General features: G+C 36.6%; 1 protein-coding gene across 1 annotated transcript; it reads right to left on the bottom strand.

Moving 5' to 3' along the window:
* Nucleotides 1–27,693: 27,693 nt before the first annotated feature.
* Nucleotides 27,694–68,376, bottom strand: LOC149253695 (benzyl alcohol O-benzoyltransferase-like). Its single transcript, XM_089454571.1, has 2 exons — nt 67,945–68,376; nt 27,694–28,203 (listed from the first exon to the last, which is right to left on the bottom strand). The coding sequence occupies exons 1-2, from the start codon at nt 68,374–68,376 to the stop codon at nt 27,694–27,696; spliced, it is 942 nt and encodes a 313-aa protein (XP_089310697.1).
* Nucleotides 68,377–72,089: the final 3,713 nt, after the last annotated feature.

Genomic DNA, 72,089 nt, shown 5'->3' with positions numbered 1-72,089 from the left:
ATGAGATTACAATCTTGAAGAAAGGAGTTGGACATGGACCAATTAGTGCGATTTCCCATATTAAAATCAAGTAACCCAATTCTTATGATGGGCATTGGGATGAGGAGCGCAAAGACACTTTGGAACTTTTTATGGGATATGGAGCAATACTGGGAATGCTTGGGGCTTCGTAATGAATAGGAAAAGGTGAAGGTGGTTTCTCAATTCCTTACAAAGGATGTCAATATGTGGTGGAGGAGGAGAGTGGATTGAATTGCTCATGGTGATGCTGAGGACATCTCTACTGGAAAGAAATGAAGGAAGCGCCACAAACTCACTTTAGCCCACAAGATGAGACTTGGGATGCAAGGATGATGATCAAGTACATTAAGAAAATAGAGAGTCTACAAACATATCAACGTGAATTTGAAAGTGTGATCTTGGAGCTACCTGACATGGTGGATAAATACAAGGTCTTCAAATTCATCATTAGGTTGAAACCTTGCGCACACAATGAGGTGAAGAGGAAAAAGATCAAAACACTTAAGGAGGAATTTGTTGCAATTGATATATTAATGGACCACAATGATGAAGGGAATGAATAGAAGAAAAACAAGTCTAACAAGCAGAAAGATAAGTCTTCAAAGGAGGATAATGTGAAAGTAGGTGGAAAATTGAAGGCAAAGAAACCATTGAAATGTTGGTTGTTCGGAAGGATCACATAGTGAAGAATTGTCCTACAAAACCAATAGTGGAAACTCTTGCACAAACTGAAGGAAAGAAGAAGGATGAACCGATATTTGTGATGATGTAGATATTGGGTGCTACAATAGCTATGAAGGTTGTCCTAAAGTACAATCCTGAGAGGAATAGATTGCAGTATCTAGACATGAAGATTAGGTAGGGAATGTTCCTCACCATGGTGGACAATAATGCATCCCATAAGTTCATTAAAGAAGACGCAACAAGGAAATTTGGTTTAAAATCTGTGCCAACTCAAGCTCATCTCAAGGCAGTGAATTCTCCACCAGACAAAGTTATTGGTGTTGTAGAGAATGTGGAGGTGTGCATTGGTGAGTGGCTTGGGAAATTCGACTCCATAGTTGTACGAATGGATGATTATGAAGCAGTTCTAGGGAGAGAATTTATGAAACAATATGAAGCTATGATGGCGTCACATTTGAATAAGTTCTATATTTTCGACGGACAAGAGGATCAACCATTGGGTATTCCTACCATGGCTGCTATGAAAGGTGGGTATAAGTTGAAAACAATGGATGTGGAATAAATTAAGTGAGATGAAGAAGTATATGAGAGGTTAAACATTGTGGAGTCAAAACTCATAGAGAATGCAAAGATTATGTGAGCATTCTCTGTCAGTGTCATGAACTTGACACTCAGACTAGAGGCAATGGAGGATAACAGGGATGTGAGATCAAAGACTCAAGAGGATAGTTGGAAAGCATACATGAAAATTTTGGAAGACGAGGATCTCGTACCATGGATTGAGATGTTGGAGAAGGAGAATGGAAGGCCTTTAACTTTTCCATCCCCTCCCTCTTTCTGGACTTAGCATAGGGATAGAGATCATTATCACCTGCCGTTGATAGTGAGACCCTTTGAGATGATGAGAAGACTTTGGAGACGAGATAAATGCGATTGGAAGCAGGATGTGATGATATTCATGATGACGTGAGATGCATGCATTCTTGTGGAGGAGATGCTACAGTTGGATTAGCTACCCAACTAGTCACTATCATAGGGGGATCTAGCACATGAGATTCTTGCACAATTACGATGGGATATAGACATGGAGCAAGTCATGGGAAACACTATTTGGGTGCCAATATATGGAGATGATTATCTTCGAAATGGATTTTGCTGAGATGGTGTTGTCGAGGGTGAGAACCTTTTTAAACTGGACAAGGATGGTAGGGCCTCAAGTTGGCGAGCGCCCGAGACAGTAAAAAAATTGAGAACATGGGTGTGGGCAGACCCATGATGTGTGACAAACATGCGAAAGAGCATTCAATTAAAGGCAACTTGGGTGGAGGTTTTCAGTTAAATATGACTTGGGCGAAAGTGTGTTTGTTAAATGTGACAGGCATGCGAACATTTCATTAAAAGCGTCCAATTAAGGGCATGTGTAGTTGGGAAGTTTGGTGAAAGGCATTAGGCATGTTGTAATGGGTGGTTGCCCACCTAACGTGATGGGAATATATACATTACACAAGTGCAACGATGATGGAGACACCAGATGACAAGTCAGATGAGTCAAGTAGTAGATGGACAAGTCGGCTGGGTGAGAGACATGGTGAACCGACGGGTCAGTTTTTGTGGAGAAATAACATACATGTGTGAACATGTGGAGTTTAGGTAGGCTGGGAATATATATGGGTGGCCCGACCCATGGATAGACCAAAGGATGGTTCTTGGAGAAATAAAAACAATGGTAAGAATATATATTAGAGTGTGGGCAAGTTGTTGGAAGGCAAGAACCAAGCCGAACTCATAATTTCAGAGCTAAACGAGGAGGGCGAGTGAACATATAATGGATACTAAGTGAAAGGAAACGAAGGCAGGTTGAGTGGGGCTCCATAGGCTGAGTGGCAAGGCTGTGACATATCGATGGCTCAGTTTGGGCTTCCCCACAGTCTAGGTCAGGTATACATGGCATGAAAAATTGTTGGGCGGCCTCAGTGTGGAAGATTAACCGTCGACAAAACATGAGATTGTAGGATGGTGCAGGAAGACCGCAATGCAGACAAGTCGCTATGGGAAGAATGACATGACGACAGGTTGAGTTCTATAGGCAGAGTTGGGTGTGGCACTACATGACCACAGTGTTGAGGTTGGGTCATAGGCCATTAGGTAGTGAATGAGATCGTGGATCGCTTTGAATTGAACGGTGGGTTGTGGGTAGTGTTAGAGTGAAAGTAGGCCATGGGTAGGGCTCTAAAAAGGAAACACTCAAGAAAAACGTGCAGGGGCTTCATAAGACTATAAAAGAATTTTAATTTTGTAAAATATAATGGCATATTTGATTTAAGAGTTGGGAAAACTTATCCGGTAGTTTCCCCTCCCATTTTATATGTGTGTACATTTTTTATTAATGATGTTTATTTCCTCTGCATAAGAAACTAAATGTTTAAATATAATTGAAGTAAATTTTGTAGCATAACACTTAGAATAAAATAGGTTAAGTGTGAAGGTTAGGCATAGTTTGAGAACCATAGTAGTAATAAAATCAAAAGTTTGGTCAGTGCAACACCCCGCCCACAAGTGGAAATTAAGTCACCACTAGAGCAGGGGTGTGACAAGGATGGTGTCATGTTATAGAGACGGGTCATGGCATGAGATATGTTGGTTTTTTGTTGTTGAGATAGAGCATTGTGTAGAGCCATTGGTAGCAATGCCTTTGAATTGTAAGAAGTTGAAATACAAGTTGGATTTCCCTTGTGAGAAAAGTTTTTTTCAAATTCCAATTTCAAGTAGTGTTACGTAATGACTCCCATACAATTCAATGTTCCTCACAAGACTACATGGAGGAACATGAAATATGTTTCATATATGAGAAACATCCTTATCATCACAATTGTCTTATGAATTCCAACAATGCCTTGTGAAGTTGAGGAGGAAACTAGAGGCAATGGAAACAAAGGTTTGGGTTGAAAACTTGAGATTATTGTAGAGGCCTAGGTATTGGTTCAAATAAATCAAATAGATAATTGTGTAGTCTCATCATTATAGGAGGATCAAATTAAAAATCAGCTATAAAAATAAAATTGATCAAATTTAAAGGTGTATGCTTAAATGTGTGAAATTTTGGCAATACTTTGGTTGTCTTAGGCCTAGGTGTTATTATTGATGCAATCTCTTACCAAAGAAAAATATTGTCTGATTTAATGAGAGGTCATCATGAGAGTAAAAGGCTTGAAAGAGTCATCATTTGATAAAATTCATGTAAAGTTAAAGGTGAGAGATGAAAGAAGTAAAGGTTAAGTCAAATGGGTGGTTTTCTTGCAAATTATAATTTAAAAAAAAACTAAGGAGTCTATGTAGTTAAATTGTGAATTTAAAATCCATGTCACATAAATTAAGGTCATCCAAAGTTATGAATTAAAGTTAGTCTTAAAAGTTTAGAGGATATTGAAGTTATAGTAAAATTAAAAGTTATAAAGAAGTTATTGATGTAAAAAAAAGGGTGCATATTCAGTATTACCCAAAAACCAAGGTCAAAAGGTTTGGAGTCAAGTAAAGTGAATATTAAGTCTTGCAAATCATGAAATTTGTGCATCAATTAAGTTTTCCAAAAGACGTGTCAACATATTCAATTGTAGTAGAATTTCATTACATTTAAATAATCAATATGGGTTGGCGAACTTGTAAAGTGTAATGCATAGTATATGCAAGGTTTGGTTTTTAAAATTTTCTATTAAACTCCAATATGAAAGAAAAATCTAATCTATCAAAAGTAAATACAATTTAACTAATTCAACACATTCATAGTCCTAAAACTATATAAAGCTTCATAACCATGTAAATATTTTTCTTAAACCAATTACAAAATTTAATATTTTTCAATCGAAGATGAACATATCTCTATTCAATTGCATGGTTCATATGAATAGACTACACCATGTTGACATTCAAACTATAAGTAAACCAAATTGTAAGCATTCAAACTATAAATAAACTAAATTGTAAAAAACTTGTGTGAAAACCAAACTGAGAGAAATCTATTATCAAAGAAAAGTATAAGAAAATTGAATAACTAGGCAACACGCTAAACTGTAAACAATTCCAACCAAAATTGAAAGCACTTAACTGTTCTTAAAGTGAAATTCTTTATAACTAAGTAAGATAAAAATAAAAAGACATTGTGCTCCTCTAACATGAGGGCCTTTCTCATTGGTTGCATGTGCGAAATAAAACTAGTAAACTTGAGCTACTATAGCCACAGGTTTGAAATCATTTACAATGTAATAAGGCACCACATAAAATGATAAACAATAAGCAAAATTTGTATTAATGTCAAAATGTTTCCATACAAGAATACTTAGCTACCTTGAAGGTTTTGACTACAACTAATTCTATTGTGAAAATAGATCACATAGATCCATTTTCTCACACATCTCAAAACTGGCTTTAGCTAAAATTTGAGAAAATATGGTTTAAAGAATTGAGAAAATCATATGCATGAAACCCTAATGGGCTCGTTAATGAAAAAAAAATCAGGTTTTAAGTTTTTGATATCCATCATTAGTTTTTTTAGAAATTCTGCTCCAAAATCACATTATAGAAACTAACAATAATATTTAGCTAAGAGCTTCATTAAGTGCTCAAGTTTCAAATGTGTGACGTTGTTTTGTTTTGATAAATATAAATCCATATTAGGGGACATAGAAACAAAACCCATGTGCTCGATTTTATTCTTGAATTGTATTGATATCTTGATCACAACTATGGCTACCCAAACTAACTTCAAGAAGAAAGGGTAAATTGTAGTTAGTAAAACAAATCATAATCATTCATAATTCATTAAAAATAAAATAAATAATTATGATAATATACATAAACATGTATGAGATAGTTTTGGTGTGTTTCTAGAGAAAAATGGTTAAATATAATGAGAGTGGGTGAGGATAATAAAATGAAAATGCATAGTTTAAGCAAAAAAGTATGGAACAAAGACAACCCAACATCTCCCCCAACTTGAGATTTTTCATTTCCTCGTGAATATAGAGTAAAAGGAAAGGGTTCCCATAGACTATTACATCCAAGTAGTTGTCATTGTTATCAAATCTTTTCCACATTCATACATTAAAATTTGGCCTCAACTGAGAATTGTGTCAGAATGGTTATGACAACCCTAACAAAGAACATCCTAAAATAATTTCCATCATATACTACACAATATGGATTGTTTCCCCTTCAAATGTATCATCCATTTACTTCGATAAACGGCCCATGCCTATGGAATTTCATTATCAATTTCGTTTTTACTTCATGACGAGGAAAAAGGTAACAATGAAGTCTTCAAATAGATGGCATTTGATCAAAAGTCTCTGAAGATGTACGAAATACATCTAAATTGAATAACCCATTTATGTGATTTGAAAAAATCCATTTGAAAGAGAAAATAGGCTCGAAAATCGATATGCAATATCTCCAATCATAAACAAACCTCCATAAGGAAAAATAGCCTTGGGATATCTATAAGGATGACTTGCAATATTTAATCCATGGGGGCTTCACTCAATGAACCTCTCACAATCACATGTGTTTGTGGCATATTAAACAATACCCTTAATTTTATTATGTATTGGAAAATATCTCTAAAAATCACATTATTAAATCCTCTACCAATACAAACCCAATACATTTCCTGAATTTAAAAAACCCATAATTTCACTAGATATTGTAGGTATCCATTTTTCCATTAACACTCTTATACCATTTTATATTTTTCGTTAACTTTAGGCTCCATTTTTTTATACTTGCCAATATAAAAACCCTTTATCCCCTATATATCCCTCGATATATTATGTCATTTTTTTCTTAATATAAATCCCCCAATATGAATGCACGTGGTATGGTATTACTTCCCTAGTGAAGGCCCCTTGATTTACTCATGTTTTCCATATACAACTTTTCTCCCTTCAAGATATTATTGTACTTCATATTAAAGTTGAAAGTGTCCATTAGCCCAATAATGTTCATTTTCATCAACCATACCATGCACATGAGAAATACTACCATTGATTTCTATAATCATGATACATAATAGAGTTGTATTCATCCAAAGATCTATTAATATTGTACCCTGTTAGTGTTAGTCTTGTTAGCCTATCACATGGATCAAAAATGCTTTTACTATGGTTTTCCAGGCTTTCAAAATCAAATTTTTCTGTTACTAGGTTTACAGAGCAAATTTGGTCATTGTATGGTCAGTCTAAAGATGAAGTCATTGTTTGGAAATTCACTCATGTTGGTCACCTATCACACTTTATGAAGGTGTCACAATGAAAATGGGTCATTCATCATCATCATTCCATTAATACTCAGGTCATCCATTAGGTCACTAGGGTTTCCAAGGTCCATCATTTCCATGAATAAAACCAACAGTGAGTAAAACATGACAAAGAAACTTTTGGAGAATTGATCTTGATTTTTCACACACTCCTCATACTCTCATGATATCAAAGGTTCTAGAAAAATAAGCTCCAACACTCAGGAAAGCAAAGGACATCTCAGGTTTGCAATGGTAAAGGTAAAATCTGTCTTCATAAAGTGAAAATCAGTTTCTAAAGGAGGGTGGGTCCCATTTCTTTTTGAAAAAGTGAGGAAATTTTCCCTATATAAACTCAAAAAGCCCCATAACTCCTTCATTCATATCCTATTCACTCCTCATCATCAAGCCCTCTTGCCCAAAAAGGCAAAAAACTTGTCTTCCTAGGAGAAATTAGCAAAAACTTAGAGGCATTGTGCGTAGAAGCACTGTGCTGCACTTAGGATATAGGCGTTGCACGTAGAAGCACTGCGTTGTGCTTAGGAGATAGGCGTTGCATGTAGAAGAACTGCGTTGCGCTTAGTAGACAGGCATTGCGCATAGAATAACTGCGCTGCGCTTTGGCACTGCGCGCAGGATAGAGTGCCCCGAAATTCATCAAAACTCTTCCAAACTTCATTCTTTCACTTGCAAGCTTAATTTCACTGACTTCTAATCTAAATAGCAAGTAATTACACCATCATCCTCCATATTTTTCTTTCCCAATTTCATTTCATGTCAATAATTCTTCAAGTTAGGGTTTGTAGCAAATTTTGCATGGGAAATGTTAGGGTAAAATGGCCATCATAATTTTTTATTTCCAAAACATGGAAAATGATACCCTACACCTACATGCATGTTCAATGAGCCATTTTTACCATTTTACCCACATCAAAACAATTTTTAAACACTCAAAAAGCAAAACCCTAGCTCATTCCTAGAGTTTTTTTTAGCAAATTTCATCATAAACCCTCTTGTTTCCACCTGCAAGCAAAGCATCTTTCCACTATTTCTCCACTCATTTTCATCAGCTCTCAAATTCATTTCACCTTTCCCAAGACCCCTTCCATCATTTTGTCAAAATCACCTACATATCACTTCATTTCCATTCACACCTCACATCTTATTTTCACTTCCTACTGCTAGGGCTTTGTGTCATCATGGAGGCAGAATATTCACCAAAAAGAAAGAGACAACATAAAGGAGGGAGGATCCTCAGATATGAACCATCAGACTGCAACACAATCAACTCCTATCCTTTCATCAAACAATTCTTTGAGGATGTCCACTGCTTGGAATTTTGCAAAAGGGTGAGCGAGGCAGGATTTCATGAGAAACTAATAGATTGGGTAGCAACACAACTGAAAGGAGAGACTACTATCATTGCTGGTATTGAGTTCAGTTTCTCAATGGCCTCCATCTCAATAGCAACTGGGTTACTGGACAATGGTGAGTATTGGCTCAAAGGAATGAACCTAGATCTTGAAAACTACAAGCCTTTCTAAAAAACACCATACAAAGATACACATACTAACCTCTTGTCTTTTAGATATTTATTGGATAAATATGAACGTTTAATGAAATTTGTCATGAGGTTCTTCACTTGTGAAGGTAGATTCTCCAGGTTGTACATCTATCATATTCGCCTCCTGATGCATTTCACATCTCAAAAGCCACTGAACATGTGTAATTATCTATTTAGGAGCATTTCCAAAATGTCTGAAAAGATACAATTAAAGTGTAAGGAACACTCTGCAAGCTTGTTCCATCACAGTCTCATCAAAACCATTATCCTTCACCAGCTGGTACAGAGAGCTATGGCTTGGGAAGCCTTTTTGGAAGCAGCCTTGAAATGGCATGAGGAAAATGCAGCATCTCAGTCTCCAAGTGCGCCAAAACAATAAATAGAGGTGGGGTCATCTAGAGAAACAATGGAGAAGACTCAACTATCCAAATTTGAGGTGACTAAAGTGTATAATAAAAGGCAAAGGCTTGGGTTTTCTTCTCACAAAAAGAAAGGGGCCAAGCCTTCTTCATCGACAAAGCAGGAATCGACAGCAAAGGATAAAGACACAGTAGAAGATGAATTTGAACTAATTGATCCAGAGACTGAAGATTAGACCACAAACATGAGACGAACTATCAGGGTTAAAGACTACCAGATCAAGGAGCTAGCAATAAATTTGGAAAGGGCAAAGTATGTCATACCATTCCTTGAACATGAAAACATTCAACTCAAAGCAAAGGAGTTGATACTAGAAAAGGAAAAAGCTAAGTTAATGCAGTAGGTTGGCAAAGATAAGGAGATCATAACATCAAGCGAGCCTGAAGCATCAAAGGTGAGAGGACAAAGGAAAATATCAATAACAAGAGGCCTCAAGAAAGCTTTGTGAGAGGAACAAGAATAAATACTACTTAATGAGGATCTTCACCTAGAAGATAGGATCGCCCTAAAACATGATCGCCAATGTCAAGGTAAAACAACTTGAAAACAAGCTCAAGGAGGCAAAAAAGGACCAAAAGGATGAGGGAAAATTGGAGATTCTTGTTGAAGAATCCATGAAGCTATAAAAAACCTATTTTTACACCTCCCCTCCAATTTTGAGCAAATTCTGAGCATTTTGAGTTTTTTGAGAATTTTTGTCTAAGTTCAGAAATTCAACTACTCCAGACGTGCAACACCTTGGTGTTGTGCTTTTTCCTCAGGCCTCCATTTGAGGAAAGTTATACATTTTTGGAAAGGTCTCGCCATACTATAAAACCCCATTTGCCCAGATTTTGCAGAGGTGTCTTAGTTTTGGAGAAAAATGCAAAAAAGTGGAAAAAAACTAGCATTCTGGACCATTTTTTGACACACGTTGTGCTTATGGAGTGTCCTTAGGAGAATGGATTTTTGAAGGTCTTCCCTTGCTCCAAATTCAGAAATTCAAATTGTTTTGGAAACTAGACTTGAAGGGCTAGTCGAAAATTCTCTCATATTTATATTTTGACCCCTGAAAGCCACCTGCAAATCAGCTCAAAGTCGGCACTGCGCTTTTGCACTTTCTGTGTTTTAATTTGGAAATTTCACTGTGTAAAATTTCTAGTTTCTATTCTCACTTGGTCAAAGTCAATATTCTCGATGTAATGGCACTAGTTACGAGGCTAGGTGATGTAGGCATGAATAAATGTACAACATAGGTTGTTTTTTAATGTTTATTAGGCCTCATAGAAGAAGCAAACTCCTAAACAAACTCTTCATGAAGTGTTTGAGTTTCACCTTCTCATTCTCACCTGTTGGTTGAGAGAACCTTGGAGTGAGTTCCTCCACCAAGGAACACGACTCCTGAAGGTGGACAAGTGATCTAGGAGAGTCTATATGTATCATTTCACTTCAGGAGAAGGGAATGAACTTTTTGTAAAGGAGGCTTGCATTGTAATCATCTTTCAGCTAATACAGATATAGGTTGCAGCTATTTTCAAGGAACTCTAGCCCAGTGAGTTCATGGTGCTTGTACTTCATTCTTTTTGTTTTCTCATGGTCTAAACATCTTTATCTACATTATATATCTTCTTTCTATGAATGCCTTGTGATAAAATACTCAAAATTCTTGTTTTTCAAGCTCTATTATCTGGTTTTCATAGTTATGTGTTTTGTCTTCCTAAGCTAATGAAATCATGTTTATTTATGCTCATTAGTTTCTTCCACACTATATCCTCTATACTACACTGAAAAATACTCAAATTACACCATGGCTTCTGATATCTAGCTCCTTCTTATGTTTGCTCTTGCATTCCCACAACCTAGACCTACTTGTGGCTCCAAACCCTATGTTTAGCAAATCCTTAAAAGCCAATTTTTCACAAACAAACACTCATATCTAGCGTAAAATTCATTTTCTTTAAATTTATATCACTAATAAGAGAATTAGAGAGATCCCTCTCATGGTCAGTAGCGCTAGCTACTAGGCTAAAGTGGTTTGAGGTTACCCTTGTCGATTTCCTTTTCAGCCTAGGAGATTGTAAGGACTAACATACCCAAAAATATGCCTTTCAATAATTGGTCTCTTGAGACTCTCTCTCATACTACCAGCTACTTCAAGTGTTGAACTTGACCTATATATGGATTTTAATATGTTGTTGAAAAACATTCGAAGAGTAGATCATGTAATAAGGACTTCACCTTTGATGTGTAACCAGTTGATCCAAAACCTAAAATTCAGGATAGATCTATAATTTTCAAATATACATTTCCAGTAATTATCAAATACAAGGATCACCCATTCTTTATTCAATCAACTCTTTAGTAATAAATAATGCCTACCCTCTATTTATTACATAACAGGGAATTATTAAAGTAAATGAAACCTAATTTTGAAATGAATATCTACCAATCAGAGCCATTACAATGGATGTTGTACTCCATATGGTTAATATTTTTGCTGGGTTCTTTTTGACACCTTCATGCTAAAATTTGCTAGTTTTTATCCCTATGAAACCACTAAACATAAGATCATCAATGAGTTTTCTAACGAAGAAAAATATATATATATACTCGTGAAAAACCCATCAAAACACAGGACCATAAGTAATTTAAAGAGCGTGGTTGGAAATGATCATAAGTTGCAACCCATGATATTTTTTTCTGTATCATTGATTCAAATGTAAAAATTGGATCGTAAATTTTGTAAAATATATTTATGCTATCTTCAAAGGAATTGGTCCACGAGTAATATATGCCAAGTACTAAGGATTCCTAGATGAAATTCTTTAAACAAGAGGCTAACCACTATTTTTCACATTGAAAACTTATTTCAATAGTTTTTTCAACCTCTTCAAGAAATCTACAAATGATTATTGATATTCATGTGCAATATGTTGCCCAACTAATGAAATCAATATTCCCACTGTGAAATTTGTTCTTAGGCAATTTAAAAATTAAGGAAAGGTGGAGAAATAGAGGAAGTGACAAGGGAGAGATGGAGAGAGAGTCAGGGAAGAGAGTGAGTTGGAGAAAGGGAAGGACAGGGAGAGGAAGAGGGAGGGAGAAAAAGATAAATAGATATGGAGGGAGAGTGTGTATGTTTTGGTGCTGATATATAGAGACAAAGAAGGAGAGACAAAGGGAAATAGAGATATATATGGGGAGGGGAGATTCAAGGGAGGAATAGAGAAACAAAGAGAGGGAGGAATGGAGAGAAAGATATGGGGAGAAAGAGTAGTTAGTTTGGGGTGGTGAGATATACAAACAAAGAAGGAGAGATAGATGGAGATAGATATATAGTTGGCAAGGGGAGAGTGAGGAAACAAGAGGGAGGTAGAGGGGGAGAGAGATAGGGGAGAGAAGGGAGGAGAGTGAGATGGGGGAGAGAGGGAGGGCAAGAGAGAGAAGGGGAGAGAGAGGGAGATGACATAGAGATGGAGGGGAGAAAGAAATGGAAGAGGAAAGAGATACATAGAGATAAATATAGATATTATATAATATTGAACATTATTAACTATAGAGGAAAAAGAATTAAAGATGTTACAAAAATAAAAAGAAGTTTGATTTAGAAATCCATGAACATTTTGGTTTTTCACTAAAATAGATGCATTAATTTCGACGTAGATATTGATTCCTAATCCTATTTGATTACTTTCATTAGATTCATTGATTTCATTGTAGATGTTGATTTCTAATCCTATTTGATTTCTTACACCAGATGTATTGATTACAAAGTAGATGTTGATTTGTAATCTTATTTGATTACTTGCACTGAATGCATTGATTTCAATGTAGACATTGATTTACGATTTGATGTAACTAGATATATGATATACAATAATTTCAAAGTAACTAGATTAATAATTTTCATTGATTTCAGTCTACCCACAAAAAAATTGTTGATGACATACATTTATTCTGTGTTATAGTAATTCAACCATAAATAAAATACTTGAATTTTCATCTTAAATAAAATGTTCACTTACCTAAAATGTTTTCTTCTTGAAACCGTAAAATATTTGTAGTTGACTACTTTTTATTACTCCCATTTTTTAGCATTCAACATTATTAGTCACTTTGCATTCAAATGAGGTAATAGAAAAAAAATACCACTGAATCTTGGGGTTTATAACATCATAAGTTAGAATGATTGAATTTATAAAAAACTACTATTATATTGGAGAGCAAGAGAGACAAGGTATGAAATTTACTATAGTATATCAAGTTAAAGATTTGAATGGTCTATGATTTCATCTACCCTTTTCATATTATCGATACCAAAATATGACAAGACTAACAGGTGCGACAATAAGAATAGTAGAAGAAAATAGTTTGAGATTAATCCCAATGAACACTATTTCTAATTGACTAAATTCTTATTATTCACATTTTCTATCATTCAACACTCTTACAATGTCACTTGCATTCAAAAAAAAAATTATCATTTTTCATCGTTCAAGTTATTAAGGGTCTCTATCATTTCAACAAACTAAGGTAATTGAGTAAATTTATAATTAAAATGATGAGATTGATATTATACACATTTAGCATATTTAAAATGATAATAATAGTTAGATGTTCAACAAATTTTCTGTGACCATGCACAACTCAAACCAACCTAGATCCCTATTAACCCTAGATCTATCAAGCATCAAGAGTGATCAAATCTGTCGAGGTGCAAACAGTTTCTCAAGTTTTGTACTCAAAGAAGCAGTTTAGACCTTGAGATATTTATTCTTGCTCGACACTTAATAGATCCAAAATTAAAATAAATCTAGACTCATAGATACAAGAAAAAATAACATATACATAATTAAATCATAATTCATATAGATATATATATATATATAGTAATAGAATCTTGGTAATTAATGATTAGCTTTAAATGCAATATTTCAAAAAAATATAATAAATGAAATAGATTGAATATAATTATAAATAAATATATATAATATTCATTCAATTTTAATAATAAAAAAATTATTTCATAAACTATGAGTATATATTTTATATACAAAATACATAAGTTTTAATTTAATATCATTTTTAATTAATTATTTAATTAAGCATATATACAAATATTGATTAATCGTTATTAATATTAAATGTTATTATAATTTATATTATTAAATACAATTATATTTATATTTCATAATATTTATCGTATTTTTAAATATTATTACAATTATAAATTTTAAAATAATAATTACATTCATATTTTATTGTATAAGAATTATTAATAACGTGTTATAAATTACTAAGTGTTACACACATTATAAAAATAATTTCATAACGAGGTCATTGCGAATTGGGTTTCATTATATCTTTATAATTATAATTTTATATGAAAATATAATAGTATTGTATTTATTAAAATTTCAACACAGTATTCAAAAATATTTCTATTTGAAGGTAGATACGTGTTTCAATGTTGATTTTTAATTTGGTTTTATATTTTTATAAAGATTAAATGGAAATACTCTAGTATTTATTAGAACTTCAATATATTGTTTTAAAAATGTGTATTTAAAATTAGATAAGTTTTTTAAATGTTTATTTTTATGTATAACAAAATATTATTTTTTAATTATTATAAGAAATTAAAAAGGAATTGTCTTTAATGTAAAATTTTTGGATTTTTTGGTGTTAAATTTTCGTGGAAAAATTTAAGTTGAAATCTTGATTTGTGTTATTTAAACTAGTTTTTTTACTGTATATATAGATTCAACACCCTGAAAAACTCCTAGGCCACTTCTATTGTGCAGGGGTTACCCTTCAGCCTATGATTTCAATAAATTCTTGGCAGATTTTAGAGAAATCAGACCGTAAAAACCCACCGGAAAAACTTCCAAAAAGTCTCACTAAAGACAACTCAAATAAAAAATATAAATAAATAAAATAGATTTTTAATAGCTAATATTATTAGTATATTATTATTTTAATGATTCATATAAATGTTGATCATTTTATTGTACTTCATATTAAAAATAATAAAAGTTTACACTCATTATATATAATAATTTATTAAGTCGGATGAGTTTTTTTAGGGTTGTACTATGTATCATGTTTGAAAAAGTAGAATCTTTTGAGTGGACACTCCACCTATACTCATGGAACATTTTGAAACTATGACCTTAAACTTTTGGCATCAAAAAACAAAAGGTTGATATCAATTTATCAATGATACCCACTTAATTATGCCTCAAGTACATTCCTTTCTCATATCATTCTCAAATCAATTCAAAAGCCTCTCCTCTCATATTAAATTTACAATGGAATTGAAAAATGATTTACCGCTTACGTTTCTTGATGTTCTTATCTCTTTTTTTCTCAAAAGATTCCTTACCCACCAATTGTACAAGGAAAAGACCTACATTGAATAGTGCATCCATGCTTGTTCACATTATCATATACCACAAAAAAAATTGGTCTCACCAACTATACAAGAAAAACACCTACATCGATTAGTACATCCATGCTTGTTCCCATTATCATATACCACAAAGAAAACCGGTCCTTCAAACTCTCTTCACTATAGCCATTTAAATATATGATCCTCAATTCCTATCAAAATAAAAAAAACTCATTTAACAAGGGGCTCCAAAAAATAATGATTACTCCATTTAATTAATCAATAAAATGTTGAGTACATTGCACTTAGGAGTTCATGAAGGTATCATTAGGATTTCATTTGGGAAATTATTTGAGTCTCTCGCATACATAATCAGGGGAACATATGACCAAATTTCATTCACTATTATATTGTCCCTACCATTTGAGACAATAACCTATTTTTGACATTTGTGGTTTTTAGTAAGTGTAATTTTAACAAGGGTTGACACCTACCATGCCATGTGGTAGTGATCAGGAACTAATTAGGATATGACATGACAAATTTCACTCCATTATTTCACATTGCCTTATCTCTAAAGTCTAATACAATTTTTCTCTCATATTTCTCGAGATAATTGTAACCAATTGATCCACTCTTTTACCTAACTTAGTTTTGGAGTTTGCATGGATAATTGTTTCATGTAACGGTTATTACATGGGTTCTAATTTAATTTATACTCAAGTTACTTTTCTTCAACCCTATCATTAGAATTTTCTTAATTCATGGCAATCCATTCCATTTTTTACTTGCTAGCTATTTTAGGAATGTTGACTAGTCAACTAAGTGCATGCAAGAGGGAAGCACAACATACTTCAATTTTTTTATTTTTTTGGAGAGGTTATTTATTGCATTTGTGTTTAGGAAAGATATCCCACCAAAATTTCATGAGTTTTTCAAATTCTCCTTTCCTACCTAGTCAAATTTTCAATAATTTTATTGTCTCTTCTATTCTTTTGCAATATGTAGTTTTGTACCTTTTCACACTTAAATCTTGTGCTTGTGCTTAAAATATAACAAAAATTTTCTAGTTGATCTTGCCATCCAAATTCTACATGTAATTTGTCCTTCCAACCTCAAGCTCTCATTTTTCTACCACATATTGAAGGTACCAACAATCATATCTCAAAAAAAGCGGCCAAAAATAATATTGAAACCCCATTTAAACCTTTTAGAACTTTGAAACAATTATTTAAAACTACTAAGCATAAGTTTAATTTAATGTTTCACTTAAGATTTTAAATTCCTTACTTATGTGGAAAACAATATGTAGACGAAATATAACCCACAACCACGTGTCTAAATCAAAGATCATAGTACTCCTTCACATCCAAGCATATAATTCTCTCTAACGAAATAAAGTTTCTTCCTTAATTCCATTCTACACATCTCGCATCATGAAAGAAACCCTTGAAATTGAAAAACATTCCAATAATTCTAAAAAGGAAGATGGCTTTAAACTCAACTAGTCTTAAAAGCTCCTTAATCAAGGCTTAAATCATTAGGTTTGAATCATTAGATCTCCTCCTTAATTTTTTTCCAATTCTTGCATCATCTAAGAATCCCACAAAATTGAAAACATCCCAATAATTCTGAAAGGGAAGATGGTTATAAGTTCAGTGAGTCCTAAAAACCCCTTATTCTTGCCTAAAACATTAAGTTTGAATCATTACATCTCTTCCTTGACTTATTTTCAACTATCTTACCACCCCTATTTATTTGGGCTTTCATCTCCTTTCCTATTCCTCCTACCCTATCTATATATCTCTATTGCAAATTCATAATTTTTCTTTTACTCTTTCCTCACATGAGCCTGGGTATCCAATCCTTTTCTTTCTTTATAACCTTTCATTAATTAATAATAAATATTTCATATCTTTTTCATGATTTAGCTTCCTCTCTTACTTAGTATTAATTAATAACAATTAATATTTTCTATATTTCATTAGTTTTATTTACTTTTTTCCTTTCAAACAATACTCTACAAAATAATCCTCACTCACCTATATTTTCACTTTTCAAACATTAAGTCTTTTTTAGATATTATGCTTCACTCTTCACACTTTTCAAACATTAAGTCCTTTTTAGACATTATGCTTCAATATTCTATAATAATAATCCTCACTCACCTATATTTTCACTTTTCAATCATGAAGTCTTTTTTGTCTTTTTGGATATTATGCTTCACTTTTCACACCTTTCAAACATTAAGTCTTTTTTAGACATTATGCTTCAATATTCTATAATAATAATAATTGGAATGGCAACATAAATATTTATAATTATAAAAAAATAAAAAAAAATCCATAAATTATAAATATACTATTTAAATATTATTATTTTTAAAATAGAAAATAAATTACTAAAGTACGAATATGCCACTTAATTAACACAAGGTAGTATGAAGAGTACTCAATATAATAAATTTATACAAACCATTCAAGCCAAACCTAACCTGCCCAAGCTTGTAACAATTTGGCATCAAATCATTCAAACGACACTTAATAAACCATTCCAATGACACTTAACACGATAAAACCTAGAACAGCTCAAACCTTACACAAACAACGCAATGTAAGCGAATAGCTTGTAAGATTTTTGAGATACACAGATCTAGATCTGCAAAACAATAAACAAGCTTGCAAGAGAAGGAAGGAAGCGAGCAAGAATTGAGAAAAGAATGAAAATTGATTCTACAATATTAGTTTTAGAATAAATACATAAAAGCAACTAAGTTAAGCTTAGTTGTACATGCAATAACTAAAGCTAACTAAAGCTAAGTGTGCTTTATCTTATGTTAATGTGTACATGTGCCCCATGCAAGCAATAAGTTAACTGGAGCTAATCTAGGTGCATGTACACCAACACAGCTATTCTAAGTGCATGTACACCAACACCCCCCCCTTAAGCATAACTTAGGTGAGTGTGATGCAAAATGAATGAGTCCCGGCAACATGGCCATTTTAGGTACCCATATACAATGCATAAAAAGGAGGAAAGAGGGAAAACCCAGTGGGAAGAAAACCCCCCCTCAAAATATAATGCAAAAGTAGAGAAAAGACAACTGCTAGGCAGTCGTGTCCTTCACCCCGAGACGATCTCGTAGGAATCGAAACTTCTGCTCAGTGAAAGTCTTGGTGAAGATGTCAGCAATCTGCTCGGAACTAGGACAGTACTGAAGATCGATGATCCCATCATGAATGAGTTCTCTAATGAAGTGCATGTGGATCTCGATGTGTTTGGTACGCTGCCGCTGCACTGCATCTCTGCAAAACTTTAGCGTACTTTGATTATCGCACCAGATGACAGTTGGATGATGGACACTAATCCCAAGCTCAAATAGGAAATGTTGTAGCCAAATTGCCTGAATAGTGGCATTGACTGCTCCTCTATACTCGACCTCTGTTGATGATAAAGCAATGGCAGCCTGCTTCTTACTTGACCAACAAATTGGGCCGGATCCCAAACTAAGTACATAACTGGAAGTAGACTTGTGATCAATGGTGTCGCCAGCCCAGTCTGAATCTGTGAACCCGATGAGATTCAAAGAACAATTGGCTGCATAATTGTTGGAAATAATACTGAGAGGGGGGTGTGAATCAGTATTATCACATTAATAAAACTTTTTCATTTCCAAACTCTGATTCATATATTCTACTTCCACAACTTCTTATGATTAAGTTAATTGATCTTCAATGAGTGCATTAGAACATTATCAACCATATTATCAGTTAACAGATGCAGTAACATAGAATAGATCATCACACATAAGGCACACACATGAACATCATGATATAAGGTGGAAACCCAATGCGGGAGAAAACCACCTGCTGCAAGTCATCTCAATCTTCTTCTTAATAAGAAAATCCTTTTACAATATTTTGTACTGGTGCAGTCTTATACCAGTACGGGAGCTACAACCCCCTTTTCTCTTGTACTAGCCGATCCATTTACTAGTACGCAGGCTGCTACCTGCTACAATGCTCCAAAGATTTCCTTTAGCTCTTGTACTAGCTTAGATACTAGTACGTAGGTGCTGGCCTACAATCTTCTCTCCTCCAGGTACCACGTTTCATCAATTTTCATACTGGATACACTGAAGCACAACACATAATCTGAAAGGCCACATTTCATCCAATTTTCATACTGGACCCAACAACAACATTGAAGCTCAACAACCTTCTGAATCACCCAATCACCAGATCAATACATATACAATGAGAGTTATCAACCAGATCTAGTCCACTAGATCATATAAGGATAAGTCATTATGAACCTGATCCATTCATCTATCAATACTGAAGCTAATCATAATCATTCAATCAATCACTGTTGTTATCAGAACATAATACCAGAAACCAGACATCACTTCAAAACCCAGAACACAACAATAATAAACAGGGGCAGCTAAATAGATTTCATGAAAAGTCCGCAGCTTCACCCATAGATCACCTGCGTACATACGCACTGTTTCCAACTGCTTTCCTGTGTACCCACGCACTGTGCCTCACAGACTTCCTGCGTACCTGCGCTCTGTGTCTAATGGAATGCCTGCGCCCCTCCGCATCTTCTGCAATTTTGGGACTGCGAACCTCCGCACCTACAGTGCTTCTGGGCCTGCGTACCTACGCACTTTTCCTTCACTATACTTGCGGTCCTGCGGGTATAGATAATTTCAATACTTCAAGAATAACCCAGACTGTCAGATCTACAGATCTGAACATGCGCCGAGGAGATATCAACCCATTAGTAGATCCGACTTGTAATTCTCATGTTTCTCCTTGATATTGATTCAACTCTCTCTCACAAACCGATTACAAGAATTTCAGATTTAGCTTCTCTTAAGATCTTCTAATTTCACAAGTGTCTAGCCAAATGATCTCATTTGCTTTATATAGGCAAGCTCTTCCTAAAATCATGAATCAATACCATAGATAACCAAAACAAGAGGCCCAAAAACATGGGGCTCAATAGTAATAATAATAATATAAAACAATACCACTGACCAAACCATAGGATCAAATACGTCGGGCTAAATACTATGGTCCACCATTGGATTCCCACGTGAGAATACTTTTTCACTGCATGAAAGTGCGTGAACTAGGGTTCGCACCTTTTACATGGTGTACCTGCGGGTATGTACGCACTTTATCTATGATATTCCTGCGGGTCCGCAGCTTTTGTACGGTGTACCTGCGTACCTCTTATTTTCTTCATTATTTGTGAGCTAATCATCAATCTCTGCTACTGACCTGTTGTACTGTGATCCATGAGTTGCCATCAAGGACAACACTTTAGCCATAATGCCAACAATCTCCCCGTTTGGACTTGATGGCAAAGCTTACTTGTGAACTGTCATCTGATCCCTTTGAACTGTCCTACATCCATGTATTCTGTCATATCTGATATCTCTTCTGTGGATTCATCTGAATGTATACAAGTGATATGATCTTCTCTGAGAGGGTTGCCATCAAGTACAACACATGCATCATAATGCCAACAATCTCCCCCTTTGGACTTGATGGCAACAACACCAAATCACTCTCCCCCTTTGACATCAAGGGCAAAGGGTTTTGCTCCCCCTAAGAACATGCTCCTCTTGACTATAAACTAGATCTGTTGAAGTCTCTGAATGAGCTCCCCCTTTGTATATGCCATGGTGCACCAATCTGATCATGTTCTTTCTGAGAACAAGCTGAAATGTCTGTTCTGCTATATAGTGCTGTTCATGCTCAAGCTCCCCCTGACTGTAAGCAAGGTCTCCAAAAAGATGTTCTACAAGAAGAACATGACTCTATATATCATAAAAGACCTTCCTATCACCAAAGACTCATACATACATCTATCTCCCATCACAATGGTGATATACCAAAAGTTTACATATGATAACATAAAAGGATACCAACATAGGCCGTTACATGACCTGAAGAGATCTCATCAAATGACTACAATGATATACTTGACATCTATAACAGAGACCGAAGATCAAGACAAACATCAGTAACAACACTGTATGATCTGCTGCATAGTATCAATAGTAACTAGACCAGCAACTTGCATTGGTGCATGAATCATCAAGGTATGTCTGCATCAACTCATTCAGAATTATCATTTTATCATGAGTGAGAAACATCATAGCCATTATGAACCAAGTATGCATCAATCATCCTATCATCATCAAGTCTCCATCAATGCAACTTTGAATAGTCGACCATGAATCCAGCCAACAATCCTCATCCATATATGTGCCAAGAACAATAAAGACTCCATGCAAGCACCATTAGAGAATCAATCACAAATCTGATCCAAGAGCCATGTGAACAACTCATAACTATAGCAAGATGAATCATAAGCATCGTCACCAAGGACTATTAACCATAATGCCAACAATGCATTAAAAACATATGCTCCCCCTAAACTGGTGCCATCTGTCAGATCTTATCAACAATAAAAGACAGATCCGCAGTTTCTCATTATATGGCCTGCGTGGCTCCGCACTTCACCTTCCGCTCCTCTGCGTATCCCCGCACTTGACTTTCTGTGTTTCTGCGTATTCCCGCAGAGAGCCTTCTACTACAGTGCGTACCCACGCACCTGTGCCTTCAATTGAGCCGCGTAGCTACACACTGCGGCTTCTTTCGTACCGCGTAATTTTACTGTGCTTCCGCACCTGAACCTCTATCACGCCGCGTACCTCCACACTGGGACTTTTGCTTCGCTGCGTACGCCCGCACTTTCACAGTGAATGATCTGCATACCTCTGATTAGAACCCAATTAACAGTCCTCCTCTGTGCCACTGACAGTCAGATTCCCAGATCCGATCTTGTGCTCGAGAGATCATACTTCATAGATTCACTTCCTACTGCCTTTCTTCAAACAATCATATACGTGATTGTGCAGTATCCAACTCGCGTATATACGCGACTTCCCTTTATGGAGTTTGCATATGAGATTCAGGACACTGAAGTTTTGTACTTTCAGCTCCCTCTAATTCTGGTATGTCTGTACGTTGTGCTGTGCTGCCTTTTTCTGACTGTACTTCCTTTTTCCTCCATATCTTCAAGCGTGATGATGACATTTTCTCCTTTTGATATGGATTCAACTCTCTCTCACAAACCGATTACAAGAATTTCAGATTTAACTTCTCTTAAGATCTTCTAATTTCACAAGTGTCTAGCCAAATGATCTCCTTTGCTTTATATAGGCAAGCTCTTCCTAAAATCATGGATCAATACCATAGATAACCAAAACAAGAGGCCCAAAAACATGGGGCTCAATAGTAATAATAATAATATAAAACAATACCACTGACCAAACCATAGGATCAAATACGTCGGGCTAAATACTATGGTCCACCATTGGATTCCCACGTGAGAATACTTTTTCACTGCAAGAAAGTGCGTGAACTAAGGTCCGCACCTTTTACATGGTGTACCTGCGGGTATGTACGCACTTTATCTATGATATTCCTGTGGGACCGCAGCTTTTATACGGTGTACCTGCGTACCTCTTATTTTCTTCATTATTTGTGAGCTAATCATCAATCTCTGCTACTGACCTGTTGTACTGTGATCCATGAGTTGCCATCAAGGACAACACTTTAGCCATAATGCCAACAATCTCCCCCTTTGGACTTGATGGCAAAGCTTACTTGTGAACTATCATCTGATCCCTTTGAACTATCCTACATCCATGTATTTTGTCATATCTGATATCTCTTCTATGGATTCATCTGAATGTATACAAGTGAGATGATCTTCTATGAGAGGGTTGCCATCAAGTACAACACATGCATCATAATGCCAACAATAATGAATCCCATAGGTGATTGTCCCCTGGACATATCGAAGGATGTGCTTTGCAGCATTCCAGTGTAACTCATGTGGCTCCTGCATGTATCTAGAAACTGCTCCGACAGCATAGGAGAGATCAGGTCGGGAGTGAGTGAGATAAAGAAGACTTCCCACAAGCTGGCGATACAATGTGCAATCAACCAATGGTGTGTCTTTGCCATTCTCAAGATTTATCCTTGATAAGAAAGTTGTGGCTGCTGGCTTGCAGTCACTCATGTGAAATCATGCCAAAAGATCTCTGGCATATTTTGGTTGAGAAATGGTAATGCCAGAATCACGCTGATGGATCTCTAGTCCAAGGAAGAAATTTAGCAAGCCCATGTCTGTCATAGAAAACCGCTTATGCAATGCAGTTTTGATGTTAGTAATGACAGAAGCTGAACTACCCGTTATCAAAAGATCATCTACGTAGAGTACTATGATCAACAAGGAGTCAATTTTCTTCAGAAAATAAACATTGGAATCAGATTTGCAACGTACAAAATTTTGAGATAGCAAATAAGAATCCATCTTTGCATACCATGCTCTAGGTGCCTGCTTGAGGCCATAGAGAGACTTCTTTAGTTTGCATACCAGAGATGAATTCTGCATGTATCCCGGTGGCTACTCCATGTAGATTTCCTCCTCGAGATCACCATGAAGAAAGGCATTCTTCACATCCATATGATGCACCTCCCATCCTCTTGCTGCTGCAATGGAGAGAGCTAGCCGAATGGAATCCATTTTTGCCACTGGAGCAAAAGTCTCATCATAGTCAACACCATGTACTTGCTGAAAACCTTTTGCTACCAATCGCGCCTTATATCGACTAACTTGGCCATTTGATGCTTTCTTGGTCCGGTAAACCCACTTGCATCTCACAAGTTTGCGATTTGAAGGTAGCGGAACCAAATCCCAAGTCTGGTTCTCAATGAGAGAGTTATATTCCTCATCCATGGCGGCTTCCCATTCAGGATGCCCATTTGCTTCTGCATAAGTTTGTGGATCAGATCCATGCATCATATAAGCATGCATGGGCATGGATGGCTCCATAGCTAAGAGTGCTTGCAGATCTTCCTCAAACAGAGGGATAGAGGCAGGATCATCAAGGATATCACTCATGCTGCGCCATTTTTGTGTTGAAGGTGGTCGAGAATCTTCCGAACTACATGCAGAAGTATGATCTCGATGTTCAATAACTGGTGGTCTAACACGGGTCATAGGAAAAGACTCATCTTCATCAGAATGTTGGTCTGAAGTTTCATCTGCATACTCATCAATGAGTGGTGATGAAAATTTGGTAACAAGTTCATCTACTGGTGCATGCGAAATATCTTCGTCAAACTTTACACTCCTTTCAATAAAGAGCTCTTCAGTGTGGATATCAAGTAATCTGTACCCTTTGAATTCATCAGAATATCCAACAAACATGCATGCTTTGCTTTGAGGCTCCAAAGCCTTTCTCTTCTCTGGAGGAATGCGGGCCCATGCTCGAGATCCAAAAATGCGGAAATGACTAACTTCAGGTTGCATGCCAGTCCAAGCCTCAAAAGGTGTTTTTCTAGTAACAGATTTATGAGGAGATCTGTTCTGGATGTATGAGGCACAATTAATAGCTTCGGCCCACAATTTCGACGGAAGAGATCTTGCATGCAACATGCAATTGGCCATCTCTTTCAAAGATCGATTTTTCCTTTCAGCCACGCCATTTTGCTGTGGAGTGTAAGGAACTGTATGCCTGCTTCATCACAAAGATTCTTGATATCTTTGTTGACATATTCTGTCCCATTATCTGTGCGGAGTATTTTGATGCATTTTCCAGACTGATTTTCCGCATGCGCTTTGAAAATCTTTAGATGTTGAAAAACGTCAGACTTGAGTTTCAAGAACTAAACCCAAGTGAATCTCGTGTAATCATCTATAAATGACAACACATATCTTGCTTTGCTCATTGAAAGCACCGGAAATGGACCCATGAGATCACTGTGTACAAGTTCCAAAGGTGAAGAGGCTCTCCATGCATGCCCCTTCTCGAATTTTTCTTGTGGATGCTTTCCAAGAGCACTTCCATTACAAACACCATCTGAAAATTCAATGGTTGGCAATCCTTTGACCATCCCTTGCTTACTAAGTTCTGGCATATATCTGAAATTCAAGTGCCCAAATCTCTCGTGCCAAATCCTACTTTCTTCATTTGCATGCGTAAGTAGTAAAATAGAATCTGATTGAGGAACAAAATCAGAAAATGTATACAGACGAGATTGATCATTTACCTTGCCAGATGCAATCTTCAAATTGGTTTGCATGTCATAAATGCTCACGGAATCTGGGGTAAATTCCACTTTCCTTCCGCTGCCTGTGTGTGTCATCTGATACACTAAGAGAAGATTCACAGAAAGCCTTGGAATATGCAAGACATTTTCAAAACTTCCATCTTTGAATTGCACTCTTCCTTGTCCAGTTGCTGCAACTGCAGAATTATCCCCCATGAGAATGGGAGGACCTGAGTATGCATGTAGAGAAGAAAAGGATTCCTTTGAAGAAGCCATATGATGTGAAGCTCCTGAATCAATGATCCATTCTTGTGGTGCAGAATGAAGAGCAATCAAAGCATGCCCATTACCTTTTGGATCTGGTGCTTTTTCTCTAGACTTCTTCTTAGCATTCTCAGGAATGTGGTCTCCAAGATTGTGTTGCTGGAGTGTCTGCGCCATAAGATCTATAGTATTCTTCATGCATGCAGATTCAGGATGAAAACCACGGTGGCAATAATTGCACATTGATTGCCCTTTCGTTCCTTTCCTTTCCTTTGATCCAGATGATCCATCAGGGGGTTTGGGATGTCCTCCCTTTCTTGGATCAGGATCCTTCTTCCCTTTTCCTTTCTGATGGTATTTGGAATTTGCCTTTCCTTTTGCATGCACAGTAAGTGCATGCGCTTTGGAATTTCTAAGTGTGCCCATTTTGATGAGCTTATCTTGCTCATGCATCAAAGACTGAATAAAAGAATCCAGTGAGGGCATCTTCCAAGCTGCACCAGTTGCAGATCTGACTATGTGGAATGTAGAGACGAATACTGCATACTCTGGACCAAGTTTTGATAAAATGGAAAGAATCAACTGATTTTCTTGCTTGGATTTGTCGATCCCGCATCCTTTCAGCTGAACCAACAAGGCTTTATACCTTGTGAAAAAATCTTGAATGTTCTCAAAGTTTCTCGGATCTAATGAGTTTAACTCATTTTCGAGAATGTGACCTTGCATTTCATCCTGTTTTCCAAACCATCCTTCCAAAATTTTCCATACTTCATTTGGAGTTGAACATGATTCAACATGAAATAGCAGTTCCAGAGAAATAGATAAACATAGGATGCCGAAGGCCTCGTCCATGCGATTGAAATATCTTGTTTTCTCCATTGTCGATGTTGGTTCAACTTCCGTTTCCATGGTTATTCGAAATAAGCCTCTACTTCTGAGATGAAGTTGAATCTTTGGCTTCCATTCGAAATAATTATATGGAGTGAGAATTGCCGATTGTGGAAACTCCAATTTAGACTCCATTCTTTGTTGTTGCTTCAATCTTCTGAACCTGCAAATAAAATTTCTTGTGCACTGATTACAAATCCCTGTGCTTTGATACCATGTAAGATTTTTGAGATACACAGATCTAGATCTGCAAAACAATAAACAAGCTTGCAAGAGAAGGAAGGAAGCGAGCAAGAATTGAGAAAAGAATGAAAATTGATTCTACAATATTAGTTTTAGAATAAATACATAAAAGCAACTAAGTTAAGCTTAGTTGTACATGCAATAACTAAAGCTAGCTAAAGCTAAGTGTGCTTTATCTTATGTTAATGTGTACATGTGCCCCATGCAAGCAATAAGTTAACTGGAGCTAATCTAGGTGCATGTACACCAACACAGCTAGTCTAAGTGCATGTACACCAACACAGCTAGTCTAAGTGCATGTACACCAACATAGCTACAACATTACCCAACATATCCAACCCAACTTGGTAATGGAAATATTGAATTGTGACACAACTGACCTAGAAATCTTATCTGCAAAACACATATTTTAGAGATGGGAACGTGGAAAAGGGGGAGTGTGCTCCATCGCATCACCGATTCCTGCTTCAAATCGTCGCATGGCAGCAGAGGTCAAGCAAATGGGAAACAATACTCCCTCCACACCGCTTGTATTATGAACAGCGATAAATAAGCTGATGATGCCTGGCACTACACCCACTCCCCTTATTGCAAGTCCTCCATAGGCTGCCTTCCCCCAACCGAAATCCACATCTTTGAAGCCCATGTTGGTAACGTCAGAAACGAAGAAGGAGCCCACCACTGTAAAGTGAGGTCGCCCTCTCAATTCCATCAGATCTATCGCCGATCGCACGTAGTCGTCGTTCACAACCATTTTTTCCTCGTTTATTAGTCTGACAATGAAAGACAGCGGTTTGGTTAATAGCTCTCACGCGGTCGTCTTCGCGCATGCAAGGCTTATCCCATTCCCGTAGAACCCTTCAGGAAGTGGCGGGTCGGTTTTCATCCGGGCATTCACGGGGAATATGAACCGAACTTCCTGCTCCGCGGGCATTCGGACAACCTTCGTTCTCAGGCGCCACAAAAATGCCGATAGAGCTTCAAAGCTTGAGCACTTGCCTTGCCCTACGGCTTGTCTCTTCAGCGACTCGATTTGCTCGTGTCCGAAGAAGAATGAATTGTGGATCAGCTCGTTAGCGGGCACCATCTGTCCATATTTGTCTTCTATTTGATCGTATTCGTAGAGCGGGAACTTAACAGTGGGATCTGTCCGCGGGCGGAGCCTTTCTCTTCCCCAGACCGGAAGAACAGAAGGCCTTGTCGCGCCCTTCGCCATTTCGGCAAGAGCGGTCATGAACTGAACGAAGCCAAATGCGTCAGTAACGGTATGATTCACAGCCATGGTGAGTATGAACCCTCCGCATCTCAGGCGCGTTACCTGAAACATTATGATAAGCAGTACGGTCAGAAAACACAATTTCAGCTGCAAGAAATAGCAGTCAATGCCACCATGCAAGATAACTAATGCAAGGTTATACAAACTGACACTACTACACCAAGCGCACTTTTATAACTAATGCAAGCTTATACGAACTGACACTACTACACCAAGGGAACTTTTATAACTAATGTAAGCTTATACGAACTGACACTACTACACCAAGTTTTTGAGACATTTTTTTGAGACTTTTGTCTCAAAAAAAGTCTTTTGTCTCAAAAACTCAGTTTTTATTTTACATTAAAAATTAATATTAATTGATTTGTCTCAAATATAAGGTTTAAGATAAAAATAGGTTGAGACAAAAATATTTTAAGACAAAAACGTTATGTTTAAGACAAAAATAGTTTAAGACAAAAATATTTTAAGACAAAAGTAGTTTGAGACAAAAATATTTTAAGACAAAACTTTATATTTAAGACAAAAATAGTTTAAGACGAAAATATTTTGAGACAAAACTTTATATTTAAGACAAAAGTAGTTTGAGACAAAAATTTAAAGAAAAAAATAGTTTAAGACAAAATTATTTTAAGACAAAAACAATTTAAGACAAAATTATTTTAAGACAAAAACAATTTAAGACAAAATTAGTTTAAGACAAAACTTTGTATTTAAGACAAAAGCATTTTGAGACAAAAATATTTTAAGACAAAACTTTATATTTAATACAATGATCACTTTAGATCAAACCCATGTTTATGCTTTTATCTTTACATAGAATGTGTCATCTTTGGGCATGGAGGTAATCAGTCTGTGCCCAATAGTACGCCATATGCAACCAATGGAAATACATTCAAGTGAGATTTCATAGGCATGCCACTAGGCTCAAATACACACGACCTTACCTAATGACAAATTTTCCTTTTTGTTCTAGTTACTAACTGAACCAACCATGGATCTTCATTCAATTCCCTAAGTAGATTTCATATACCAACAATATTTAGGTTGACATAACTATAACTAGAACCTAGATCAACTAAAATAGAAATAACTTGGTCATGCAACTTACCTTCCCTCTTAATAATGGATGTCTACTGGTCTTCTTGGTAGTTGTCCACTACTACATAAACTCTCGGCATGTTCTGAGCTATATCACCTATTGTCCAAGCTTCTTGAGCACTATAGATCTTTGGGCCAACGTTTTGCTGATGTGGATAATCCCTTCTTCTATGATGTTCACCAGAAATCCAACATTTTAGTGGCTCTCATCCCTCAAACTTGGTCTACTCTAGTGCTAGTTTTTGCACATTTTCCTTAAGAACAACGTTATATTTTTTGTTGAAATTGGTTTACAGGGGTTGGTTGCTTACCTTCCCTACCTTTTGAGTTTTTCTTGGGCTAATTTCTCTTATTTCTGGCATTGTCCTTTTCCTACCATTTTCCCTCGATCTCTGGCCTACGTTTTTCTTGCTCATAATAGTGCTTCAGCGTTTTTATGGCATCCTTCAAATTTAGTGGTTCCAGAAACTTAATTTTATCTTTGAATGCCACATGAAAGCCACTAATGAACCTTTGAATCTTTTCTTTCTCATGATTGAGATATGGTACATACCTCAATAGCCATAGGAACTTCGTGATGTATTCCTCATCTAATAATGGCCCCATCTTGAGTTCATAGAACTCCTTAATTTTCATTTCCATCATAATAGTGTTCAGAAAGATATTGCTTTGTGAATAACTTTTCAAATTTTGTCCAAGTCAACTCCCTCTCAACAATCACTCTAACATTCTTCAGATCTTCCCACCAGATATTTGTTTTTCCATTCAAGTTGTAGGTGGCAACTCTAGCTTTCATATTTTTAGAATAGTTATGTATTCTAAAAAACTTCTTCATGCCCAACAACCAAGATTTTTCATCCTCTACCTTCGTCATATCCCCATCAAATGTGAGTGGCTTGGCTTTCTTAAACTCCTTAGGTGTGTAATCATTTTCCTTTCTTCCTGGATGATGATGATGATGGTGATGATTAGAACAATGATAGTTCCTCCTAGTAGTAGAACTAGATGGTTTTTTAGCATGATGCACATCAATGTTGGCTCCTCCTCTTGGGGTGCTCATTGGTGCATCTCTCTTCAAGGTGTCCTAGCTTTCAGGCTTAATCCTCTTCCTAGAACTTCCACCATCTGCCTCATTGGTAGACTCCTCTCATCTCTGAGGGCTCCTTCTATCTCTATAACTGACCCTCATCTTGGATTGCCTCTACCTCTACAAATCTAAAAGACTTTTCATAATGATTGCATTTATCTTAGCTTACTTCTCTTCAGCTCTCACTAGCCTCTTATTATCTTCCTTGAGGCTTCTAACTTTAGCCCTTAGGCTTCTTAGGGTATCCATCCAATCTAAAGAGTGAATCCCTACCCCTTGGTTAACTGATATTTCCTCTTCATTGACCCTTACCTCTTCACTTCCATAATGAGACTACTAAGAACTATACTGGACCATTCCAGTCCTCATTTCTACTTTGGCTTTGTCTTATGCTACTTATGATGTGTTTTCAATCACACACGCTATTAGACAATGAAAATAGATAAATAAATACATAGTTATGGCCATGAATTTGATGCTCATGGAGTTGCCATGGTAATCCCTGCTGTAACAAGGAAACCAAATTAACATACTCATGATGTTCAATATCTCACATGCATCAATTACAATTCAAGTAATTTAAGTTGTTATTGCATAATCATTAAAATAAATAACCAATTATATATAGGTTCCTACCCTTATAGAGTTGCCATAACAATATACCTACAACAAAATAACCATATTAGCACATAACTATACCAATTTACCATCTAAAGTTTGCAGGCCAGCCAAATTCATAATTTATTACAACTAGAAATATGTTTAGTCATGTTGATTGCTAAACTTTTTGTTGTTCCAACATGTCACATAGTGAATAATTCCCATTTAGGTATGTTATTAATTTATTTAGACTATCTTTTAACACCTAACATCTCGCTTAGGTAATTTCTAAAAATCATCACTTGCTCATAATGATCCAGTCCAAGTGTTGAACCTAGATGTTCCAATACCACTTATGCAACCCCATCCTACCCTTTTCTCCAGTGGAACGGGTTGTTACTGAAAATCCAACCCCTCTGGTTCAACTAGAGGAGTGGGATATTGGTTTGATAGTATTCATTATTTTATTTTTGCATAGGAAAATGGGTGTGTGTGTGTGTGTGTGTATTTATCTAAACATTTATTTATCAACATACAAATAATATTTATGATTGTCACATCACTTTTCACACCATGTCACTATTCACTACCAACTATCTCCCCGCTAATTTGACGGTTCTTGTTCATCGATGCCTTGTTCCATGTGTTGTGTCGATGCAACTTGAACGACCAATAATTCTAGCAGGGATCAGTGCAATCAGGGTTCAAGCTCATGGCTCTACCCCCCACATTGAGTAGCCCTCGTCTCCTCTATCAGATCCAATGGATCAAGAGAATTGTTCCACCCCCACTTCCCTTCCCGGTGATGTCACAAGGGAGGGGTGTCGCAACATGTGGGTTGTGGGCCTTATCTTCGCCCACCTTGCCACTGATTGGTCCATGAGGGATGGTCTAGGGTGCCTGTTTTGGTAAAGTCACCCTTCCCTTTCCCAATCATAATATGGTGTGATATGAGCGTGCTAATTAGAATCCTCCATGTCTAGGTCTTTCCTCCTACCAAGGGAATCAACATGTCTAATTAATTTATATGTCGGTCCACTTTGTTGCAATTCTTTGCGCCAACTTGGCCCTTTAAGCATGGGTTCATTTTTTCATTTGTTTCATAGGTTCTGCAATCTAGGACATCCACACCAACATTTTTTCATGGCCTCTATGGGTCGTTATCCCTTACTAGTTCTACCCCTCTTGAGCTTACGATCAAACTTATCTTCCAAAGCCCACTGAAGTTGTAAAATACGAAAAGGGGCTTGAGGAGATCAACACTCCTCAATGATCTATGGGCCAAGGCATACCCTCAGGGTTGTAATTCCATAACTAGAAGCACTATGAAGCTTGGCGAAGACCTCCATGACTATTGAAAATGCAAGGCTACTAGAGCCTCTAATCTAATGTCGATAGTTAATATGTTTTAAAGAGGATGACATCCTTGGCATCAACTCATGCCTTATAAACGCATGTACATCCATTTATATGTATGCAAAGACCATGTCAACAATTTGTCTTCGATGTAACTGTTATTCTGTAATAAAAGGATTCGTATACTAAATACTATGATGGTAGAAATTTGGTTCCTATGGGAAATTGATATGCCTTTACTCTGTGCACCATTTTATTGTTTATTATGTGATAATCTGGTTTAGTTGTATAGGTACTATTTCCAGTTCTTTAACCTTTTTCTTAGCAGGTTAATTAGTCATGTTTAGAAATGGTACTATCACATATTTCAAAGGTATAATAATTTAAATTATAGAAGAAGTATACCATGTTCAGCACAATCATGAGTACCATTCAGTTGAGAAGACAATACATATTCATTTCTCATATACAAGTGATTTCAATCCAAGAGTGTAACACATGATTAATGGTGTTGCAATGCATCAGAGCACTTATCTCATGATGCTTTGGGAAATTGAGTTTGGGATGAGGACTCTCCACCCAACCTTAGCCAATTATAGCTAAGGTCACTTGCAACTATCATCCTTGAGCCAGATTTTAGAGAATGAGGGGCTTGGTTCAAGGATAAAACACCAACTTTCAGTTGAAACAGGGACTCTAGAGGACCTCCCTCCTACACCCACCAGCCACTCAGCAATCAAATGGAAACACAGGGATTTGAAATTCCCAATACCTTCACTCAAAACATAGCAAGGGAATCTTGAGAGTAAATATCCACCCTTAAACAAAACATAGTGGTTCCACTCACTTAAGGGAATCCAGAGCCCAATGTAAATCAATAGCAGGAAGTTTTGAGAGTCTCTCCATCTAGGAATCAAAGGACACAATCCTCCATCTACACCACTGAGGGAATCCAGAGAAAGTCATCTCCATCCTATGGCTTTACAGGGACTCGAGAGGCATTGTTCCTCACCAAGGACAACCACCTGTTCACCAATATTTCAAACCAAAAACATAGTTTATTGCCATTCCTCCCTCTTCTTGTTCAATTTTGAATCTTATATGTTGAATGAGTGAGTGGATAATTCTGTCTCTTCCTGATTGAATGAGAGAGGGTGTATCTAAAAAATGAGATTGAACCCCTCTCATTTATTTGTTATCTTCTCTTCTGTGTTGGGATTGATTTTTTTCATTTCTACTAGCAGAAACAACTTCATTAATTTAGTTCTTCTTTCCTTGTAAATGTTTCTCAAGGAAACATGGTCTGCCTACTTCCTTCCAACCCAAATTAATTTCTTGACTAGTCCATTAAGGCTCACCAGCTATTTGTTTAATGAGTGTACCAAAAATAATTTAGATTTCTGCACAAGAAACCCATTGACATCCCAAGAAAGCAACCCCCTCTCAACTCTTTAATATATGTCCTTTACTCAGATCCCTTTTTAATATTTAATTTTTGTAAACATGTATACAATGTCTTTTACGAGAGAACCATGGTTGGGGATGTCACAGGGTTTTCGAGAAAAATACTTTCAAATATGAAAGGATGATTCTTAGGGGTGGATTTTATGTATAACTCTATACATATTAGTTAATGATCTGACCCTACGTGTTAGGGTCCAACCCTAACCCCTTTATTTATGTAATAAACCCAATAGGGTCGAGTCATAGTCATAGTTAGTTAAAGAGTCAATAAAGCCCGTATCAATAAGTCCCTTTACCTTTACATGCAGGCATATATTTGCCTTCTGGATGACTATTAAGCTTCCGATCTCTATTTCGCCTCCCTCTCCTACCCTCATGAACCCGATAAGCTGAATTTAACCAATCTCAATGTATTTGAGATAAACAATCCATCCAACTTAGGAAAGGGCCTTTCGGAAGCAATCAAGATCAAAGTGGACCAATGGACCCATATTCAGCAGCTGGACTACCAAAAAATCCCGTTCAAATGTAAGGTATGCCATGAATATGGTCATTCTGCTAATAGGTGTAGTAAACTAAAAGAAAATGAAATGAATGAAAATGTTGAAGCCAGTGAAGACACATGGGAACAAGTCAAAAAAAAGAAAGCAAACGCCAAACAGTATGGCCCAAAACCAAAGCCTCCCCTAGAAATCCAAGCTGCATCCTTCTCCTCCCCTCCCATCTTGACTCAGCCATTACCCTCTACATCAAACCCCTTCAAATATTTGGAGGAAGAAGAACCCTCATCCCCCCACTCTCCTCCTGATCCCCAGGAGCCCCCTCTCCCTGAAAGCCAATGCCAAGACACTATCAAATCCTCATTGCCTCTTACTATTTCCTCTCAGCCTCTTCTTGATCCTCCCCTCAAAAAAATCACGAGAATCTCATCTAAAGATCACGGGGGTTCTAGTGAACCCTCCAAGAATCCTGGCCCAGGCGAGAAATTTGCTAAGCAGCATAGGGATGAGAACGCACAAAAGGACATAGCAATGGGAACGCAGACACCCATAGAAACTTATATCCTGGGGCAGCATGACAAAAACGCAATCAACAAGGACCAAGGGGGGCAAGCACCTCCCAGCATACCGCATATCCAATTATGAAAATATTATCTTGGAACATCAGGGGACTTGGGCACCCCTCTAAGGTAGCAGCCCTAAGGGATCTTATCATTTCTTAGACGCCAGGAATTATTATGTTACAAGAAACAAAACAAAACCACAAGGAAATGAATAAAGTCATTGAGTAGCAGAGACAGTATGGAGGAAGCATTAGTGAGGCAAGAGGAGCCTCAGGAGGAATAACAACAATTTGGAATCAAGGTATATGGAACTATATTTCAGAAACAATAAATCAACACTGGATCAAAACAACTCTGGAAAATAAAGCAGATCAGCAAGCCATTATCATCTACAACATCTATGTTCTGAATCACTGCAGAGATAAGGATAGTTGTTGGCATGATCTAAAAGATAGTCTAGACGCAAAAGAGAACACTAAAATTATTCTAGGAGGTGACTTTAATTTAATCCTCCACGCCAATGAGAAAAGGGGAGGTAGTTTTATGCCTGATCCATATAGAATACAGTTGGAAAATATCATGCAGGAGCATGATCTTATGGATGTCCCTCCAAAAAACCGATGCAACACCTGGAACAACCACAGGATGGGTGTTGGTAACATCATGGAGCAGTTGGACAGAATTCTCATCAATATTAAACTTCTCTTTGCTTTCTCCATCAAATATGCTAACATTCTAACATGCTCTGCCTCTGACCACTTCCCAATAACTCTAATGCTGGAAAATCATAGGCCACTTGGGCCCATTCCATTCAGATACAGTTCTCTCTGGAATGATATACCAGCATTTGCAGAAATTGTTTACAGCTCTTAGATCCAACACGTGGAAGGCTCTCCCGGTTTCATTTGGGAAACAAAAATACGGAAAAAAAAAGCCATCAAAGAATGGGCTAAAACAAAGTACCAACAACCAGAGAAGGTAAAAAAAGAAATTAAGAACAATCTGGAGAGTATCCAAAGACCAATAGAGGATAATGGCCTTTCCCAAGAGAAAAAACAATAGGAAAATGAACTCTACTTACAGTTATACCGAGTTAACAGAGAAGAGGAAACAAAATGGAGGCTCAAGTCGAGACAATTATGGTTACAAGGGGTTGACAAGAACTCAGTTTTTTTTCACAAGCAAACAACAGCCAGAAAGATAGGGAATAATGTTAGCTCCACCCTAGATGCAGAAGGTGATAGACAAAGGACTCATGAAGCCATTCGAAGAGCTATTACAGATCACTATCGGGACTTGCTATAGATAGGCTTAGGATTTCTTTCATTTTGCTTGCATTTAGATTTAATTCTACATTCCTAGAAGTCCTCTTATAAAAGGGGCAAAATTTAGTTGTGGCTTGGCTGAGCCCCAAATCAGCTTAAGGATCACTTTCTTGTGTGATCAGTAAGAACGTTGATTTGACGTCTCTTCTCTATTGGTAAGTAAAAGGCATACTTTAAGCCATTAGCGATAGAAAGAAGGTAATTGGACCTAGTTTAACCAGTTAGAACCACCATTTCAATGGAAAATGAGCTGCTTTAAGTTCCTGGCTAGGTGGTCTCCCTTATAATGTTGAGGCAGATAATTTCGAGCCTTCAACAGGTACACAGACACAGCTCACAACTATTGTGTGTAATCTCCTTGGGTTGGAAGTATGGAAAGGAGATGGGGAACTGTTTGTCTCTCAGGGCAAGTTGCTTTTCCTTAGATAAATCTCTGTGTATGTTTGTTGAATTGTGATGCGTGTTGATGATATGAGTTCTCGATCGTGAATTTACTTTTGCAGATCAGTAGAGTAGCTTCTAGTCTTGTGATTTAGAAAATTTCATGAGCAATTAGAATTTGCACATTAATTTCTACAATCCCCACTTTTAAAAGTAGGTACAATAAAGCTTTGAGTCCAGGGTTTAGGGAAGTCTTGCTTGATTGTTAAATAAAAAAGGACATGCAAAGCAATTTTTAAGATTTTTGTTTGGTAGCTTTTGATGTTCTTAAATTTTCCCTTTACAAGTTTTTTAACCTCAAACTGTATGTTTTCTAGAGAAAAAAAACTTATTTCTTTATAAAAAAGGTTTGAATATTCCTCAGATTAAGGGAAGTGAGAATTGACTTCTTTAGCAATGGGGGCCAAAAGAGACTTAAGGTACCAATCCATATAGACACAGTCTTAGAATTCAGGAGCTTTACATATGCTCCTCCTTCTATGTCATTCTTGAACATGATCAAATAGGCCAATGGAAAAAGTTTGACGAAAAGAAGTGAAAATTTTGTTACTAGTGTCATAACAGAAAGGTAACTTGAAATAGGCTATAAAATCTTTGGCAAGAGTCACAAAAGTGGAATGAGTGGATCTGGTTTGATCGACATACCACTTAGCAGTAGCTCCAGTAAGAGTGCAGTAGAAAAGGCGATGACAAATGGAGTCTTATATGATAGAATTGGATGAACACCACATATGGAATGAGTGAACATGATTTGTGGGATCTTCTCTAGGATTACCTTCAAAATTGGGGATGTCGAAAGGAATCTTGGTAGGCATAACTGGCCAATTTGGGTCATGAAGAATGGGGTCATTGATGAGTTGGCTTAATTAGGGAGACTCAAACTAGCCATAAAAGGAGGCAATGGAGTAGCAGTGCCCATATTAGTGAAGGTTACGCTCATGGGGTTACCCTAGTTAGTACTTGGGTTACCACCTTGGTTTCCCACACCTGCATTGGTGCTTGACATGGTGATGGTATAACATTGAGAAGATGCGGAATGAAAGGAAGAATTGGAAGAATCAGTAGAACTAGAGTCACAATGAGGACTCAATGGAGGACTCAGAAGATGTACTTTAACTTGACGAGGAGGAGTAATATGTCCTAATAGAAACTGAGGGTGAAGGCCTCAAATTCTCTGTGACAAATTCCTAGGGGGCACAATGATGTCAAGACAATGATGACCTTAATGACTAAACAGTGATGATAGGAGAAAAAGAGCAAAAAATAGCAAGCAAACACCTAGTGCAGTGGTGCCAAGTGTAAACCAACTATATTAATGATGCTACTCCCGCAACAGTCATTGCCCGCTGAAAATACACAATTATGTCTCTCAGGGGCCATGAAGAATGATGACATGATAGATGACTCTCAAGGAGCTAAGGAGAAAAATAAGAAGACCGAGAAACCAAAGGTATGAGAGAATATCAGTACCGCATGAAGAATCCATCTGATGCATAACCCTTTGGAGGCTAGGTATGGAAAACAAAGCACATCTTTTGAAATACACCTCTTAGTGTAGCTTAAAATGTTTCTTATCATTGTCGAATCATTCTGTCTTCAATGACATGCATGGTTGAAAGAACTGAAAGTCATTCCGTGTGTTTCCTCTTAATGTCTTGCTCCCTTTCACTTGTTTATTACATAACTTAGAAGATGAAGAGTATTACCATTTGTTTATTTAAGTTACGAAGGTTGTGACCAACATGATCTTATGACTAACCAGGCATGATGCAAGGAATCCTAAGTGGGATGAAATATGTTTGATGATATGTATATAGTCAGTACACTCCTTTGCATTAATCATTGCTTTGTATCTTACATGTACCCTCACTACTTGTCAGATTTGGCTACCTGCTGCCAGCAGTCTCTTAGCTCTTTCCTGACAAAGCAAGGGAAGGAATTTCCTTCAACCTGATTTATTCAAGGCTCTTCATAGAAAGTATAGAGCTAAGAGAAGGAGATGTAGAATCTCACTATAAAACTCTTGAAAATACTTTGCATGTTCAAATCTATCCAAACGATTACGCTGCCACTCAACAACATTGTCAATCTTGGAAGACTCAAGAAAGATCACATCTCTAGATATTATAAACTTCTTATTCACTTTATCATAGAGATGGTATTCTTTGGAGGTATGAGTATCCAAAGAAGATACATTTGTAACTCCTTGCACCAAGTTTTTTATATGTTCCTTAGGTATCAAGGCATAACAGGAGGAACCAAAAACCCTGAGATGCCTCACTGAAGGAATGTGGCCATACCACATTTCATAGGGAGCCTTGTTTCTGATAGCATGAGATGGACACCTATTCTTGGAGGCCAGCCCTTGAATCAGATGGCAGAACTGGAAAATATCAGAGCTTGGCTTCAGGCCAGCAATCTAGAAACCCTTTGGGACATCTCCAATTGGACAAATGATGCAGAAAATCTATGGGATGGTTTGAATTTGGGGGAGGTCCCTCATGGGCTGGATGTTGAAGCCAATTTATTGTTGGATTTTCTCCAAGGAAAATCTCCCTTAAAGGCCTCTTCTAAGGACAAAAGAGGGTGGGGTTCTCTTTCAGGCTCTTACTCAACAGCAGAAGGTTACAAAAGTATGATGGTTGTCCCTAGCATCCCCCCAGAGCCAACTCAATGGAAATTTATTTGGTCTTTTCCTGCTCTCCCCAAAATTGACTTCTTTTGTTGGACTCTGGTGCATAAAAGTATCCTCACTAGAGATAACCTGAGGAAGCGTGGAATGGAAGGTCCCTCCAGGTGCCCTCTTTGTGCATTGGATGAAGAAATGGCTAACCACCTGTTCTTATTGTGCCCCTTTGCTCAAGAAGATTGGAAGGGTTTCCTAATGTTAGGACCTGACAAAATAGAGCTTCCACGAAATATTCAGGACCTGCTAAGAAACTGGGCCAAGTTATCCCCGTTCTGTCTCTCCAAAAAAAGATCCCTTCTCAGGTGCAGTTAGCCCCCATCCTCAAAAAAATCAGACTACTATTGCCCAAGTTCCACAAAATCTCCTTCTATCATGTTCTGAGGAAGTTAAACTCACAGGCGGACTTGGTAGCCAACCTAGGCTCTCTCAGGAGCAGGAGATCTCTGTTTGTAAATTATGTTGAATCGGATTGCAACATTCCTTAATTTTGGAGTTGTCTGAGCCTCTGCTCCTTTGAGCATTTCGCTGATTCAGATTCTCCAGACATCGGGACCGTACCATTTTGAGCTGGCTGCTGTTAGGAAACGCGGACTCATCCACAAGGGAAAATTCAGAGTGCAACCGTGGCATTTGCGATCTCTGTTCGTCGTTGGAACTCACTGTTGTGTCTGGGTAGGTGCTGGGGAGTTCACGGGGGCCTCTTAAAGGCCAATTTACCGCTCTTGGCATTCTTGAACACTATATAACACTCTGCCAGACATTTCAAAAAGAAAACACAGTGATTCTTGGGATGATCTGGCACTTCGGCGCGTTGGATCTTCTCTCTACAAGCTAGGAAGCAGAGCTACGTCACGGAAAGCAAAAGCAGCAGAATTTTAAGGCACCATTATAAAACCAATTCAAGTTATTTTTCAAGCCTCTATCTGCATTCACATTGTAACTCATTCAGTGGACTATTCAAAAGCCAAATCTTCTTTCCCCGTCGACTGTAACAAGGAAATACAAGGTTTCAGTGTTAAAGTCCTCGGCAGCTGATTTGCCGAATTTTAAATAAAAACTAACTATTTATGTCAAAAAAAAAAAAATGGAGAGCAAAGCGCTTAGGGTTTGATGCTACTCTAGAACTGGCAGACCTTCACAGACTACGTTGTTCTGCCATTAACCTTCAGCCATTAGGCAGCTACAGCACAATAAAGAACAACTATTGCGCAATGGAACCCCCTCAGGGGGAGGACATGATGCCTCCCCCCGCTGATACAGAAAACGGCCTGCGACAGACTGAAAATGTCAGGATGGACCATCCAGAAGATACAACAACATAGAATGAAAATACGCCAACAAATAACAACACAAATGAAGAACCACGAGTGACGTCAAACACCTGCAAGTCGGTAGCAGTTGACAGACCCAAAATCAATCTCCCAAGTCAACATATCAACACTCAGATCCAGTTTATGAGGGATCATGCTTTGATAGGAAATTTCATAGGCCTTTAGCCAACGGAGAAAGCTTTGCACCGCTGGATCGTAGCCAAATGGAAGCCAAAAGGGCACATAACACTGCAGTTAGGGCCTAAGGGCTTCTTTACTGCCATTTTCAATTGTCTGGAGGACCGAAACAGGGTATTGGATGGAGGACCATATTTCTTCAACGCAACAGGGCTATACCTAAGAGGATGGATCGAGCGCTTTAACCCGGACATCTCCTAAACTCATGTCTGTTAGCAACCCGACTTTGGGAGAAGATTAGCTTCAGATGTCAAAGAGATGGACGAAATAAGGAGAATTCAGCTAGCACTATTCATTCTTGGGCACCTCACCCTTATAAAAGCAAAATCTTAAACACCTTATGGAAGCTAATACCAGGGTTCCTCACGTGGACAATCTGGAAAGAGAGAAATAGCCGCATCATCAAAGACCATTCCTCTCCCATAGAAGTTCTATGGATCAATATATGTCAAAACATACGAGAAACCTTGATGCTCCAAACATGGCTTGATGATGATTTCCCATCCACACCACAGGAACAAAATATATGGCTGAACTGGAACCTTCAGTGGAACCATGAGCCGGTACACCTAAGGAAAATCCCTCCCTCTGGAGATACACCTGACAAATGGACTCCACCCCCACCACACATGGTACTGCTCAACTTTGATGGAGCGTCAAAGGGAAATCTAGGTAAAGCAGGATTTGGGGGAATATTTAGAAATCACAAGGGCAATGTTCTCCAAACATTCATGGGGTAAATAGGTTGGGATACAAACAACTCAGTCGAGTTAGAAGGAATTTGGCAAGGACTTCTCCTGGCTCAGAACAATAGATTCCTCCCACTCATAATTGAAGGGGACTCTCAGATCTTAATTAACATGATCAACCAGATCTTACAGGGAACTCTAGCACATAAAGTGGGTAGCAGCACTTAAGCAATAGATATATGTAAAGGAGCACTTAAGCAATAGGATATATGCAAAGGATGTACATTACAAAAGTACATAAAATCCACATTCCATGATGAGGACAACAAAGCACATGCAGTCCTAGAAAGGATCCACTATGATGTTTATGGACCTTTCTCGACAATCTACACTGTTAGACACAAATATTTTGTCATTTTTATTGATGACTTCTCACCTAAGTGTTGGATATTTTTCATGTGGAAGAAAGATGAGACATTCTCCAAGTTCGTAGAACTCAAGGCACTGGTTGAAAAAGAAGCTACCAAGAAGGTGAAGTCTCAATTGTAGCGGCTGCAACACCCTCGAAAATTTTGGCATGCACTTAAATTTTGGAGCCTAATATGGATATTGTGATCAATCTTTCCTTAGTCACTTATTTGTAATTTGATCATGATCTCAATCTCCCCTTTTCGATCTTAAGAGTCATTCATGCTTTTATTTTTACATAGAATCTGTCATCTTTGGGCATGTGGGTTATCGCTTGTCATGCAAAGGGAGGTTTGTTTTGATTCAAGCGGATATATTTATGAGAATGGGTTGTCCTCGCCACATAGACATGTTTCAAACTCATTTCACATAATATATCATCATCCCAAAGTCTATCATCGGAGCCACACTTGTCGTAAGATGCCACAAACGTTGTTTCATTAAGCGAAGTATGTGTTATATGTTCTAGATGGTTTATGTTGTATCACTAAGTTTTCAAGTGTGTGATCGTAGTCAAGTTTTATCATTGTTCACATCAGTTCCACTGCTCCCACACTTAGCCAAATTTCGGAGTATCCTTATCAACCTAGCCTCAACCAACTTTCCTGAACTGCGCACTTCACATACGTAACCCTCAAGATTCTCCCTTGCCTATTGGAATTGTGCAACGCACACAAATCCCAACCTCCCTTAGCATTCAAAACTGTGGAGTGGTTTCCTCCAATGTCCTTCCCTCAACCCGAACCCAATGTCTCCAGAAACTGTGAAATTTTTTCCCTTGACTACCCAGTCTGCCTTGCATCCTGAAATTGCATAGATGTGTCCTCCCACAACCTCATCCAATAGTAGTGCCTTTCATCCAGCTAAAAATTTGTAAATGTTTCCTCCCAGGGCCTCATTCCTCAACGGTCACTTCTCGCTGAAAATACACAATTATGTCTCTCAGGGGCCACGAAGAAAGATGACATGATAGATGACTCTCAAGGAGCTGAGGATAAAAATAAGTAGACCAAGGAACCCAAGGTATGATAGAATGTCGGGACCGCATGAAGACTCCATCTGATGCATAACCCTTTGGAGGCTAGGTGTGCAAAACAAAGCACATATTTTGAAATACACCTCTTATTGTAGCTTAAAAAGTTTGCTTATCGTTGTTGTATCATTCTGTCTTCAATGAAATGCATGGTTGCAAGAACTGAAAGTCATTCCATTGTTTCCTGTATGTGTCTTGCTCCCTTTCACTTGTTTATTACATAGCTTAGAAGATGAAGAGAAATACCACTTGTTTATTTAAGCTACAGAGGTTGTGACCAACATGATCTTACGACTAACCAGGCACGATGCAAGGCATCCTATGTGGGATGAAATATGTTTAATGATATGTATATAGTTAGTACACTCCTTTGCATTAATCCTTCTTTGTATCTGGCATGTACCCTCACTAATCAAATTTGGCTACCTACTGCTAGTAGTCTCTTAGCTCTTTCCTGACAAAGCAAGGGTAGGAATTTCCTCTTCATGTCTTGCTCCCTTTCACTTGTTTATTATATAACTTAGAAGATGAAGAGTATTACTTTTTGGTCATGCACATCCTCACTAACTATCTTGGGAGGTCTGTAATAGTTCCTTGCATGCACTTCCTCACTAAATATGTTTTGGGATGTCTCTACTAGTTCCTTGAAAATTCCTGTTTGTCAAGGCTTAACTACTTATGATCTTAGGTGCTCAGAACAGTGTGACAGTTTATGGCACTCTCCAAATCACCATTCGTGGAAGGATCCAACAAAACGACTTGAGAGGAAGATGAGAAGGGCACACTCTTATTGGAACTAACCTAGAACTAGTGGAATTGGTTGGTCCCAATGGTTTTACAGTTGTACTGGTCTAATTTGGTGGTTCAGATTGGCTAAGGTTGGTCTTGTATTTAACTGACCTTAAAACACCAAAGTGACTAGTTCTCTACTAAACTGACTGATTCTAAAGAATGTAGTGCAACATAGATTGTAGTTGTGCATATTAATCCAAAGTTCTTATGAACTTTACCATGTTCATAAAATGATTGTTGTTCTCAACCTATCAATTTATCAATTTAACTTTGAGGACCAATAAGATAATTGATGGTCTTATTTGGCCTCTTCCCAAGGTAGACAAACCATATCATTGATATTATTCATACAATATCTTTTTTCCATTCATTTATTTGATTCATATTTCCAAGATTTGAAACTAATGCTAGCATTAGTTTATAAACATTAAATGCTACCTATAACCATGAAAACACTGACCATAACCATGGAAACACTAAAGGGGGCCAGATGGTTGTGTGCATGTTGGTGTGGTGTATAAGGAACAATACACTTGTTAGTCTTCTTATTCTTCTCCTGAGAAAATTCAGCGACTACCTTCAAATTTAGTTGCAACTTCAGACTTCTTTGCAGGGTGCACAACCTCTCCTCTACTTTAGCTTGACAACCCAACTTCAACCAAGTATGTTGAGAAAATGTCATAATTTGATTCTTGTAACACTTATCCATTAAGTAGAGCACTTACTGGAATAAAATACCATTATGGGGATATTCCATTCTAGTTCAACAAGTTATATGATGTGGAACTGTCCAAATAGAGAAAACAAAAGCTTTTTCACACTTATCAACTCTCCAGTTTTATTAACCCTTCAATCTTGTCTTCATGCAATCAAGCTTTAAAACAAAGCTAGACCTAATCCACTCCCATAAGGCATCATAGCCTGAATGGGAATCTCTAAACCGACCCCATTGGAGGTGTCAATCCTGATTTCATGCATCTATTGGACTCATGACTAGCTCGTATATTGATTAGTCCACTGATATATTGAACTTATCCTCATGCAAGTGAATTGGAATAGACTAGAGCTCATGCAAATGTTGAAATGAAGGTGTCTTGGATGGTGGATTCCATGCACCAATCCTATTTCATGTTGTTGTTTTTGGTACTTGCAGTATCATTTTAATGAAATGAAACACTAGCCTTCAAATAATCAAAATAACCATTTTCGATGTCAACCTTGTCAATATTATAGCTTCATTTGTACTCTTATCACATGCTTATGTCTTTTCTTCATTGTTGTAATGCAATCAATTTAGTGTTTAGTTACAAGTCATCACCATAACAAAAACCATAGCAAATTTTAACCTTTAAGCCTAATTATTTCCAACACTAGGATAATGTTGTAATTTGCTCTAATATCATCTGTAACAAACCCAACACCTTGAGTGTTATCCAAGCGATGGGGTCAACTTCTTTGGAAACACACAAAGGGAGAGAGATATATTATCACTTTAAAAGTTAACTTCCTTATGATAATGGCTATGGGTATCACTTGAGATGAACCCAACACCTTGAGTGTTATCGAAGCGATACGATTAACTTATCTCAAAACACACAAAGAGAGAGAGATATTATCACTTTAAAAGTTAACTTCGCTACAATAATGGCTATAGGTATCACTTGAAGTGTCATTTATGTAGTGATGTAGGGTATAGTGTCACATAGACCAAGTGATGTAGGATAGGGTTGAAAGGCTAGGTTAACTCAAGGGTTGGGCACTGAGACTAGTGGATTGGTTCCTGGGGGTCTTCTGGCACCTGAGGGAGGTCTATAAAGAGTTGGTTAGTCGGTTCCACTTTCTTAACTGCACTTAGGGAGTTTAATCATATCATAGTAACTCTTCATCACATGTTTACCCCGGTGGACCGATTATCTCAGGTAAATGTGGGAGGAGGACGTTACATAATATAAATCCTTTATTCAAGTAGAAGCTTGTGTATTTATTTGTCTTATATTTTCATGCTTATAATTTCCTCTAACTAATAAGAACTTATCTCCACTTCGTCATGTAAGAAAATTGTGTCCTGATTTGTGCAATGACCCACTCAATCATGCTAGACATTGGGTCATGACTTGTCTTACGGATGCTTGTTTACAAAGGGAGACCCCTCTCGACTCCTTTAATGCAATTTCTACTCACAACTCTATGAAATATATTGGATGACTATCAAATTATAATAATAGATTAACTTGATTGTGTGGATATTTGTCTTCCACACTATGTTATTTGTCATTACTGGACATATTATTTATATGCAAGATGGATATTTTATTTCCCCATGGTATGTTGGTTTCTCTTGGATGTACTTTCAATGGTAGTTTTGGTGCCATTGACAAAAAGTGTGGTGCTTGGTGCTCCTCGAATTGACCAATGTACTTAACTGGTTCCTTCTTTCAGACTTCAACCAAAAGACCCAATTACCAGGTTGTCGAACGATGTTGGTATTGGTACTATATTGTTCGCTAAAATAACCTTTATTGCTACTATATCGTCGCAATTTTTTTACTCTTGGCTAATTCAATTTCTTTATTTCCTCTTGCCCCAACTTAGATACATATGTGCCACATTTTCTTGTGAGATTTCAGTTATGAGATGAAGTAATAAACATACATATTTGTGAACACTAGGAAATATATTGCATCCTCACTTATTCAGAGTGTGACAACACAACTCTCCTCTTCGATCTTTACCCCGACTGTCCCATGGGAATAATCCTCTTTGCAAAGTTGTTTAATGGGCAATGCAGACGTGTCTGTCTTCCTCGGGATCCTCTCACTCATCGACGACAAGGAACCATGCCCTTCCATCGAACGGTTGGAGGCGCTCTTGGCGGGTTATCAATCTCCTAGGCAAGGAATGAGGGTTCATTTGTCGCCCCTTGACATCGGAGCTCAGTTTGGGGTTCCTGTTCTAGATGTGGGTTACTCAGGTCGAAGCTTGGAGGCCTACCGCTGTCTGCAAATACTGAGGAAGTAAGGTGCTGCCTCAACCTTGGATTTTGGTCTACTTTGCTCGCTTTCAGGTGGATAAACTTTACCCTGTCTATTTTCTGGCACTTCTTCTTTGAAGTTCGTTTTCCTTTCTTGCTATGGAATTGGCCGCATAACTTCAGTAAATGGTTCATGCAGGTTTTGGAAGCAGTGAGATTGGAAAGCGCTATCGATTGTATAGGTGGGGTAGCATTCCAGTCGCATATGGAGCGAGCAGTCTCTCCAGGTATGTTGTCCCCTATATAGACTGAGCTGTGGATAGATATTCGGGTTTGCTTGTTAACAGTGCTTTTGCCTTGCCCTGCCTTTTAAGAGGGTTTCTTCAGTTTTGGACCGGAAGGGTTTCGTTTTTATTTATTTTTTCCTCTTCCTGGTTAGCTTCTCCAAGCTTGCTCACTACCGGTGGGGGTTACCTTTAATTTTTGTAATACAGTTGTAAAAGAACATCAATTAGTTCCGTTTTACCTCTTGGGTTCTCTTGGCTCGCTCATTTATATGGGCAGGCTCCTGGAACTACTAGATCCACCATCGTGTCCTTCCTTTTTATTGCCAAGAATTTCTATATCAACAAAATACTCTTCATTCATATATTCATTAGCATCATCATTCAAATGAGGTATATATGGAATATATTTAACATTATAAGTCTTTGATGTTTTAAAATATACATAAAAAAAAATTAGTTGATTGACCCTTCCTTTTTGCAGGCATTTCTATTTAAATAATTTACCTACATGCAAAACAATTACAATAAATTGCAATAATCAAATAAAGAGTGAAGGATTGATAGTCATTACATAAGTAAAGATGTCAAGATAATAAGGTGTAATTACTAAAGAATAGCACATTCCACCTTGAAGTGTTTATGAATGTGGAATGAATTTTTTTTATCTATTTGTAATAGAAGAATTTTATTAGTCACTCAAATTACATTTTGATAATTTATGATGATAAAATCTCTTCAATAAATATGATATTTATTATGGTTCATTATATTTCTTTGTGTTGATGAATGCTCCTTAAAAAATTACTAGACACTACCTATAGTACAATGATTACTTACTATAAAATAGATACACTACCTATAGTACAACAATTAGTAGATCAATAACACCTATAGTACACCAATTAGTAGATCAATAATAAGTCAATTCAAAAAAGCAACTTCAAACGGAACCTTAACCTATGTAAAATAACATAACATTTTAAAATTCTTATGGAATTTAACATTCTTAAACCTATAAGAAATCAAATTAAGTTAAGTATATGTTTGTTATTAATAAATTTAACATAAAAGATTTAAATTAAAATATATTAAGTATTAAGAGCCCTGGCCAGTTATGCATGGTTGGAATGCCAAGGAGCCTCCACTTGGTACCCTGGTTGTCGCAGTATGCCTAGGGTTATGCATGGTTCGACTGCCTACAACGAGCCTCCAGTTGGAATCATTCCGTGGGAATATGGATCGGTTCTATGGTGCAGATGCGGCGGCCTCTTCCAATTGCAACGGTCGTGGTGTTAGATCCTGGTACATTGTGTGTCTTGAGGTGATCTCCCAGGGTTGTCGAGCCGGGAGGGTTAGTCTGTCGAGTCCTCAAATGGTTCACTTCTGTCTTTCTCTGTTATGGTTCTCTACCCGCTGCTTTACCTCGCCACAGTTTGCCTTTGATCAAGTTACCCACTTCTGGTTGCCTTCGAAATTGGTTCTTTTCAGTGGTACAACATGATGTGCGCTAAGACACAGTCTCTGTTTTCAGAAAGGGTTTCCAGCTTGGATAGTCTCTTTAGGTAAGCGCATATTCGTTTTAGGTGTTAAACATAAATAGTTTCTGAGTTTTATAGCTTTTCTCTTGTTTTTTCATCACATACTCATCTTGTTTTCTACTTGAATGTGCAGCCCTGGTTGGCTATGGTGTGGGTCTTCGGAGTCATGCCAAATTGTGGTTGGGTCTACCAGTTTCTTGGCGCCCACTACTAGGTATGTGTAATTTGTTTGTCGAACTAGGCTAGGAATATTAGTTAACATCCTTCAACTGTGAACTGGACGGAATACTATCCCTGTAATGTATTTTTAAAAGGTTTCTCTGGCCTAAGGCTAAGGGTTTTGTTATAATAACTCAGAGGGATTGGGCCGAACTCAGAGGAATAATTCCATGTTTTCAGACTTTTGGTTTTGGTTATGAAATTGCAGTCTTGTTGCCAAGAATGCGCTTGTGTTAAGTTATTGATCTATTAAAGCCACGAGACTAGGGTTTCTGTGATGGGCATTAAGGGCACGAGGCCCAACGACCGCAGAGTACATACTCATTTATTCGTTCGTGGGTGGCGGGAGATAGATATTAAGACCCTCATTCTTATGAAAAGTGGGAGACATATGCGGGAAATAGCAGGAAACAATGGGCTAGGCCATCTTAAAATGGAAACAAGACCGCTGAAACCACCGAAACTTGTTTGGTGTAGAGGCCAAAAATCTTTTTGGCGCTAAATTGTTTCAGTTTTTATATGCTGGGGCTTTCACTGTTATTTTGCAAAGGAACTCGAAGCTCATGAGCTAGAAGTTTCAAGGAAGACAACAAAGGGTTTATTTTCCATAGGTATTTTCCGTTCAATTTGATGTATTTCCCTTGCAAATATGTTGGCCTTAAGAAGTATTCTCTGCCATGAATTTAAAGAGTTTTTAGCTGCACTATCTCTAACTTCAAATAAAAAGCAGGATCTGTGATAATCTGATTTCTTCATATTGAAGAAATGTTTTGCAAAAGTTGTCTTTCCTATGCCACCTAACCCCACTATCCCCAATATCTGAGATTTCCCCCTTTGCTATTGCTTCAACAGGACTGTCTCTTCAAAATCTTGAGGCTTAAAATTCAAGCCTGTTGGATAGTCGGCCACGGGCAACTCTGGCTTTTTCACTATTTCCGACAGACATTTAACCCTTTCATCCTGAATTTGAGTGTAAATTTAGGGCAATAATGTTTATTAGGGCATAATGTTGTTTCTCTTTGTAAATTTATTAAATAACCTGGTGTTATATGGAATCTCGTTACATATAACATAGTTTTGAGCACTCATTGTTAGGTTGGACATGGAAGCCTGGTTCGATATGCTGAAAACCATCTACGAGGTTGAGATGACACTGAGTACATTGACTTTTAATCATTTAATGATGGCCCATTTTACGCTCAATAGGTATAAAGGGATCATGAGGATTTTCAGGTAAAGGTTAGAGAAATTCCACGGCTTTGATCCACCTAATAAGTATGAGGAGGTCATGAAACGTTTCAAGGAAATGTTAGAAAAATGTCACGAGGCTGATCCTCCTACATATGCTACTACAGACTAGCAGCACCCCCCAAAATCCCGTCTGTCCTCTCGAAAGGTTTCGATGGAGTTGGTTGTTTTTGGATGTGTTTTGTTCATCTTACCTTATTGTTGAGTCAACAAGTTCTTTCTCGTGTTTCCAGTAGTACTCAATTTATTTCCATGGAAAAAACTTATAATTTGCTACAGTTGAATTGTGGATTACGAGACAAATTTGTGATAATCCAATTTACTATCTCAATCTAAATTTTTGGAGGCTTTTCTGCATTATTATTGGCCCCTCGAAGGGTATTGAGGTTTCGTTTTGTTTATCAATGGGAACCTTGTATTCTGGGGACCTTTATACTTACATAACTACTCATTCTCAATCTGTTGTGCGTTTTTCTGCAGTTTGCTCATAAACCCATTTTAAAAATTTAGGTTGCACCAATTTTGTGGCCTCTCAGTCTTCCATGAGTTCAACACAAAATGGGCAGAATTGAAGTTGGTAGTACATGGAAGGTCTATTCCCATGTTTATTTTCGTCTCTCAGGATGGTTATGTATAGATGGAAAAAATGGTTTATGAAGTTTTCTGGACAATGGAAAGGAGGAGAGCTTCAAAGATGCATCAATCTGCACGCAGTGGTTTCTGAGAAAAGAATTGTTTTAAATGATGCCATATTTCCCTCTTTCAAACCTCTTCCCACACTTCTCATGCAAGATATTCGTGTAAGTTCCTTTATATGTTCAAACTAAACAACATATCATTTTATATTTAAGTATTGTAACCATGATTTGGGTTTTCAATTTTATGTCATCAGCCCCTCTCTAGGCACTTGGGTTTTCTTTGAAGTACATTTCTATAAATTAACATATACATTAGCCAAATCTATTTAAATTTAGGTTGGATATTTAGAGTTACAATAATGCATACATCGACCATTTGTGTGAACTCAAGATAGATATTCATCCTCGAGTTTCCTATGTCTAGGTGCATTCTAGATCTTGATTTACATGAGATTGTGTTGGTTTCCTTATCTAATGTGCCATGAAAGAGATGATGGCTCATCTCATTTCCATGAATGTTGTAGAAGGAACCTAGGCTCTTTTGGTGCAAACATCATATTGGTTAGATGTGTATGAGTTTACAAATTTTCTAACATGGATCTAAAATTTCACTTGGGAATTGGAAAAATGTAAATTTATTTCAACCTGAAGATAGTGTTAATCCCCAAATACAAGGAAGGAATTGGATTGTCTTTTTTATTATTAGGACTATTGGATTTTGTCTCTTGAAATTGATTTCTGAAACTAGTTCTGATCTCAAAACTTTTTATTAAATTGCTTGGAATATTATGGAGGATATTTATAAAAACATTTGAGTACAATCGGAGCTAAATTTATTAGTGACATTCATACTGGAAGATTACCAACACTAATTCTACTACAAGTTTCCCTATCTCATTTTTCTAACATATGGGTTCACAATATTCTCCATACTTTTACCCATGTTATCATCTAGTTTTTTCTTAAAACATTTGGCCTCAAAGTACCTATTTCTCTATCTATCACTGGGTAGTGAATTTAGGTCATCTAGTCTAGATTTGGGGGACATATATTTCAATAGTATGGAAATATTGATTGAGTTAGGTGCTTGTCTTTTCATTGTATCTATTTTCAATGTTTAGAACTTAGTGACATCAACATTATCATTTTGGTACTAGTTGTTTTGTATGTAATAGTCTTGATATATACTCTTTTCCATTCCTAGTAGAGTAGTGCAAAGGTTTCAACATGTTTACACCAAATATATTTTTCAATTTTAAAAGGTATGGGGCCACATGAAAAACAGGGTTAAAATCTCATCTTTTTTCAATGTTTTGCAGAAGTTGTCTTTCCTACGCCACCTAACCCCACTATCCCCAATATCTGAGATTTCCCCCTTTGCTGTTGCTGCAATAGTAATGTCTCTTCAAAATCTTGAAGCTTAAAATTCAAGCCTGTTGGATAGTCGGCCATGGGCAACTCTGGCTTTTTCACTATTTCCGACAGACATTTAACCACCTTATCTAGCAGCTCCATCTCCAGCTCCTTGCTAGTTGTTTAGAAGAAAATAAATACCCTCTCTGCCACTAGTGCTCTACATTATTTTATGTCTTTTCATTTTCCAAGCATATTTCAGGGTTCTTTATTTCATATTGGTGCTCTTCTAAGGCAACACACCATATCGCTTCATCTACCATAATAATTCTTTGGACTTCGATTTGTAGTTTCCATGCATGCTTAATATGCTTCATATGCATTTCTTTTCAAATGTTGATATCACAGATTGTTTGTGGCAACGAATCACCCCTAAGGTTTTTATGTGGCAGCAAATCATCTCGAGGTATGGTCTGGGGTTTTGAGGCAACCAAGGTCTAGTTTGGAGTTGATTGTGGCTGCAATGAGATAGTGAAGTAATGTTTATAGGCAGCAAGGAGATATTCTACAAAGATTACTTTGCATTATGCGACAACAATTTAAGACAGTGCATTACCCTTTGTAATATAATCCAGAGAACTCCTCAATGAAATTAGTATTATATGCATAGAAGTTTAAACCAACATATTTTAGAATAATTTTATGGTTTTACACGTTGTCATATATTTCAACATTTATTTATGTAATGATCCTAACGAGTGTCCACAAACTTTTCTTCGTAGATTTCTATTACATTATTCTATACAAAATGGCAGGCCAGGTATTTATGTTGCTTATGTTGCTTTTGGTATTTGTATTATTTATGTTGTTGATTTAGTTAGAGGTTGGATTTGTTTTTAGAAATTAACTTTAAAATGATACTTCAAAAGTTTGTTTGTGACTAGTTAAATGCTTGTCAGAACACTCTGATAAGCTTGCCTCAAAGTGTTGGACAGATCTTCAATGCTCACTCAACACATATTTGGTGTTACCGATTCTATTTTCTTATCGGTTTTTTGATCAAGTTTTTCTTATTTTTATGTTATTATGTGTTTTTTTAAGAATGTACCCATGGGTGTTACTGATGCTACCATGGGGGGTTCAATGATATTCACTACTTTCATGGAAATGTTAACAAATGCACGAGGGCAAGACACCGCTATGATGATGCATGAGGTAAGCTTGAATATTGTCTTTTATATTTTCAATTACCTTATATTCCTTATTATATTATGCTAATTTATGTTTGTGGAATGCAGGCAATTGCTAAAGTGATTCCAACCCCTATAACACCTTATAAAACATCTAAGGTAATGATAGTGGTAAAACTTGTTCAATATTTTTTTACATTTAGTTAACTTATTTCACTATATATATTTATTAATATTTGTGTTTTTACTAAGCGTGCATTTTGTTGGCATGCAGGATTCATTTATGCCCCTCAATACAACCAATGTTGGCATGCAGGGATCGTTAATGCCCCCATATACATCCAATGTTATGCAAGATGTAAGATTCAACCATTTATTTATGTGAGTTTGATTATGTTATTTGTTGAGAAATCTAGGGCATATATTTAATAAAGTTTTTGCACAACAACTCCATGATTTATGAGGTGTTACGAAGAGCTACATCATGCCTTCAAATGGATCACCCCATCTGTTTTTTTCTTCTTGTACATACAATACTATTTTAACAAGTAACCCAAGCAATATGTTATTCCAAAACATGATGTCAAGTTACTTTTTTAGGGTTTTTATGTAATCAAGAGGCCTTTTTAGGTTTTCTTAAATTCAAACATTAGATCATACTCTTTCCCTTTATGTCATTCTAGAGTTTATCCCATGCCCTAGAAATCAAATCATAGGGAACAAATACCTTAAGATTAAGGTTTCTAAATACTAGGGTATTTCTTAAAATATAAACCCATAAATTCAACCCTACTACATCTTATGATCGACCCTTTAAGAGAAAATTATTATACATACCTCATGGACACCTATCTGTACTGATTAGTATTTTGGTTGCCATGATTATTTGCAACTTTACACTACATTTCATTGACCATTTGCCACCTTCATGACCTTATTTTAATGAGTCTTCCGAGATATTGTCATTCTATAATGGTACTTGCTTCTTCATGTGTTCATGAAACCCATGCCTCAGTCATAACAAAAATAATCTTATTTTTCCTTTTTTTTACATAAATTACATAGAATTGTGATTAGATATGTCATTATGAAGACTGAACCTAGTTACATATTTCAACATTATTCATCTGTTATCCCATCTTATTATTTATATTTGTGCCTTGCAGGATGTTTCTAGGGTGACTCCAACAAGTATACAATATGTTGGTATAGAGGGTCATGTTATGCCATCTACACCTAGACCAAAACCCCATAACATGCCCTTTACACAATCTGTTGGTATAGAGGGTCATGTTATGCCATCTACACCTAGACCAGAACCCCATAACATGCCCTTTACACAATATGTTGGTATAGAGGGTCATGTTATGCCATCTACACCTAGACCAGAACCCCATAACATGCCCTTTACACAATCTGTTGGTATAGAGGGTCATGTTATGCCATCTACACCTAGACAAGAACCCCATAACATTCCCTCTACATTAAATGTGGGTCTAGTCAGCATTCTCCCACCAGGACCAGAGCAAGTTTCTTTGAGGAGTCTTATGGACTCACAAACAAGAATGTTAAGGCTCCTACCAGATATTCCTGCAAATGTTCAAATCAGACAAGAAATAATTGAACAAATTCAGTTATGGGAAATGTCATTGTTGGAGAGTGTAGCTCCTGCAATAGATCAACAAATAAAATTATTTTATTTTTTTTATAATTTCATTTGTTATGTTTAGGATCATTATTTTAGATATGAAAAATAGTTTCATATTTTGGTTGGGTTCTTAATAGTTCCACAATTTCATTGTAAATGCAGGAAGTAAGTGACATAGTGCCTAATGTATCTATAAGGGAACCTTCCTCAATCCCCAAGACTACAACAATATCATCGGTGACCACAAAAGGAATGCAAGAAGTTACAATCTTGCTCACTTCAGAAGGAAATGTCTTGAAGGATGAAAAAGGGCTGAAATTTTATCACTTTATTTTTTGTCATGCAGAAGAATTATTTGGAAATACCATCCAAATGGATTGGAGGAAACAAGCCAATGCCAAAAAGGAGGAACTATTTAAAGATGTAGTAATAGCATTTGGTAATCCTGGATTTGATAAGGAACTTATTTTACAGATTGCAAGTAAATACATGCACTCAAAGAGGTCCAATTTAAGGACAAAGTTGACAAAAAACTTGATGTATCCACGTCCAGCTTGGATCAGAGACCAAGTGACGTGGGATGAACTTATGAAAGATGCCAAGTTTAAGAGGAAAGTCCTCAGAAATCCAAACTATACGCCATCTGCACAAGGAGGAGCTAAGAGACGCCTACGAGATACAAGAAAAGCAACCCAAGCTAGGGTGTCAAAAATTGGATCTCACAAATTAGGCTCTGGTGGATATAATAGTATTCGTGGTGGTATGGTAAGTGATATTTCCATCTATTATATTTTCTATTTTAGGCAAAGTAACCATGGTCACGTTGAGTTAATTGTATCTTATTAGTTATTTTACCTTATAGATATGATTATCTTTGTTAATGTAGGTTCACCAGTTTCAAAAGGAAGCTTCAGAGGAAGACCTAAAATATGTTGTATTACATGGTTCCCAAGGTCTTCGCCAACACATGATAAATCGAGGGGAAAAAATAATTACTGGTTATGGATCCGAGGTTAGTTGTTTATAATATTATATGAATAATGCAATAAATCAATTGGAGGCTTTAATGTTATTATAACAAGTTAAAGTGTGTTGTGTATAGGAATCAGGTGAAACAACTGGGAGTGAGCATGGGGAGGAGATACAAGCACATGATGATTTGCTTGTTGCACAAAATCATCCAATAGTCATTCCTGAACCTTGGCAAATTGTTGAATTTCAGCGAATGGGAGACAGAAATAATGAGGAGGGTGTTCAATGTGATGAGCATTCCACACACACAATTAATGTAGCGCCTCCCAAAAAGAGGACAAAAAGGATTGATATGTGTTAAATTTTAAGAGCATTCCACACCCATAATTAATGTAGCGCCTTCCAAAAAGAGGACAAAAAGGATTGATATGTGTTAAATTTTAATAACTTGAACGTGCATTGCTCTAGCTTCTAAGGAGCGCACTAGGTCGTGAGGGTCCAAACATAAACTAATTATGTGTGCAAAAAAACAAATTTTGAAGTTACTTTGTTTTTTTGATGAGTACATACATATTAAGGGCATCACTAAGACTGTTTCAGGTCCTAACTTGTATTATTTGTTTGATTATGATCAATTTGATATGCTTATATTTGTGTTGTATGTAGATGACCTGGTCCTAAAAGTTAGTTAAAAAAATTCTATCCCATGGTGCAAGAAGAAACTGGCAAGTGAAGTTGACATCAAGGATATACACCTCACGTGTTATTTCTTGGTCTTGGAGGTTTGGCTGAGTTGAGGTGAGGTGGTCCTTGAATAGGGGTAAGTAAGCAATTGAGATTCTGAAGAAGTTTTGGATAATGGACAATAAACCATAGGCTACTTTTATGATACATATTTTGAATTTATCAGTAGATTAAGATTCAAATTTGGTTGATTTGTCAGCGTACAAAAAGTATATAGGTTCCCTAACATATTTGGTAGAATTTAGCAGTCAAATTGCTGTGTGCATGAGATCCCTTGTCTCACAAACAAGGGGGGCACAGACACCAACGTATTGTCCAGCTTGACTGCTAATATATGGTTGAGCTGAGGTTGCTGCAAATTGTAGGTTTTAACCCTGTACAGAAATTACCTGCATACAAATTCTTAAACAAAGAAAATAAACAATGCAAGAGCATAACCCATAAAACACATATGCACAGAGATTTTTCCCTGGATCCCAAAACCGGGACTACCAGCTTGATTTTTCATTATGTTCCTTTCAATGTTGCAATACATATTTATACATGCCGAAGCATCCAATACCATGGACCGAAAACCATCGCGTCCAAAAAACATGTGCGAAAATCATGCACAAAACCATAGGTGGGTCCGCCCAACCTAACATATGGTCCAAAACTAAAATTTTCCGGGACGCTGCCCCGGACCCCATAAAGTGCGGTTACGGGTGCCCTTCAAACCCCCTATTAACTACGTGGAAAGAATATAACACAACCCAACAATCTCCCACTTGTTGTTTTCTTTCCACAGGGGGCCACAGGAGAGCTTAGTCATTTTTTCAGCCCTGAGATTCCCATTGCTTCTCTACACCAAGAGAACTTCTCAGAGCTCACAGATTTTTTCAATGCATCTGCAATATTCTTCAAAGTGTCCTCCTTTACCAGCAACACCTTTCTGTCTTCTATCATATCCCTCACAAAGTGATACTGAACATCAATGTGCTTTGTCTTTGAATGATAAGCAGGGTTCTTTGCCAAGAAAGTTGCACTTTTGCTGTCATAGTCTATTCTTATAGCTCCCTGTACTAACCCCATACTTGAACACAATCTCTGCAACCAAACTGCTTCCTTGCTTGCATGAGTGGCTGCCATGTATTCTGCCTCTGTAGTTGATAGTGCCACTACAGATTGTTTCTTACTCATCCAACTGACTGCACCTCCAAATAGGTTAAACACATACCCACTTGTAGATCTTCTCTGATCCAGATCTCCAGCCCAGTCTGCATCAACAAAGCCATGAATATCCAACACTCTATCCAATCCTGGTCTTCCTTGGTAGCACAAACCATAATCACTAGTGCCACGCAAATACCTGAAAACCCGCTTCACTGCTGTCCAGTGCTCCTTCCCAGGTTTTGACATAAACCTACTCAATACTCCCACTGCATGTGCAATGTCTGGTCTAGTACAGACCATTGCATACATCAGGCTACCCACTGCACTTGCATATGGAACACGGGACATGTCCTCTTCCTCTTCTTGTGTCTTGGGACACTGTTCAGCAGATAACCTCACACCTACAGGAATAGGAGCCTTCACCGGTTTACTATCCTGCATATTAAACCTCTGGAGTATTGTCTCGACATACTTCCTCTGGTTTAACCAGAGCTTCCTCTTTGAGCGATCTCTTTTAATTTCCATGCCCAAAATATAGTTGGCAGCACCAAGATCTTTCATGTCGAATTTGGAGGACAATTAGGTCTTCAAATCCTGGATAATTTCTTTGTCATTTCCAACCAGCAACATATCATCCACATACAAGACCAAATAAATAATACGGTCACCAATTAATTTAAAATACACACAATGATCTGCTTTTCTTCTGGTGAAGCCAAGTCCCCGTATAAATGTATCAAATTTCTGATACCACATCCTTGGTGACTGTTTTAACCCATACAGAGACTTCTTTAACTTGCATAATAGTTCTTTCTTACCCTTCACTGCAAAGCCTTCAGGTTGCTTCATGTAGATTTCCTCTTCCAAATCCCCGTGAAGAAATGTTGTCTTCACATCCATTTGTTCTACCTCAAAATCAAAAGCAGCAGCAACAGATAAAAGTAATCTAATAGAAGTTACCTTGGCAACAGGAGAAAAAATATCACCAAAATCAATTCCCGGCACCTGGGAATAACCTTTTGCTACCAACCGAGCTTTGTATTTCTCCACCTTTCCTTCTGCATTTGTCTTCTTCTTGAACACCCATTTGCTTCCAATGGGTTTCCTTCTAGCCGGCAACTCCACCAGATCCCAAGCCTCATTTTTGTGCAAAGATGCCATTTCATCGACCATGGCCTCTTTCCAGAGTTTTCCATCCTCTGAATCCACTGCTTCCTTCACAGTTCTGGGATCATTATCAGTAAGAAACAAAGCAAAATTTGAACTGAAAGCAGATGGACTATACCTTTCTGGCTGCCTTCTTTCTCGAACTGATCTTCTCACAGCCAGAGTTTGTGGCTCTTCATCTTCTGATTCCTCCTCTGCTGTAGAGTCTGATTCTTCCTCCTTTGGCTCAAACTCTATCTTCTCAAGTTCCTTTGGTTGGACTTCATGTTGAATAACATCTTTTACCTCTCTGAACAACACATCTCGGCTGTACACAACCTTCCGTGTGACTGGGTTCCAAAGCTTATAACCCTTTAAACCATCCTTATACCCAATAAAGATGCATTTTTCAGATTTACTATCCAACTTGGTTCGTTTCTCCTTTGGAACATGTACATATGAATCACATCCAAATACCCTTAGATGTGAAAGAGAGGGTTTCTTACCAGTCCATACTTCTTGTGGAGTCTTATGCTCCAACGCTGATGAAGGTGATCTGTTGATCAGGTAACATGCAGTATCCACCGCCTCTGCCCAGAATTCCTGTCCTAACCCGGCACCACTGAGCATGCTTCTTGCCCTTTCCATCAATGTCTTGTTCATTCTTTTGTGACTCCATTTTGCTAAGGTGTATATGGAGTAGTCTTCTGCTGTGCTATACCACACTTCTTACAAAATTCTTCAAATTCCTTGCTGTAAAATTCTCCACCATTATCTGTCCTCAGCACCTTTATCTTCTTCTCTGTCTGATTTTCCACCAGAGCCTTAAATTCTTTAAACCTGTCAAAGACTTCAGATTTCTTCTTAAGAAAATATATCCATGTATTCCTTGAGAAGTCATCTATGAATGATACATAGTACACAAACTTACCCTGTGATGGAACCTTCACAGGTCTAAACACATCACTGTGCACAAGCTCTAATATATGTTTCGTCCTCTTACCACCAGAGGGGAAACTCACCCGATTCTGCTTCCCATATACACAATTTTCACAGAAATCAAAATCCAGAGAGCTATTATTCATACCTTCTACCATACCTTTACCATGAAGTATTCGAAGGCCCTTCTCTCCAATATGTCCAAGCCTTTGATGCCACAACATGGTCTTCTCTCCAGAGACCACTAGATTCTCTACTCCAATTTCAGGAACCATAGAACTATTGCACCCATCAATAACAGTGCTACCTTGCAGCTTGTACAGAGTTCCAATCTGAACTCCCCACATTAATATCAGTGCTCCTCGAACCATCTTGCAGGTATCTTTCTCGAACACCGTCTTTACACCTACATCATCCAACTTGCTTACAGAAATCAGATTTCTGGCCAATGCAGAAATATGTAGAACACCCGGAAGTGTTCTAACCCTTCCACCTTGCAACTTCAACTTTACTTTTCCCCGACCAATGATTCTAGCCTTCCTATCATCTCCTAAGAAGACATCACCACCATCGTATTTCTCATACTCGCAGAACCACTCTCTATGGGGAGTGAAGTGAAAGGATGCACCTGAGTCAATCAACCATGCCTCATGATCTACATGTGTACTTGAAGAAACCAAGTACACATCCCCACCTTCATCTGAGGTGGTTTTCGCCTCTGCAGAAGGAGCATCATCAGATCCCTTTCCTTTATCAGGAGCTTTAGATTTACAATCCCTTCTGAAGTGCCCTTCCCTTCCGCATTTCCAGCACACCACCTTTGTAGGTTTTCCTAGAGATTTAGATCTCCCTCTAGATTTAGATCTCCCACTCGATGACTTATTTTTGTTTCTGTTCTGGGACCGTCCTCGTACAGACAAGGCATCACCATTCTGGTTGTCCATATTTTTCCGTCTCATCTCCTCCGTCAGCAAGGCTGAGACTATTTCATCAAACTGCAAAGCAGTTGCATTGCTACCTATTGCAATAACCAGACTATCCCACGAATCTGGTAGAGAACACAACAGACTGATGCACTTATCTTCATCTGAAATTTTAATATCAACAGATAATAACTGACTTACCACAGTATTAAACGCATTCAGATGCTCTGTCACCGAGTCTCCATCTTTCATCCTCAGGTTATACAGCTTTTTCCGCAGGAACAGTTTATTCACCAGAGACTTAGATTGGTACAAAGTCCCTAACTTGACCCACAAAGCCTTTGTCGTAGCTTCCCCTGATACATTAAACAATACTGAATCCGAGACACACAATCGTATTGTGCTCTTTGCCTTCTGATCCAACTTCTTCCATTCTTCATCGGTCACTCCTAATGGTTTAGTACCCGGATCTACCGCGATCCACTGATCTTTATCCACCAACAAATCCTCCATCTTGAGTTTCCACAACTCAAAATTCTGACCATTGAACATCTCAATCTCTATCTTTCCACTGCTCGCGATCTTCTTTCACCACCAGAATCGATCTCGCGGATCTCCCACTGAACAGGGTCTACCACAGGCCCGAGCGAAACCCCTCAGCAACAAAGGCGTCCCCTTGAAGCCAAAACAACTCTGATACCAAATGTAGGTTTTAACCCTGTACAGAAATTACCTGCATACGAATTCTTAAACAAAGAAAATAAACAATGTGAGAGCATAACCCATAAAACACATATGCACAGAGATTTTTCCCTGGATCCCAAAACCGGGACTACCAGCTTGATTTTTCATTATGTTCCTTTCAATGTTACAATACATATTTATACATGCCGAAGCATCCAATACCATGGACTGAAAACCATCGTGTCCAATACCATGGACCGAAAACCATCGTGTCCAAAAAACATGTGCGAAAATCATGCACAAAACCATAGGTGGGTCCGCCCAACCTAACATATGGTCCAAAACCAAAATTTTCCGGGGCGCTGCCCCGGACCCCATAAAGTCGGGTTACGGGTGCCCTTCAAACCCCCTATTAACTATGTGGAAAGAATATAACACAACCCAACACAAATATACTCCATGGTCTGAGCTATGCGAGGTACTTAAAGGGCACACTGGCACAGTGCTTTGAGCTGCTGCATGCTTTAGTGGATTTTGACAGGGCTAGAGATGCAGGTGGCAGGAAGAGTGATTCATGGTTTTTTTTCAGCTTGGGTTCAAATATAATATCTTTGTTAGGATGGGATACCCATGTGTGCAAGTTGAAGAAGTCCCTTTCTGGGCTAAAGTAGCCTCTTGTGCTTGGTACTCATGGATTTATGAGTACTTACAAATTATGGGCATCATTAAGACCGTTTCAGGTCCTAAATTTTATTATTTGTTTGATTATGATAAATTTGATATGCTTATATTTGTGTTGTATGTAGATTACCTGGTCCTAACAGTTAGTTTAAAAAACTCTATCCCATGGTGCAATAAGAAACTGGCAAGTGAAGTTGACATGTATTATTTCTTGGTCTTGAAGGTTTGGTTGAGCTGAGGTGAGCTGGTCCTCGAACACGGGTAAGTAAGCAATTGAGATTCTGAAGAAGTTTCGGATAATGGACAATAAACCCTAGGCTACTTTTATGATACATATTTTGAAGTTTTTAGTAGATTCAGATTCAAATTTGGTTGATTCGTCAATGTACAAAAAGTAGATAGGTTCCCTAACATGTATGGTAGACTTTAGCAGTCAAATTGCTATGTGTATGAGATCCCAATACACTGTCCTAGTCATCCCAGCTATATAATGCACAGTTGTACCGTTGTAACACTAACATAGGCACCAGAAGCTATGCTACTATAAAGGATTAAAAGTAAAGTAGGATGCTAAGACCTTAATGTCTTTGCATGTCAAACACTATGATGATACTTATTTCATTATTTACTTTTTAACCATCATACGCTGACCATTTTCGATGATGCTAAATTGAATGCTCTTTTTCCTATTTCCTAGGGCATATTACTAGAGATCCTAGAAGAGTTACTGGCTGCCAGGAAAAGAGCCAAGGCAGACCTAAAGGTGGTGAAGTAAGTTCTTCCTATGTTCATGTTACATGCTTGTATTTTTTCCACTTAGCATCTTAGTTTTTAACTTCCTGTAATCTTGTTTAGGAGGCTAAAGATTGGTTGGTTGGTGGAGGTACAACTTTGTTCCTATGCTAGTTCCAACTTCCATTTGCTGTCAAACTTAGATCTAAAAGAGATTTATATGGTCTATCTCTTAGGCCTGACATCAAAATCTTAAAATTTTCAGGTGAATTTGGAATTGGAGTTAATGCCAGAGATGTTGTATATCACTGTGAACATCATTGATAGATACCTTTCTATTCAGAGTATTGCAAGGAAGAATTTGCCATTACTTGCTATCGCTGCAATGTTTATAGCTAGCAAATATGAAGAAGTCTGTCCTCCACAGGTAGGATGACTTGCTGACATCTGTAAGAAAGGATGTGTATATATCTAATTAAAAGAACACTTTGTTGGCTGTATAAAAGTACATACACCAGCAATATCTACTCCTACAGAAGATTACGCTTTATGCTGGAATCAGCACAAAAATTATATTATAATAGGTAACACAATATTAATAAGAGCTGGTTTATCCTTGGCTACAAGTCAATGACTTCATCCGCATCTTCCCAAATGAATGCACGTCAGAACAGATAGTGGCCATGGTAATTAGCTCTAACTGATAATTCTTTGTCATTGATTGCAACATAGTCTCCAAACATTTAGATTGACTGATCAATTGATAATAACTCTTCGCAGGAGTTTAAAGCAATTGAACTTCAAGCTTACAGTTCCCACTCGGCCATATGTATTCCTCCTCAGGTTTCTAAAGGCAGCTGATTCCAACAAAGTGGTAAAGTTTTGAATGACACCACTTTTTATATTGTTGAAAGCAGCCTGTGTGGCATTGATCAAATCTACTTTCGAAAATGCCTCATAAAATCTAGCATTCATGTTTTAAATTACTTTTCTTTATTGTATTCCTAATAATACCCTGTTGTACTGACAAGTCATACTATCTATTATTCAGATGGAAAATCTAGCATTCTTCTTGGTTGAACTGTGTTTGCTTCAGTACATAATGAGCAAGTACAATCCATAAAATTTGTGTTAAGGGCTTTGAACACTTATCCGCTATGGAAGGCTTGTTTGTTGATGTGGTTTTTGAAATATTCAATGTATTTTTTAAGTTGTTTGTGCAAGCGTTTTCCATAACAGTAGTGAAGGCTTATCTGGATCTCAAAATATTGTGCATAGGTGATGCTTTTCCCTCCTCTAGTTAGTTCATTCTTGTTTATTATGTGTTTTTACAAACATTTTTCTTGTTTATTGTGTGTTTTTACAAACATTTTGTAGTATGGTCCACTTTTTATCGTTTTTGATAATATATCTCATGTATTTGATACTTGTAGACCTTTAATCCATAAAAAACAGCCCAAAAATCTCAGAAATAGACACCTATAAATATAAACTAGTCATCAAATTTCAAGGAATATTTTTTCATGGGGTTGAAATCCTATTAAAATTTGGAACAAAATGCATATTTTCATATTTATGAGATGTATACTTTGTTTACTGAGCTAGATTTGTATGTGTTCGTATTGAAATCTTGTTACTATGTTTTAAATTGCGAGAAGCTTGATGGCTAAATTCCGTTTGCTTTATGACCCTTAGTTACCATTTGTGAAGTGTTTTAAGTAACTGGTTATGGCTGATGTTATGCTGGATCCTTTATCGAAGGTTCTTAGTGTAGGTTCTCATTATAGCCGGTGTGATAACTTGACAAGTACCGAAGGGACTCTCACATGCTTTGCATCATACTTGGTGTGCACCTCAATTTTCAATTCCATTATGGCATTAGTGGGGAATATCAATGTAAGACTTAAATTCTAAATACTGGACAGCTAGACATTATGTTTATTTTATCAGCATTTTGTATCTTAAAATGTAGTTTGTCATCGTTGTTTTATATATCTTACGATATTAGTTTTCATTATTTTGTTTTATATTTTGCAGTACTATGATGTTCGGAAGGAGTGCAATGGTGGCCTGTGCTATGATTTTTCAAATATGGAGAATTACATAAACCAGGGTTCCGTTAGGGATGCCCTGGGGGTTGGCAACTGAAAATTTGTCTCCTGTAGCCCCTTGGTTTATGAAGCTATGCTTACTGACTGGATTCGGAATATGGAAGTTGGCATTCCAACACTCTTGGAGGATGGTGTTAAGTTGCTAGTTTATGCAGGAGAATATGATCTCAATTGCAATTGGTTAGGTAATGATACTATATACATATAACATATTGCTTTTGTTTTGGAGAATGACTTTATGATTTAGGTGTTAAGTCTGCTATTAACTTATTTGCAGTTGTGATTTTCAGGTTTGTCAGTCTAATCTTCAAAATTGAAAAGTTAATTGTTCAAATTATGTGTCTTTCAGGCAATTCAAGATGGGTGAATTCCATGGATTGGTCTGGAAGTGAGAATTTCAAGAAGGCACCTACAAAATCCTTCCTTGTAGATGATAAGGAAGCAGGTTTAATAACTAGTTATGGACCACTCAGTTTTCTCAAGGTAAAAGGCACTCGATGATCATCTTTGATTTCGTTGTACAAGTAGATAATTTCTTCCTTACGGAATCTTCTATTTTGTTGCACCAGGTTCATGACGCAGGTCATATGGTCCCAATGGATCAGCCAAAAGCAGCCTTGGAGATGTTAAAACACTAGACACAAGGAAGTATTACTGACGACAATTCTCAAATTTTAAAGACAGTGACGGAGATGCCAGAGAAGAATTTCGAGAGTTAGTTATCTGCTTAACTAGGAGAATTGCTCTCTTCACCTAGATTAATGTAAATATTTCTAGATTTGCAGTAGTGTGCATCCCCAAAGATGTGTATTTTCTGATTTGGCAAAATAATTGTGCATTGGGACCATCAGTCTTGCTAACTTGTGTCAAATCTTTTGATGGCCACTTTTTAACTGTATAGAAATAGTTCTTCTTATTGCTTACCAAGCCTTCTGGAATTATGATTATACATGGTGTTAAAGTTATATTCAAGAACATGAATAGTATGTCCTATGTTCTTATTCCAACATGTTCTGATGTCCTAATGGATGAAAGAAATTGTAAATTGGATGAAAGAAATTGTAAATTCAACAAAAATATTTGGTTAGAGTCTCGGGAAATTCAAAGCATGATGCTCTTACCCTACATTCAATTTTATTGACAGTGACATGAAAACATTTATGTTGTTTTCAATCATACAATGGATGTCAGTATTGTCTACTTATATTTGTATTGGAGGCTATGTGGTTTGGCTGTGTTTCACTTCTCGTTCGTTCTATTATTTTATTGTTGAATATGCCTGTTTCCTCTTTTTGCCTCTTATCCCTTTATAAGCCTCTTGGACATTAAGTGCTTGGCATGGCAAGATATGTCCATAAAGCGCATGGACTATCTACAGTCCATCAATGCTTGCTGTTGCTGCTGTCTACACTGCTCGATGCACTTTGAGGAAGGATCCATGTTGGAACAAAACACTTACCCTTCATACAAGCTACTCTGAAGCAGACCTGAAGTAAGCCTTAAAATTTTTAAAGCATCATGCTTTTACTGATTTTACCCTTCTAAAGAAATCCTACTCCTAGACATTTTAGATTTCTTCATCAATTACATGCAGGCATTGTTGATCAGCTATGGCCAGAACATTGTGTCTTGATCAACTATATGTTGGAACTCAGCTACTAACGCCATGTCTGAATTGAATCTTTATCTAATACTAATGCACATACTAAGCCTCTGGAGGCATACGCACATTTTGTTAACTCTGTACATTGAGGTAATAACATTTATGTGCATTGTTCCAGGGAATGTGCGTATTTCATGGTTGATTTTCACCTAAGTACGGGAGGAAATAAGCTGAGAGCTGTTCATAAGAAGTATTCAGATCGTTGTAGCAAGTCTATCTTTTAGCAACTCTCAGAATTTCAGAATGAGATTGCATCACATGACATTGGCTGACATAATACATTTTAAATGGTCTTTTTTGGATTGCAGAACTGATGCTTATGGGATTCATCTCGTTTCTACTGACCATTGGAGAGAAGCCCATTTCTAAGATTTGTATACCGAAAGGAATGGCTTATAGTATGCTTCCATGTCAAAAGGAATAATCAATGGCTCCTGCTATCGATCATTGTTTTGAGGTGGACACCAAACTCTATGTTGCGTATTCAAATTTCCCAATGCTATTAGATGTTACTTAGATCGTGTTAGTCCATTTGATATGATTCAAGATATTTATGATAGTTTGATAATTATTCATTCCCTCTTGATTCAAGGGTAAGTATCCTCCAGTCTCCCTCACTGGCATGAACCAGCTCCACTACTTCATCTTTACGTTGGCAACTGTCCATGCGTTATATACTGTCCTAACAATCGCCCTAGCAAGAGCAAAAGTAAGTGCCATGGGAAATAACTGATCTTCTCCCATGTCATTCAGTTTAAATTTTTTCTCGGTTTGAATTTTCTTTCATATCTTCATGCGTTCGAAACATCTTTAACTCAATAGCCTGAATTATGGACATTTTTTTTTTTTAAATAATTTTTTATATTGTCTCTAGAAAGACAATAGTTTGAATTATGGACATTTATTTTTTTTTAAATAATTTTTTATATTGTCTCTAGAGAGACAATAGTTTGAATTATGGAATTGTCTCTAAAAAGACAAAAATGTAATTGTCTCTAAAGAGACACAAATGAAATTGTCTCTAGAGAGACAAATCAAATTGTCTTTATAGAGACAATAATAATATGTGTCTTATATTGTGTTTATAGACAAATCAAATTGTCTTTATAGAGACAATAATAATATGTGTCTTATATTGTGTTTATAGAGACAAATTTTTGAGACATTATATTTTGAGACACCCGCTTCGAGACAATATTTAAGACAATATTTGAGTTTCTTTTTGTCTTAAGTTAAGACAATTGACTCAAATATTGTCTTAAAACCCCCCTATATGTAGTAGTGTGAATTCATCAAAGAAAATTGACTCAAAGCATGAAAGAATTAACCTGAATTTGAAGGATAGGAAAATTGGTAATAGTCTCTGGGCAGGGCACATCATGCAGCAGATCTTGCCAGCAGGAAAAGGACGGTAGTTGGTCTCCGAATTCCTCCAGAGCAACGTCTACATCGGCTTCCACAAACAGCACACCTTCTCCCGTGCACTCGACAAGGAGCTTACACCTGGGCGCGTCTCTGACTCTTCCGGCCAAAGGGTAGTAGAATACTAAAACTTTGGCCAGCCCTTCTCTGATAACCCTGGCGGGATCCTCACCCTTCATCGATGGGTTGAACCGATAGAACTGAAAGACGGGAATATGAAATCTCAGAGTTCCCTGATCATCGATATTGGAAAGGTATAGAAACTCTTTCGGAGTAGGCGCCAATGGCGGAACCAGGACAACCCCCTTTCTGGTGACCTTCACTTGCAGAGACGCCATTAAATCAAAGTTAACCCGGAAGAAATAGCTGAGCGGCTTTAGAGACCTTTGCCGCTGATACTGCGTGAGTCCATAATACTTCATAATTATTGCGCAGAGATGTGCATTATATAGCTCAGCATGATGGCTATGTGTCATCGGAATTTACATATTTCCTTTAAAATAAGAATAAATGATGGTGCAAAAAAACAATGTTTACTGCGATAATAGTGTAAATTAATAAATAAAATAACTAATAAATATTTAAAAATATTTATCTATGTCAGTACCACTAAATGCAATAAAAGTGGATTATTCAAAAATAAAAATCATGAGAAATTAGTCAGTTACTATTATCTCTCATGAAAATAGTAATAGATGAATGACTTACTTAACAAAAAAATGATATCTAACTAATAAATATGTTTGGTGTGCACCAGAGTGATCATTTTCACCTAAATAAAATATCTAAATAGGCATATAAAGTAATTTTATATCAATTTAAGTAAACAAATTTATATTTTCACTTTTGAATGGATAAGTTTTACATTTTAAAAAAATATTTTAATTTACTTAAATAAATTACTTGGATATTTTTTTAGGGGTAGTGTAACTAGTAATTAAAGTAATGGTGAGTCATGTGAAAACTAAGAGTTTCAAGGTTTAAATGACTTTATTGTGTAACCTGATTTACTTTACTAAGAGTAAGAGATCTACTGCTAGGTGTGTGGAGGCCTTCTTGAATTGTTGAGCAATTAGTTATTGATTTTTGGTAAAAACATTTTAATTAAAAATATCAAGGAGATGTGTTAAAAATATTTCACTCTCACTTTTTAGAATAAATAAATTATTTCAATATCCATGTGAAATAATTTAATTTTATATAAACTTAAAAAATAAAATTAAACCTAGAAAAACTAAAAACTTTTATTTTCAATTTTTAATGCTAGGAAGTTACTTAATTCTTATACTTCTTTAAAATGTCTCAATGTAAAATTTATATACATGTTAGCTAATTTATTTCAATATAAGTTTTGCATTTATGGAACTAAAAGCAAAAAAAAAATTGTTTATAATAATAAAATGTTTTAATGCCCAAAGAGAAAAATAATTGTGTGAGGAAGATACACTTCTTGTGCTTCTCTAAAATGTCTCAATGTAAAATCTATATACATGGTAACTAATTTATTTCAATATAATTTTTGTATTTATGGGAATGAAATGTTAAAAGAAATGTTAATAATAATAAAATGTTTTAATGCCCAAAGAAAAGAAGTAATTGAAAGTAAAAAATTTCAATTATTTTGTGATAAGAATAATAAGATAGAGATGTGTCAATCAATTCTTAATATAAAATTAATGTCATCTTTAAAAATATAATAACAATAATAATAAAATTGAATGTGCCTTATAGAAAAAATATTTTATATTAAGAATTAAGTAATATTAATCACAAAAAAGATAATTAATGTTGACAAGGTCCATAAATAAACTATTTTGATGACCATAGTAAATAAAATATTCAATCTCAATTAAATATATATTATATATGTTTTAAAAAAAGTTTAAAACCAAAAAAGTTGAGTTGTGTGGTCTACATAATTCAAATATTCAATAAAATTTTCTAATCATTAAATCTATTGGTATATTTAAAAATACAATGTAAATAATGAAAATTATATATATTAAATCTAACAAAATATAAACATTGTTTTTTTAAGTTTTACACTCCTAAAATATTTACATCTTAAGAAATTTGATTCCTTTTAATACTTACTCTATCCATAACTAAAATAAATACTTTAAATATTTTCATTTATTATAAATTAATTAATAAGTATATTACATCTACACCTATATTTTTATAATAAGTCATCCACTTTAAAATTCACTGGTTGTGAAATCTGATTCCTTTTAAAAAAATTCAATCGTGGCCAACGACTATCATGGGGTGAATGGAATATCTCATTAGGTTATGGAGCACATTATTTTTTCCATCGCTACTTTTATCTTGGAAATATGATAATTGATTTTAATTTTAATTTTTTAATTTTTATATAACACTTCACAATTGTTATTTTCAATTTAGCTACTCTACTTAGGGAGGTGATCTATGATTTATTTTGTAAATAAGATAAAGATGTTAAATTAGGGAGGTGATCTATGATTTATTTTGTAAATAAGATAAAGATGTTAAATTAAATTAAATGTGTTAGCATATAAGTTTTTATATATAATCAAGTAAAAATATTTAATTTATAAATTAAAAATAACATTATTATTAATAATAATATAAAACATTTATGGGTATTTATTTCTTTTTTATATATGATATAATACTCAAAAAAAAATTATTTCAATAATAATAATAATAATAATTCACTTGCTATTATTTTATTGTTATTTTTGAAAAACATTTAATTATAATAGTAATTTTTTTATTTTATTGACATTCACGTTCCTGCACCATTTACCGCTAAAAATAAGTACATTATGCGAGAAGATTTCAGACGAATACCAACACTTACGTCAGAACTTGGAGAGAAATATTATGCGTGAGTTATTGCTTTTGTTTTTCAGGAATTTTTAAAATCATATGAATTTAAAGTACTTAAATAAAATTTATAGAAATAGCTTAATAGTTTAATTGGCACTTGTCATTTTATGAAGTATTATCTAAATAATTTTATGAAATATTATATAATTTATGAAATTTAGAGTTCAATAAATATATCCATATTATTTATTTAAAATAAAATTTTCGAATTTTAATTTATTTTTCCATAACATAATTAAAAAAAAAAACGAAAATCCCAAAAAAACCAAGCATTAAATTACTCGAGATGTAAACGCGCGAAAGAATAAACACTTATCACTAAAAAACAAAAATCTAACCCCAAAAAAATAATAAATATATACGTCGATTTTTCGGATTTCAAAACGTTTAGCAATCGCGAGTACTGTGAATAATCCGGGGTTCTTTTTGCAACGAATTTTTCGGGACTATGACGAGTGCTCAAATAAAAAACTGTGGGCTTGCGAAATTTTCAACTCAGATTGGAGTGTGGAACTCTCATTTGCCTCATTTGAGGAGTTCAAAGAATTCAGCAAAAATCAAATATGGGAGAATCTATTTTTCAGTTTTGGTAGAATATGAGGAAAAGACAAATGTTACATCTCTATTGAAGAAGTTCAGGTCACTCATAAGATTGGTCACTTGACATCTTTATTAAAAAAGTTTGGGTTATTGATAAGATTGGTTATTTTCATCACAATAAGGTTAGGGATGTCATACAGATTGAATGGAGACCAACCAATTTAAATAGAAACAAAAGTTAGTAGTTGTTGGGTCCCCACCCTTTCCTCTTGAAGTTTCTTTGTTTTTCTTTAAGTATTTTTATATTTCCATTTAATTTTTGGTAATATTCGATTGTCTCAACTTCTTATTTTTGTGACTTGCTTTGAAAAAGGTACTATAGACTACGTGTGAAGTTGCCTATGTTACTTAGTGCAACGGATCGAAAAGATTGCGAATAACATAAACACTTAAACAATTACAAAACACATTAAAACACATCAACACAACCACATTTGATAAAGGAGTTCACCAGACTTCCTGGCTACGTCTCCTAGTCCTTTCGCTTCTAACGCTGACCTCTCTATTATGTCTTCAAATTGTTGTTAAAAGTTTGAGCTCAGAAACAGAGTCTCAAACACGAAAACAGAACTCACCA

This window comes from Pinus tabuliformis, chromosome 7 (genome assembly GCF_031772625.1).
Source record: "Pinus tabuliformis cultivar Carrire ecotype Pingquan chromosome 7, CPIR1, whole genome shotgun sequence".
NCBI lineage: Eukaryota > Viridiplantae > Streptophyta > Pinopsida > Pinales > Pinaceae > Pinus > Pinus tabuliformis.
Note: the sequence above shows the minus strand (reverse complement) of the source record. Positions and strands in the feature narration are given on the sequence as shown.

What these genes read in the sequence shown, in the direction of transcription:
- LOC149253695 (XM_089454571.1), bottom strand. Translation starts at nt 68,376, where the DNA reads ATGGCGTCTCTGCAAGTGAAGGTCACCAGAAAGGGGGTTGTCCTGGTT. An exon ending in TTCCTATCCTTCAAATTCAG is followed by an intron (nt 28,204 to 67,944) that starts GTTAATTCTTTC and finishes ATAATGTTTCAG; the next exon opens with GTAACGCGCCTGAGATGCGG.